A 72,089-nucleotide genomic window follows, 5' to 3' on the forward strand; every position below is an offset into this window, starting at 1 on the left:
TTTACATATTATCCGATACCAGAGCCAAATCGGTATATTTAGACACTGTTTGAATGGCTACACAGTGGTGCAAGTTTTACATCACCACTGAGTGAGAGACAGACAGACAGTTAGACAGACAGATACATAGATAGATAAAAGGAATGGAGGAGTAGTCAAGGTGAGGCAATCACACTATGGTACTATGTTGCACTACACATACGTGAATGATGGGATTATGACCAAATTCCACCAAATATTGATATTACCACCAAATTCTTTCAGTTCATCTCAAATGAATAGCTAAACAAATGAACCGGACAATGATCACCAATAAAAATCCAAACTGTTTTCAAATGGATAAAGCAGATTAACTTTCAGCTTCAGGACTGGCCTCCCTAAAGCCCTAACTTCAACCCAAAAAAAATATTTGTGGACTATGCTGAAAAGGCAGATCAATACCAAGAAATCAACCAATTCAATCAAATTTTGCAAAGAAGATGGTTCGAATATCCAAGCAGAATTATTCCAGAAGCTTGTTGATGACTACAATAAGCGGCAAGTCCAGGTTCATTCATTTTCTACGAGGGTCGCGGGGGTGCTGGAGCCTATCCCAGCTGTCTTCGGGCGAGAGGCGGGGTACACCCTGGACTGGTCGCCAGCCAATCACGGGGCACATATAGACAAACAACCATTCACACTCACATTCATACCTATGGACAATTTGGAGTCGCCAATTAACCTAGCATGTTTTTGGAATGTGGGAGGAAACCGGAGTACCTGGAGAAAACCCACGCATGCACGGGGAGAACATGCAAACTCCACACAGAGATGCCCGAGGGTGGAATTGAACTCATGTCTCGTAGCTGTGAGGTCTGCGCACTAACCACTAGACCGCCGTGCCGCCCCCAGGTGAAGCTGTTTAAGGGTGGGGGGGGGGGGGGGGTAGATAAATTTAAACATGGAAATTATATAAAAAATAGTAATAATCATAATTTGCCCTTGGAAAAATTAACTTCATTTGGAGCTGTTAAGGCTGCAGGGCGGTTGAGTGGTTAGCGTGCAGGCCACACAACTAGAAGACCCGAGTTTAATTCCACCCTCGGCCATCTCTATGTGAAGTTCGCATGTTCTCATGTTTGCACGCGTGGGTTTTCTCCGGGGACTCCGGCTTCCTCCCACATTCCAAAAACATGCATGTTTGCTTCATTGGCCACTCCAAATTGTATGAATGTGAGTGGCAATGGTTGTTTGTCTATATGTGCCCTGTGATTTCCCTTTTTTCCCTGAATGGGGTTTTGAGTTTTTCTTTGCCTGGTTGGGGGTTCAGATCAGGGGATTTTGTGAATTGTTGCCAGCTTGTAAATAAACTTGACTTGACTTAACTAGCCCACAAATTCATTCATTCATTTTCTACCGCTTATCCTCACGAGGGTCGCGGGGGTGCTGGAGCCTATCCCAGCTGTCTTCGGGCAAGAGGCACCCTGGACTGGTAGCCAGCCAATCACAGTAGCTCACAAATTAAACCAATAAATTCAGTGGTCGTGGTTCTCAGTTGGAAAAGTGTGGATTTCACCCTTTGGATTGAGAGCTCGGTCTTGCCCCAGGTGCAGCAGTAAAAGTATCTTGGGTATGGAGTTAAAATCACACACACACAACATACGCAAGGCCAACAATTCACAGTCAAACTCAGTGTGGTCTGCAAATGCAAATCATCATTTCCAAACTAATACATTTGGTTGTGCAAATAAGAAACATACAAATACATCCTGCTTCAGAAAAACATACTGTACAGCCTTACTGTAGTAGAGTGAAGGACGGTTGGAGCGTGAGATCAGCATCTGCAGTATTGCAATCGCTGTACTGGAACATCGTGGTGAAGAGAGAGCTGAGTCAGAAGTCAAAGCTCTCAATTTGCCAGTTGATCTATGTTTCCACGAGTTTGGGTCATGACCGCAAGTTCAAGACTGTGGATACAAACTGCCTGGGTGGCTGGACTCACCCTAAGAGACGAGGTGAGGAGCTCGGCCATCCCATAGGAGCTCACATCAAGAGAAGCCAGTTGAGGTGGCTTGGATATCTAGCCTGGATGCCCCCTGGAAGCCTCTCTGGTGAGGTGTTCCGGGCATATCCGGCCAGGTGGAGATCCTGGTGCAGACCTTGGACACACTGGAGGGATTATATCTCACAGCTGGCCTGGGGACTCCTCAGTGTCCTCCTGGTGGAACTCAAACAGAGTGGCTGGGGACCGGGAAGAAAATGATAAGCAGAAGAAAATGGATGGCTGGACACATTAAACCAGTGTAATTATTTTGAAAAAACACAAATGTTCCCACACTAAACACATACACCCTGGATAAAAGCAGTAACACTGCAACAAAACCAAGTCTTAACATAACAGCACCAGTTAATCATTTGAAAAAAAACTATTACACACAAAAGCAGGAGTTGCTAGTGCCAAATGATAATGGGGAAAATCCCAAAAACATTTTTGTTTAATAAATAAAACCAATAAAATAGTGGGATAAAAAACAGTGATGGGTTAAAACATTGCGCATTAGAAAAAAACATCATTCTAAACTCTTGCTTAATGTAATAAAGTACAAATACAATTACCTTAGCTGAGCAATTCCTTTGGCCTTCTAAGTGGCTGCACAACCCCCATGACTAAAAGATTATGAAAGATTAAATAGTTTAAATATATATTATAAATGGTAAAAGTGCAAGCGTGCAGTTGAATGTTGGTACCTTAAGAGCCACAACGGTGGATGAGTTGACAGTCAACTCTCATTTCAAAGGACATTGTTTTGAGCCTTGGCCAAACCTGATTGGTTATGCCATTACAAACTCACTTTTCCTTTTAAAGTGCAATTTCTACCAATCATCTCATGGAGGTTTGTGGTCAGTCTGACAAAAGTGATGGCATTTTGTGTATTTATGTGTCTTGTTGCCCACAGCAAAACTAGCTGCAGACCACTGCAGAAGAACACAGGAAATGTGCAAAAAAATGGCAAGATCTTACAGACAACTCTGGTGATGACTACTGTGATGTGATGTTTGCTAACATCACATCATATTCAAAATTCCAGTATTCCTGAATGAACCTCAGCATGATTGGTGGATAATGAGGAAGTGTTGTGTTTTTGGTGTGGATAGCAACAGAGACAAATGTGTGCAGCTTTAAGAACGTGGGTTGGGAAATGAGCACTGCTGTTGGCACATTAAGGTCAATAAAGTTTCAAAAGAGCGACAGACTCTGTGACTCTGTCAGGACGCTAAGTTACTTGCACATCACCTTCAAGTACGTGTTGCAGGTGGATTAGTCTGCATTTGTTTCGCACGGGAATGAGGCATCCACATCAAGTTAGTTTTACATCGTTTATGTCGATACTGGCATTATGATGCTGAGTTTTGGTACAATTCCCTTGAAAGGAAATGTTGTGCTATTCCTACTTCAAAGATCTGTATTTGCTTTTGTTATTCATTGCTAACTTGTAACATTTTTTTCTTTTCAGTCAAGCATGCCAGAAGACGACAAAACAGAGCAATGAAGAACAGTGCTAACCGAAGACATTAGAACAGCTGAACGTTCCATCTATCTTCTATCATCAAACAAACAAAGATGGAGTTTGGAAGTATTTAAACACAAGAGGACACTGTAGGGACACAACCATTGACAGAAGATGAAGTTTGGAAGCAGTCTGTGTACGCTCAATGTTGGCGGTCGCAGGTTTTCCTTCTCGGTGGAGCTGATGAAGCATCTCCCATTGAGCAGACTGAGCCGTCTCTACCGCTGCGTGTCAGAGAGCGAGTTGCTGGAGCTCTGCGATGACTACGACCGTGACAGAAATGAGTTTTTCTTTGACCGGCACTCTGAGGCTTTCAGTTTCATTATGCTGTACCTGCAGCATGGCAAATTACGCTTCGTCCCGCACATGTGTGAACTGTCCTTCTATAATGAAATGCTCTACTGGGGCCTAGAGAGTGCAGACTTGCAACTGTGCTGCCAGCGGCGGCTGGACGAACGTCTGTCAGACTGCTTTGTTCACTTCTTCCCTGAGGAGGAACCACAGGACCCAGAAGAACCTCAGGATCGCTGGCTGGAGAGGATGAGAAGGACGTTTGAGGAACCCACATCTTCAGTGGCAGCACAAATCCTGGCCTTTGTGTCTGTGCTTTTTGTCCTCATTTCCATGGTGATGCTGTGTGCGAGCACCTTACCAGAGTGGAAGGCTGCTGAAACACTGGATGAGCACAGGTACTGTAGGCTGTGTCTAACAACATATTAGTGATGTTGAAATTTGATATACAGTTCAGCTGTATCACGAAAAAATGTCAGCCTAAATTTACAGTTGCCGTATTTTCTCTACAAAGAAAGAAACATGACTGATAAATACACTTTTGACTACAAACTGTCACGGTTCGGCATGTCTGTGTTGCGGTGCGACCCCAGGATGCAGAGAGCAGGACCAATTGCAGTGCAATAATAGCAGCAAAAGGAAAAAGCAACTCAACTGGCTGACGGACAAACTAACAATAATCCCACAAAGGGAGAAGCGCACACCTGAACTAAATAGAGAACAAATTAGGGACAGGTGTGGGTAACCATGGCAACAAGGTGTTCAAAAGTCAAACCCAAAGCCCAGACAGGAAACTAAGACAAACTGTCACGCACAAACCCGCACAGGGCGTCGCCCTCGACCAAGAGCGAGGTAGGCATCCTCAGGGGGGCGCCCTGGGTGTAGAACCTGGGCTCCGGCAGGAAGTCTAGAAGCAACACGCGGAGACGGCGAAGAATCAGGCGTCCGGCCCTGACGCGGCGACGGCGAAGCAGCAGGCGTCGTCCATGCCAGAGCCTCTCCATCTGCTCCAGCAAGCCCTGCTCCTCATCTTGCAGGTGGAGTGGGCTGTGCCTCCTCACTCCCCCAGCAGGTGGCGCCATCCTCCCTTTCCAATAGCGGGCTGGGCTGTGCTTCCAGCATAGCCCAGCAGGTGGTACTAGCCCCCCTCTCGAAGGCGGATCCCAGACGCCGTCCTCAGAGGGAGCCGAAACCAGGGAAGGGAGGAGGGAGGCTTGGAGGAGGGTCACTGGCTCCTCCAGGTCAGCAGTCCCGGCCGCAGCCACTTGTTTGGGCTTGAAGCTGCGCGGCTTGGGCACGGGCGGGATCAGGGATGCCGCGCAGCTTGGCATGGGAGCCGGGTCTTGAGAACCCCTGGGGCTGTGCGGCTTGGGCACAGGCGGAATCCAGGACGTCACGCAGCTTGGCACAGGAGCCGGGTCTTGGGAACCCCAGGGGCTGCGCGGCTTGGGCACTGGAGGAATCTGAGAGGCCACGCAGCTTGGCACGGGAGCCGGGTCTTGGAAACACCTGGGGCTGCGTGGCTTGGGCACTGGAGGAAACTGAGACACCACGCAGCTTGGCACGGGAGCCGGGTCTTGGAAACCCCTGGGGCTGCGTGGCTTGGGCACTGGAGGAATCTGAGAGGCCACGCAGCTTGGCACGGGAGCAGGGTCTTGGAAACACCTGGGGCTGCGTGGCTTGGGCACTGGGGGAATCCGAGAGGCCACGCAGCTTGGCACGAGAGCCGGGTCTTGGAAACACCTGGGGCTGCGTGGCTTGGGCACTGGAGGAATCAGGGGCGCCTCGCCACTTGGCACGGGAGCCGTCGGGGAATGCACGACGGGCTGCGACTCGGCAACAGCGAGAGGGTTGAGCTGTGCCGTGGCCTGACATGGCGAGGCGGAAGAGGGCGGCCACACCTCTTGGCGACGTGCCGTGCATCGGCAACGCCGCCGCGTCGGAGGGTGTGCAGCGGGTACCGGGGAACACCGACGCCATGGGCACTAGGGTGCCGTCCGGCCCCCACACCATGGTCTCCAGTTCCTGCGGCGTGTACCTTGCACACTCCTGCTCCATCGCCTTGAAAAACTGCCGGGTCCATTCGTCGAGCTCCGCGAGATCGTCGTCGGGTTCGTCGAAGCCGGCAGGGCATGAGGGCGGGTGCACCTCGACTTGGCGTGGAGGGGAAGACGAGCTAGGCGTCGCTCTGTGGTGCCGCAGCTTGCGTCGGCGTCGCGGAGGGTTTGGAGCGTCGTCGGTGGGTCCGGGATACAGCCACGCCGTAGCGACGAACATGTCGTCCGGACCGCGCACCAAGTCCTCCATCTCCCATGGCGGCATCGCCATCTCCTCGTCCTCCATAGCCTTGAGGAGCTGACAGGTCCGAAAATCGCTCTCCGCGAGGTTGTCGTCACTTGGTGGGATTATTCTGTCACGGTTCGGCATGTCTGTGTTGCCGTGCGACCCCAGGATGCAGAGAGCAGGACCAATTGCAGGTAAATTATATTTATTTCGTGCAATAATAGCAGCAAAAGGAAAAAGCAACTCAACTGGCTGACGGACAAACTAACAATAATCCCACACAGGGAGAAGCGCACACCTGAACTAAATAGAGAACAAATTAGGGACAGGTGTGGGTAACCATGGCAACAAGGTGTTAAACGTTAAACCCAAAGCCCAGACAGGAAACTAAGACAAACTGTCACGCACAAACCCGCACAGGGCGTGACACAAACCCTCCAAACAAAACTAAAACTGTAACCTCAAACAAACATTCTTTAGTACATTGGAACCTTGGTTAGCATTTTTATGCTAAGATCTAAGAGTGATGCTAAGATGCTAAGAGTTAAGATCCAACTCAATCTGAAACATAATCTAACAGAAATAAAGTAAATCAAATGATTTCAGAAAGCTGAAAACATTCCTGTTCCCATGTGTTGGCAGGCTAATAACAGCTAACAAAGACTTTTTGTGATAAAAGTACATTAAAGGAGACATATTATGCTTTTATCCACTTTTCCGACCTATAAATGTAGTTAGAATGTTGTATTATCATGTTAAACGATGCAAAGTTTCAGATAATGGGGTTTGCGCATTTGAAAGTGGGGTGCAAATTACAAGGACACTGATGTCTGGAGTTGCTAATAGCTTGTTTCCACCAGTTTTTAAAAATGGGTAGTGTTTATCAGTAACCACTTTTCAAGTAGCTCTCCAACGGCTTTATTAATTTATTATAAACTCCTATACCGACAAAATTAGAACATGGGATTTGGCAGTAGTCCGGAAGTCTTCAGGAACGCTTCGGGAGTGTGACCAATCACAGTGGAGTGGGCCTGTCTAGAGGCAGCCGTGGGTAGAATAAATTAAAACGGATCATTTTGGAAATCCAAGCAAATACAGCTGGAATAGGTGCAGATTCTGGGCGACCTTATTGTGTATAGCTGCTTTATAGGAGGCCACAACTCAATACGAAGGTAAGAAAAATTTGCATTATAGGTCCCTTTTAACCGAAAAAATGGAGTATACGCTAACCGAGGTTCCACTGTACATGTTTTCATTTTTTCCCTCACAAAAAAACACCGAAAAGCAAGGCAAAACACAAGAAACAGTAGATCAAATTCAGCAGCGTAAATAATAGTCATGGTTGTTCCAACGCCAACAATCTGGATCTTGCTTTAGTCACCATTGTTCACGACTAATACTAAAAAAGTTACTTAATAGTGGATGAGGGTTGTGATTGCGCGCTCTCAGGAAAACACTGCTTCTGCTGTTTGGACAGAGATTTGCAAGTCACCTGTTGAGCACTAGCCGAAAAGCTGGAACAGCATCAATAGTCGTCATGACTGCAATGCAGCACACTTAAGCCTTTGCTGTTTTGCCTCAGAGTTAGTGTGTTCAGCAAAATTGTATCCAGAGTAGCATTAAACCTGGAGTTTGATTGATATATAGTGGAACTTGACTATGTCGACAACCAGTCTTGGTCCACTCATCTAGTCCCAGCCCACTATGTTCTTTATATTACTAAAAGGGTGATGTTGACATTTAGCAACAATTTCTATGACAAACAATTTGTCATAACAATTTGGGTCTGTTTATGTCCATGGGGGCTGCAGTATTGATAACGTCATAATTATCACTAATGAGTGTGTCTAGTTACACACCATTAAAGCATCCAAACAGTGTTTACTGTTCAGTGCAAAGTAGGCTTCAAAAGACAAACTATGTCACACTTACATTAAAGGCATTGCACAGGTTGTAGAAAGCAAGTCATTGTGTATGTGATGATGTCATGTGCTAATTTGCATATAATTTGCATATGATGTTGTAATAGAAAAAAAAATGAAAAAAGTATAACCTCGCAGAGATAAAGAAGTGAGTAAAAACACCTTAATTACATGCATAACTACAAACAAACTTGATAATTGTTTTGTTAACTCAAAATTGGCAACCACTGCAGGAAACTGGAATAATTTGAATATTTTATATCTTAACCACATTTATAATTAAAAGATAATTCCATCCGGACTTGCCTTCTGACACACTGACAGGTAAGTGACCAAGTCCAAATGAGACTTAAGGGTACTGAATAGTAATTTAATGAAGCTTAAGAATCCCTTTTTAGATCCCACTCTGTAAAACAGAGCAAGATCCACCCCATTTGTATCAGGCCTCACGCATGCAGAATTCATGGATGCGTAGAGGTCCGCAATGCTCTCAGTCGTGTGCCGGACTTCTGAGCAGCACCCACTACAGCTCAGTGAGAACAGAAACTGTAGATCAATTCGTGCTTTCACTTTTAAGTCCCCATATACCAGAAAACTCTCCAACAATGCCAGAAAAAGGTGTTCAATTTGTTGCTAGTCGCTTTTGAGAAAATAAATCACGTAGAGGGTTTGGAATGTCACCAGATTTAGCGACAAAGTTGGCAACACTGCTGGCATGCACCATGGTCCATGTTAGTGCTCTCACTGGTAGGCAGGGCTAGTGGCATCTTAGGTTTCTACCCTGTATTTGATTAGGAAATGTACAATTTCAGCAAATAAAAAAACCTGATTGGAATCATACAGAAATTACATTTATCAAAATTCAAAGAACAAATATTCATATTTATTTTATGTTATCATTATTTGTTTTTGAGACTCTTCACATCTGCCCCCCATGATCGCACGCCACTGACATGAAAGCTAAAAAGTGAGGTTTGTGGGATCAGCAACTCACCTCACTCCCTTATCTTTTTGTTTTTCATGATTCAAACTTTATTTGTTTTGTTATCTAAAATGTACTTACACCAATATTATTGGTTATTATCGGCTCAGTAACAACAGTTAATGTAATTGTAAATGTTGATCTGAAATTGGAGAAGGTTTGCAAAGGTGGGCCGTATGCCATCTGAATGATTTGTGTACTCAAAGGAAATAATGTACTCAACGCTGACCAATCAAAGCCTTTATGGTCCACATCGCCGCAACGTCTCAACAGAGATGCAGACACCAGGCTGCATCTATCTGATTGATCAGTCTCCCCATATTTTCTGTCTAATGTATTTTTTTCTCTATCTCTTTCTCTCTTCTCTGTGATTAAAGGATCATCGAGGCAGTGTGTATAGGTTGGTTCACTGCTGAGTGTATTGTCCGTTTCATCGTGTCTCGGGACAAATGCGAGTTTGTGCGCCGTCCCCTGAACATCATTGACCTGCTGGCCATCACTCCTTATTACATCTCTGTTACTGTGACACATCTGACTGGAGAGAATTCCCAGCTCCAGCGGGCCGGTGTGACACTGCGTGTGCTGCGGATCATGAGAATCTTCTGGGTGATCAAGCTGGCGCGTCACTTCCTCGGCCTGCAAACACTCGGCCTGACGCTGCGGCGTTGCTATCGTGAGATGGTAATGCTTCTGGTATTCATCTTTGTCGCCATGGCCATATTCAGTGCGTTGGCCCAACTTTTAGAAGGCGGCAACCAAGACTACACCAGCATCCCCGCTGCCAGCTGGTGGGTAATCATCTCCATGACTACGGTGGGCTATGGAGACATGTACCCAGTAACTGTGGCCGGTCGCGTACTGGGTGGGTTCTGTGTGGTGAGCGGAATCGTACTTCTTGCTCTACCAATCACCTTCATCTACCACAGCTTTGTGCAGTGCTACCATGAGCTCAAGGTGCGCTCAGTCCGATGCATTCGTAGTTTGTCAACTGATTTCATTGACTGAAGGACAAATTAAGCCTCAGCAGTAACTATTAGCCAAAGTGTTTTGACTCAGAGCAAATGGACGTGGGACAGGTCAGGTGAAGATTATACTGATAATTGGTTATCAAAATGTTTTTGAAAGAAACTGAGAACTGTTGAAATGTTTATTCCCTCTTAGTGTAAACAATTTGGAAGTACAGGATTACATTGAGGAACACTTTTGTTAAATACAAATTGAAATGGACAAAAACTGTCAAAACATTTCTTTAAATGTCTACCCTAGGGCCACCTCCTGGTTGGGCCCTGTGCCCTGGAAGGGTCTGAAGCCCATGCAAAGTCAATCATAGACTTGTGCCCTAATGTGTCCTGCCCAAATGTGGTTCTCATGATAGTCCAATAACGTATACTCACACGGATTCAGATCAGGGAATCGGTTCCTCCCAAACACCCACATCCAGGTCACACAATCATTGCCAACAAGTTTCCCAGGAGAACCATTGAGTCTCTTGTGGAGGTGCTCTACAGCACCACTGTGAGGACTTCCAAGAAGGCCGTGTATTCTGAACTGCCATTTGGTGCTGCCACATAAATGACAGTGAGCACCCTTTTTGTGACCCAAAGGTGGAGGGAAGTGACACTCCCATTACATTGGCATCGAGGTGCGCTGATAGCTGATATTAATAAGCCAAAACCAACTGCCGTATCTCCCCTTGGACAAGGTCCACTCCTTCTCAAGGTCTTTGGTTCCAGAGCCTGAAATGCGGATTAAGGTGACACCAATTTTGTTTGGTCAGAACTTTTCAACCTCACATACAATTTTAGGGTCCATGTCACAAGAACCAAATTTGGTAGATGATAACCAGGTCCAAACACCCACCCCTGACAACCACTCAATGCACAACTATCACGATAACGGATAAATAACAGATAAATCAATTTATCGAATGATGAAAAAAACCCAGGTTGATAATTACAACGTCCTTCTGCAGCCGCGCTCTATTTTGTGAGGTTCCAAAGCACAATGGCTGCTACATGAAGACACCAGATTATTACTCTTTATTGTGTTCCACATGACCACATTCAATGACCAGAGCTTTAAGAGCTGATTTCCTTCATCAATCTCCTTATTTAGCAACTGTAATGGTCTCGTATTTCAACCCCTGGTTTTGTAATTGTCTCATGCGTAGTATCTCTTTTTATCCTTAGTCCGCTTGTGCCTTTTCTGTCTTATCAAATGTCTTTCATTTATTTTGCCTGCTCATTCCTGTGTTGTATTGTTGCTCCTGAACTTTTGCGCTCTTTGTGAGTATTAAAGACATTATTTTTTGCCAACCTTGCATCTGTCTCTGCATTCAGGGACCAACCCAGAAGTAGTAATGAACAATGACGACTGAAGTGACATCCACATCTTTGATATACTGTCGATATCAGTGAACAATAAAGTGCCACATTTCACTGTCTGAAACATTTGAAATAGTAATTCATTTCATGACCCATCACTGGAAAATGATCCCAATAGTAAGTGTAAAATTTAATAATGTGTGCAGCAATGGGTGCAAGTTACATCATTAGTCAAAAGTTAAAGTTAGTTAGTTCGTCAAAAGCCATTTTGACTTCATAAGATGTGTTGTTATAGAAAGCCTTATTGTCAAATGCATTCTCTCATTCTCATTCATTCATTCATTTTCTATCCCTTATCCTCATGAAGGTTGCAGGGGTGCTGAAGCCTATCCCAGCTGTCTTCGGGCGAGAGGTGGGGTACACCCCGGACTGGTCGTCAGCCAATCACAGGGCACATATAGACAAACAACCATTCATACTCACTTTCATACCTATGGACAATTTGGAGTCGCAAATTAACCTAACATGTTTTTGGAATGTGGGAGGAAACTGGAGTACCCGGAGAAAACCCACGCATGCACGGGGAGAACATGCAAACTCCACACAGAGATCTTTAAAAAACAGTTTCTCCCCTGCATTTCAGACCCGGAAATCCTGTAAGCCACGTAAGCAGACTGTAACTGAATATGTTGGACAGTTTGGACACTGGAAATAGTTTCCATGGAGACAGCAGGAAGATGAAGTGGTAGAAATGTCAGTCTCCTCGAGCTGCTGGAGTGTGATGTTGATTATCTCACTCTTGTCCTTCTTGAAAAGTGCTGCAGGGTTGAAGTCATCATGCAGATTTTCCTTCAAACTTTACACCTTAAGTCTGAAATCCTTACATTGATGAATGAATGCTGTATTTACTTGGGTACTGCCAATTCTGGTACATTCATGGCTTATAATGCCGATACCAATACAGACAAATTATTTTGCTTTTAATTTGCTGATCATGATTCTGAATAAAACACAGGACCAAGATTTAAGGCAGCAAACTTATTTGTACACAATGTAACAGTACAGTAGTAGGGATGAGCCGGATACTCGTTAAAAAAGAGTTATAGCTTTTAAATGTCCAAAAAATTTAAATAATTGATAAATAAAATATGTATATAGTATTTTTAAGACACAACTTATTCCCACAACTCCTGTTGGCTTGACTTTCATTGCAAAGCCTGCTGACTTTAGATTAAATTAGGTTCAGAACCCTCCCTTTCTCTCTTCATTTGCCATCGTTCACTTGGGACACAAATCATCAAAATACAGCAAGATACTGCAACTATTACATGTTATCATCAGTGTACGTGTTCATGCATGATCACAGCAAGGATATCAAACGATGTGGTGAGAGGTTTTCCTAAGAGTTCATAGTCTAAATAGGTGTATCCCAATGACAGCATTGTAAGCCAGGGAAATAAATAGGGCTGGGTTAAACTATTATTTTTGTAATCGATTAATCTGCAAAATAGTTTTCAATGCATCAATAAATCTAACGGTTCATTTTTAAATGCATGGCGGCCGAGTGGTCAGCGTGCAGGCCACACAGCTAGGAGACCTGACTTTGATTCTACCCTCGGCCATCTCTGTGTGAAGTTTGCATGTTCTCCTCGTGCATATGTGGGTTTTCGCCCACATTCCAAAAAAAACATGCTAGGTTAATTGGCGACTCCAAATTATCCATAGGTATGAATGTGAGTGTGAATGGTTGTTTGTCTATATGTGCCCTGTGATTGGCTGGCAACGAGTCCATGGTGTACCCCGCCTCTCCCCCGAAGACAGGAGGCTCCAGCACGTCCGCGACCCTCGTGAAGATAAATGAATGAATGAATGATTAGATTTCGATTCAGTTATCTCCCCATAATTTGACCTATATAGAAATGTATGCTAATTTTCCTTCATGAATAAAACACAAATTTCTTCTTTCCAATATATTTTCAATTTTCATATGTTCAAAAATGTATTGTATTGAACAATACAACAATAAAGTTCACAATTGAATCCTATAATAACAAAAATAATAAATTAAACTTTCTTTCAATAAATTAAACTATTGTGCAAAAAGCACACTCTGAATCAAAGTACAAACATAAAATAAATATAAAATAATAGCAGCTGTGTGTGTGTGTGTGTTCCTGCAAGAGCACTTTGTCTTTCCCTCTTGCTTTCCACCACCACTCACTCCGTGCGTGTGTGCGTATGTGTGTTTCAGTGGGCACATGCTCTGTGTGTGAGGCTGGAGCACAAGTTACGTGGTGGTTTGGACGAATGAGTTTAATCATTGCAAACAAGGAAAGAAAAAAAGTTGAAAACGTACGGTGTCTTCTCCTCCACACAAGCAGCTCCTGGGTGCTGGTGCATCGCGGTAGTGCTTTTATGGTACGCCATCGCCATTTTGCACAGGTCACTGAATCATTACCTTTAAGTGTAAAGTACTCCCATACGTTTGACATCCTATTGCGAGATATTTTCTTCTTACCGCTTCTTGATGCTGCGGCAGCCGGTGCCATTTTTTGATGCATAGACATGCAGTTCTTGCGTTGTATTTTTTCACTGATGACATCGACGCGTCGCCCCAGCCCTAGAAATAAATAAGGATTGTGAAGGATGGGCAAAATTCCCCCAAAAGTGCCATTCCCCTTTAAGACGTGGGATCATGGCAAGCCAGTCTCTGTTAATGACTAATGAATATCTCCCGACAGTCAGTCTGATGCCCTTTAATAACACATCAACAGAAGTGAAGTTCCAACACCATATTATGTATCTCGAACCCTAGACAAACACGTCTCCAGTCCATTCATCATTGCGACGACGCCGCAAGATGCATTCAAGGACACTCCGAACATCACATCAACGTCTTTATTATGCATGTACTATATAAGTGGTGGCAATTGAATTTTGAAACAATTTTAAAAATGGTGTAAGTTGTTTTACACTTTCTGCTCCTCACTACTGTATTAGCCTGTATTAGATGTGAAAGTGTGAGGAAAGTTGTTTTTGAAAAGTTGTTGCTGTTTTAAGATGGCAAAAACAATTAGCAAGAAGTGGTGCATAGTAAAAAAGACGACCTTTTGTTGAATTTACTGCCAAGTGCCTATAAGAAATAATCCCAAATATTTTTTGTAGGACCAAAATTGGAGTTACAATTTTTTTGCATCATGTTGAATTGCATCATATTGCAAGAAATTGCACCACATCGTAATGGATCTCATTGATTTGAACTAAATGATTATCGCATTGTATTGCATCGTGAAAAGGGTGAATCGTATCGCATCGTATCGCCAGAAAATTCCATGTATCATTACCATATCATATCACTGGCAGTGCATCAAAATGTGTATCAAATCGTCCTCAGGGATGAGATTCACAGCCCTACAGTACACTAAACCCATTCAAATAGCATGCCATAATAACAGATTTTAAGTCTGATTCAAATATTCTGTCATTAAAGACACAAGTGTAAATAGATTTTCAGACACGTGTGCCATCTCTAAACTTGATTTAAATGTTCAGTTAATTTGGCACTGTTAATACATACAAAAATATATAATCCAGTCCTTTCTTTAAATAAAATACAGTAAAAATGGATATATTTGTATGTGTGTGTGTGTACACAGCTAAAAAGAAAACCACACAAAATGAAACCACACAATGAAAATGTAACAACCCATGGAGGCCTGGATTTGGAGTTATACGAAAAACTGGGAAAAAACCCACTACAGGCTGATCCAACTTTGATGCTTTATACAAGTCAAAATGATGCTCAGTATCGTGTGTGGCCTCCGTGTGCCTGCATGACCTCCCTACAACGCCTGGACATGCTCCTGATGAGGCGGCGGATGTTCCTCCTTGCACAAAGAAGGAGGTAGCAGTCCTGCTGCTGGGTTGTTGTTCTCCCACAGCCTCCTCCACGTCTCCTGATGTACTGGCCGGTCTCCTGGTAGTGCCTCCATGCTCTGGACACTACGCTGACAGACACAGCAAACCTTCTTGCCACAGCTCGCATTGATGTGCCATCCAGGATGGCATGCCACCATGCCTTTGTGGATGGCAGGATGGATGGCACATCAATGGCTGTATTTGCTTGTATAAAGGATCAAAGTTGGATCAAACATCAAAGTTGGATCAGCCTGTAGTGTGTTTTTCCACAATTTTGAGTATAACTCCAAATCCAGACCTCTATGAGTTGATACATTTGATTTTCATGAATAATCTTTGTGTTTTTGTGTTTATTATTTTGTTGCTGGCACATTCCGCTATGGAAAGAACAAAGTATTTAATACAAATATTTGATTCATGCAGTTTTACTTCAGTGTTTCCTTTATTTTTTGAGCAGTGTATATATGCAGTATATATGGTAATGGCTTAATTTTATTTCAACATGCATCAGGTTACAATGGAATGCATCACATAATCAGTTCACAGTTCCACATGTCCAAAGGGAAAGAAGCAAAGCTTATTAAAGCCTACCCCTCCATCTGTTACTTTTACAATCAGTTACTATTACATTTGTTCACTTCCTGCCTTCCAATTTTTTTTAACACATATAGAAGTATAAGGTAATTTGCTTTACAATTATTGACAATATAAATGATTTCATTGTTGTTTCATCTGTCAGGATATAGAATTAGAGTTCCTTTCTATTGTTTCATTACTTTCCTCCCTTGTCCTTAGTTTTGGAATTCCTTCTTTCCAGTGATGAATTTCCTGTGTGTTCTTCTTGCAAGCATTGGTAAGTCCTTTTGTCATCCATGGCGGATTGTTTTTATTTTGCTCCTTAACGTACAGCTTCATATATGTAGAAAATGTTCATATGCTTCATCCACATCCACATCCTTGGCACTGTACTCACATTCCCATGTTCTTCTAGATCCTTCTTGAACGCGTTGACTCTGTCCTGTAAACATTGTCTTTGGACAGTCTTTGTAGTCTCCATCAGTCATTTGTTATAATGATGGTTGTAAATTGTAAGCACTGGAAGATGATCACTGATGTCATTAATTAGCAGGCCACTAGTGGTATTGCTATCAAAGTCATTGGTGAATATATTGTCGATTAAGGTGGCACAGTGGTCTGTTATGATACTTGGTCTGGTGATTTGGGGAAACAAACTCATGCAATACATTGTGTCTATGAAATCAGGGATTACCTTGTTCTTGTGTGGATTTCGAAGATAACTATTGAAGTCTCCTGTTGATGCAGGTCATCTTGTAACCTTTCAGCTCAAAGTCCATGCCTTTATCTGCAGTCACGAGGGGGTGAAGCCCGCTCGTGACAGCTCCTCTGTAATAACGACAGTCATTACGAGACAACGAGCACTCTGGCCTCCGGTCCTCCATTGAGCTTGATGGAAAAATATTGCAGTTGGTACTCCAAGTTATTAGGTAACACATTTAGTTTCCTTCTCTTTCGTTGCCTTGCCACTTTTTCTACCCTGTTCTTCCCGCATCTTCAAACACCCACATCTTTCTTGATGTACGCATGGCAGTGATGCGATTCCTCAAAACAGAAAAAATAGACTATTTTTTATTGGAATTATTCAAATTATTCCAATTATCCGAATAATTGTTGCAGCCCTAATTTGTTTGTTGCAAGCAATGATTTGTCCCACTTTGTTTGGTGGTCCTTGGACCCACCAGCTAACTTTCTTCCATGCTGCACAGACGGACTATTACATTGCATTTCCCTCTTTTTGTTTCACCTCTCATGTGCATATTTGTTTGGTTCACCTCTCTGAAAAACAAACTCCAGGATTGTACTGGTGGATGGCGGGTCTGTGTTCACTTTGTGCTTACATTACAAAATGAAAGATTATTTTACTAATCTGCTCCACTATATCATCCATCATCTACCATCCAAGCATTGAAAAGATAAATCTGTCAATAAAGAAAATAGAACTCATTGACAGATAATTAATGACAGCAACTGAGCTCATCACATTATAAACACATTAGCGAGTGTGAAGTTATCATATCATCAACACTGTCACACGTTACAAAATATTCTTGAGACACAACAACAGACAGAAAAGGTGTGATAATGACACGGCTTGTTTTCACATATGAGTCAGAAATGATTTGTCTTCTCTGATAGAAGTTGTGTACATGGTTTTACATTGTTACAACTGTTTTATTCAAAGTTTTGTGCTGTGTTTGGATTGTGGACGTGTTGAGGTGAAAACGGATATGGCTTCAGTTTTTCCATTTCAGCTCTTTGCAGGTTTTATTTAGTTTTTGGCCTTGAGAGCCCACTCACATTCTTCACAGCTTCATCGTGTCACTCCTCCTCCTCCTCCTCTCGTGTCTGCGCGTTGGTCTGCAGGCTGTCAATGTGTTGCACCAGGAAGAAGCTGAGAGAAATTAATTGGTAAAACAGACCAAAACATTTTCATTTTTATGATACTGTATTTGACTTTAATGTAATTAGTACAAAAATACATTTTACAGCATCTTAAAATCAGAAATGTTTCCTGTTGGTTGTTACATAGCGATGGAAGTGTTATTGTCTGAGCTGTGATTCACGGGCTAGGCTCGTAAAGCTTACTGGCTAGTTGGAGTCAGCCCAAAAGAGAAGAAGTGTTTCTAAGCAATGTTCGTCATTTTAACATGTTAAGATCAAACCTTTTTGTATGGTATACATTAAGGTTGCACCACCTGATACCAAGTAAATACAAGACCAGTATTGCCAAAGCAGATACCAATACTAATCCTTTCAAACTTGCAATAGTTTGATATCCTTGGATGATTTTGTGATTCTGCCGCCCAGTATGCTTTCCCACCATTTACTGCCGGTGAGTCCTCATTGTGGGCCAAATGCTCTCATGCAACACAACGAGAACTGCGGCAGTGAGAGGGTCTCTAGTTATGGTGCATTCTTCTCCCGCTGATATCTGCAGCTGTGTGTCAGACAAGGCAATACAGCCTTGTCTGACACAATACGGCAACTAGTGGCGGTGTAGTGACCTAGTGTAGCGATGGGTGAGGATGATTGTGAGAAAGGTGAGGGAGCAGCCAAGAATGATATGGGGGTAGCTGGTTAATGATGCCAAGGGAGTTGGGATCACAATCAGCAAAAATAATAGTCAGACACTGTGCTGTAATGGATTGATATGTACAGTCTCGTTTGACATTTGACCATCAACACTTGAATGACACAAAATAATTGGGAGAATGTGGTGTGGTCACGTGAGACCAAAGTTGAACTCTTTGGCATCAAGTGGACTGCATGTGTTTGGAGGCTGATTGTGAAACAAGAAACATCTGACCTTGGCCAACAAGGCTTTCTCAATCAACACTTTTTTTCTTTGGGCTCAATTATTGCCGTCAAGTAAATGCAAATTATTTTATTATTGCTGAATAAAATGATGGACTGTCGTAAATACATTTACAAACAATACTGATTGGCTCCACTGTACAACATTCCTCAAAGATTCACACACACACACACACTTCTTTCAAGATTCCAAAACAACCCCATCAGCAGCATAGTGCATCAACGGTGACTTACCCATCATTTCGTCCATGAGCAGAGTTCTGGTCACTTAGGTAAAGAGTCTGGCTTCTCAAAACAGTAAGTGTTCAAAAGACTAATACATTTACACACATACGTAACAATGCCTCCTTGAAAAAAGTCAGATCTCACAATCACTCGGCCTTACGTACGATCTTTCCCGTCCTATCACTGTGCACTGCTGCTTATGTTCGTTCCTCAATAATAAAATCCAATTGGCTCTCGGGATGAAGTACAAGGGCAATTCATTGATGATACACTTCACTGCTGATGGGGATGTCATACAACTTCATGTCAAAAAATCTGCATTATCACTTGAATTTTTTTCTCGATTTTATGGCTCAGTCACCAGTTGCATTTATTCAAATAAAACCTTATAGGATACCATGTTACCTTCAGTGTAGACATATAACATCTTGTCTATCGGGCTGTAATTCAAGAAATAAATGTTAGGGGCCATCTTGTTGATGAAAATGCCAATGTTGAACTTCTCCTCTCCCGTGGAGGTGTCAAATGAGTAGAAGATCTCTTCCATGTCCTTGTCTACATAACGTGTCCCATACAGAATGCCACATGCCATGAAAGTGTTGGTCACCGCCTGCTTGAAGACCGAGGTATGCCAAGTTTTGCTGAGCGTAGGCGGATCTCCTTCGTCCACCTTGGACAACACCAGGTTGCCAAAATTCTGGGTTGTGGTGTAGATCACCCAAACACCTGACTCATCTGTTGCAAAGTCAAAGTCAGTGTATGGGTAGCATTCTTCCAAGTGGCAGAAATTCCCCTTGGAGTTAAATCTGTAGAGGAAAACAAATGTTATATGTTTTGCTTGCATACATGATGAATACTGTATATACCAAGACTAAGTGAAGCATTCCACCTGGTGCCTTTGGGTAACTCCAGCGTGGAGATGGTTTTGGATGTAAGGTTGAACCGACAAACATCATCTTTGTTATAACAGTTGTAGTACAAGGCCTTTTCATACAGAACAACGTTTGGTCCTTGAATGGTGTTGGTGGTTGGATTGACGACATGGATCAAGATATTATCTGGAAGACAACAAGAGTGGCTTGTTACGAACAAGTGAAATGTAAGAAGAGTTTTACTGTACGTTTACTATACTAAACCTAAATTATACCTAAGTCACTCACACTGTATATAGAACACATGAAAGGCACATAAAATACAGTGAATGACCCCGAGCATTCCTTTGCATTCAGTACAGTAAATTCCTCACCACGTCGCATTTAAAATTTTTAAAACTATCTTCAAACTCACGGCTTTTAAAAATATATTCATTGCTAAATCATCTGTGTTTCGTGGTTGAATATGGTCTATTAGTCAAAAAAGCAAATTTTATATATTTTGCCTAAATTAAGCATTTTTGGTATAAAAATGGCTAAATACAAAAAACTAAAAAATACCAATATATAATAAAAAAATACAAATATAAGGTGTCAGTAAGATTACGTGATGCTCGGTGAGAAACACAAGCACCAGACTTCATCACCAGAACAGCAGGCTTTTATTAGAGGTTTGAATGATCTTACAACAGGTACAATAATCCCTAATAAAAATACGGGCTACTCATGCGACCGTAACACAAAAGACTGGTTCTTTTCCAGTCTGCCACTCAACTCCCGTAACACTGGAACACATTTACAGCAGCATGTGAGTCTTCTGTCTCCTATATTGGGTAATATGAGTGTAAAGGTGACCATAGGGATGTTATTTCTTGCCTAGAGGGCTCTAATAAGAAGCTTTGCTTCTTCCTGCTCCTTTTCAGACATGTGTAGTAATGAGGTGTTGTGTGTGTGCATGTATGTGTGTATGTATGTGTATATATATATATATATATATATATATATATATATATATATATATATATGTAGATATGTGTGTATGTATATGAAGAGCTTGCAACCAAAAGGCGCTAAATCCATTTTGACTGATTTTGAGAAAATCAATGATTTTTAACTACGCACATATCAATCTATTTGGTCATCAAGTCTATATTGCAAATGAAAGAGCTATCAATATACAGTGCATCCGGAAAGTATTCACAGCGCTTCACTTTTTCTACATTTTGTCATGTTACAGCCTCATTCCAAACTGAATTAAATTAATCTCTTACCTCAAAATTCTACACAAAATACCCCATTATGACAATGTGAAAAAAGGTTTTTTTGACATGTTTTGAATTTATTAAAAATAGAAAGCCAAAAAATCACATTTACATAAGTATTCACAGCCTTTGCCATAAAGCTCAAAATTGAGCTCAGGTGCATCTTTTTTCCTCTGATCATCCTTGAGATCTTTCTACAGCTTAATTGGAGTCCACCTGCAGTAAATTCAGTTGATTGGACATGATTTGGAAATATAATAACTGTCTATATAAGGTCCCACAGTTGACTGTGCATGTCAGAGCACAAACACCAAGCATGAAGTCAAAAGAACTGTCTGTAGACCTGCGAGACAGGATTGTCTTGAGGCACAAATCTGGGGAAGGATACAGAAAAATTTCTGCTGCTTTGAAGGTCCCAATGAGCACAGTGGCCTCCATTATTCATAAATGGAAGACGTTTGGAACCACCAGGACTCTTCCTAGAGCTGGCCGGCCTTCTAAACTGAGCGATCGGGGAAGAAGGGCCTTAGTCAGGGAGGTGACCAAGGCCCCGATGGTCACTCTGTCAGAGCTCCAGCGTTCCTCTGTGGAGAGAGGAGAGCCTTCCAGAAGGACAACCATCTCTGCAGCAATCCACCAATCAGGCCTGTATGGAGTGGCCAGACGAAAGCCACTCCTTAGTAAAAGGAACATGGCAGCCCGTCTGGAATTTGCCAAAAAGCACAAAATTCTCTGGTCTGATGGCTTTCGTCTGGCCACTCTACCATACAGGCCTGATTGGTGGATTGCTGCAGAGATGGTTGTCCTTCTGGAAGGCTCTCCTCTCTCCACAGAGGAACGCTGGAGCTCTTCATGGCAAAGGCTGTGAATACTTATGTAAATGTGATTTTTTGGTTTTCTATTTTTAATAAATTCAAAACATGTCAAAAAAAACTTTTTTCACATTGTCATAATAGAGTATTTTGTGTAGAATTTTGAGGTAAGAGATTAATTTAATTCAGTTTGGAATGAGGCTGTAACATGACAAAATGTAGAAAAAGTGAAGCGTTGTGAATACTTTCCGGATGCACTGTATATATAAAAATAGATATTGTAAGTGTATTGTATTGTAAGTGTATATGTGAGAAAGAATAATGTAACATAGTATGCATGTCTGAAATAAATTAAGAAAAGAAAGAAATAATGTTTAAAACGTGCACCATATTTTCTGGACTATACGTAAGTCGCTCCGTAATATAAGTGGCACAAAGCCCAAAATGCATAATTAGGTAGAAAAAAACATACATAAGTTGCACTGGAGTATAAGTTGCATATTTTGTGGGTAATTTATTTTACAAACTATTTGACCAAAACAGACATACATCATCTTGGAAGGCAAGTTCTAACATTAATAAAAGAATAGAGAACAGGCTGAATAGGTGTAAGATATGCTAACAATGCTTATTCAGTTACACGAAAAATAAACATGAACAGAAAAGGTGTCCAGTGTTTATGTAACATAACAAACAGTTTTAAGTACAGTAAGTGTTTAGTTTTCTTCATGGCAGTAAGAAAATGGCCTCTGCTTCACTCCGGTCCCTAACAAGTTTCTCACTTACTCCAAACTTTCTGTCTGCTTCTCGATTACTGTTTTCAGATGCAAATTTCACTACTTGCAGCTTGTAGTCTGCAGAATATGATTTTCTTTTGGGGGGCATTTGTGTTCTGTCGTTCTCAGTTGTCTTTGTAAGCTAACATCTACTGTTTAAATATTGAATTGTTAAGGAGTAGGAGATATTGGTGGGACGTCTAGAGTGGCAGTCTGTGAAATTATATTTTTTTATTTATAAGTCGCTCTGGAGTATAAATCGCAGGAACAGCTAACCTATGAAAAAAAGTGTGAATTACAGTCCGGAAAATATGGTATTTAGAATGTTGTAAACAAGTTATCTATGGTATAACTCCATCAAATGAATGATGAATGAAAATGAATGCTCTCTATTATGACGACAGACGGCGGCACAGTGTAGCTCCCCACAGAGTCACAGACTCTGTCTGTGAACTTTAATCTGAGCTGAACGCATCAACAGCAGTGTAATTCAAACACCATTTATGTATCTCACCTCTAAAACAAACACATCTCTAGTCCATTCGTCACCGCAACACTTCATCACTGTCACTAGACCAGAGGTCGGCAACCCAAAATGTTGAAACAGCCATAGTAGACCAAAAAAACAAATACGGTTGGAGTCGCAAAAAAGTCATAAGCCTTATATTGAAGGTAACACATGCTATTTGTATGTATATTAGCTATATTAGCCTACTATCAGTTAGTCAACTACTATAAGTTTACAAATACATAAAGAGCCTTCATGATTAAATGTTTATGTTCTCTGCAGCGCATCCTGTAGGGAATGTCTGTTGTATGATGCCGCCTCATGTTTAACTTCATTACAATATTAATCAATTATGTTTCATTCATTCATTTTTCATGTCATTCTTATTTTGAGGATTCGAAAAAACAACAACAAAATTGAACATGCATAACGTGCCCCTTATCTGGGCAACAAACAGAGTGCAATAAAACATTTATAAGCATTTATAAAAATAAAACAGCAGCCTTTTGAAACGGTAAAGTATATAAAATCAAATAATATAGTAATAATACAGTTTCAGTTTGATTTCAGTGCAAATGCCAAGCAAGTCAGTGCAAGGGTATAACGCAGCAGCTGTCCTTTTCTCTTTTGACACGCAACCAACGTAGCTATCCTCCTGTTAACTTGTTAGTGTTATTCAGCTCCAAACCGTAGTAAAGGCGACCTGACTTTAGTAGAGGAGGAAAATGTTACTTGTTGCTTCCAACCAACTTTATTTTAACATTCCAGCCCCGACGCATTTCACACTGGACGAACTTCCTGGTTCAAAGGTCAGGCAAGTTCACCCTACATAGCTGTCAAATGCCTGTAACACTTGAACCCGCGCAACAAAACAGAATAATATCCCTAAGTGTCATTCCAAATATATACTGACAAAAAATCAGAAATCACTTGATAAAAACAGCCACTTACTAAATATGTGCCTATGACAGGATTGTGCTTTTACCCGTTTAATGTGACTTCTGTTTTCTGACATGACTGGTCAGCTTCTCAACATCGGGCATGTAAGATGAATGCAATGAATGCAAATGATTCAGAACCAAGAAACGTTGAATCCTCTGTTCTCCTCAGTTATTTTGCTCTTTTCCCTTTGGGATCCAACAACAGCCACCTGCCTGGCATCCTGCCCTGCTGACAGAAAGGTGTGTCGTAGGCTATGACGCAAATCTTCGTTGACAGAAATGATTAAATTTAATATTTACTCGACACATTTTTTCAGCATTGGAAAACATTAAGAATGTTTGTGTCATGTTTGTCTTCCTACAAGAAACCGTATTAAAACAAAAAATATATTTCCCTAACCCATCTTTTTCCATTTTCAAAACATTTTTCAAACGCTCCAGGGAGCCACGAGGGCAGCACTATGTGGCTCTAGAGCCGTGGGTTGCTGACCACTGCACTAGACAGATCGCAAGATGCTTTCACGAACACCTTGAACATCACAACCTGCGAGCTGCATTTAATTTTTTTTGCTGTTATTCTTGTTTAAATCACAATTACATGTAAACTGGAAAGGACAATATATTTAAAAATACTATAAACATTTGTACAAAAGACTGGTTTACTAGTGTCCATTCTCTTTTGCTGCTTTAAGTGAGTATGATTAAATGCAGCTCCCGTTTAGTACGACACTAGACAGGCACCTGAATGCCCCAGGGCAGCCACGCAGGTTTCAGTGTGCGCTTATAAACGTGACCTGGTTATTTTCTGGTTATTTCTCATTCCTTCAATCCTAGACACTTTGCAGCGTCATATTGGAGTGTGTTGTGATTCAGTGGCTAGCTGCTGAGCTAAGCTAGCCATTGCCACTAATTAGTGCTATTGTTATCATGCTATTTCAGTATGTTTGGTGTACTGCTTATAGCTGACATGTTATGTTGCTGTGCATTTGTTTATGTTGCTAACTGCTAGCTTTATAAGCATTGCAGTAGGGTAGATAAATATCATGAATTATTCACCATAACATATAGGCATATACGTAGGTTAAAGGCAAATTGTGTAATAAGTGGATATTGTTGTCACTCACTTTGTAACCCTTAATGCTCAGTGCATTTTACTGCATTTATGATGCTGGGAAATCCCACAAAATTCAAAACATGTGAATTCATCTTAAATGATCTGGTGATTTTTGAACGCAACTCCTCATTGATCATAATACAACAGTTCAAATCTGATTCAAATAATCATCAAATAAAGGATCCATCCATCCATCTTCTGTGCCGTGTATCCTCATTAAGGTCGCGGGGTGTGCTGGAGCCTATCCCAGCTGACTTCAGGCAAAAACTAAATGAATTACCAATGTTTGGTAAATACATTTTCAGACATGTGGGCTATCTCTTCATTTCATTTGAAATTTGAGTTGTGAGTTGAGTTGTTAATACATCCAAATATAGTACATCATCCTGCCCTTTAAGTTTTCTTTCTTTCAATAAAAATACTGTAAAAATGGTCATATTTCAGACATAGTGAGACTACAGTGATTAATCAGATGAAAATTTGTAATTATTTGACAGCCCGAGAATTTATAAATCCAACTTTGCAAAAATTCACTTATCACTGTCACATCTGGACTTATTAACTGAGATAAACAAGGGATTACTATAATCTTTATCTTTAATGATGGTCACAACAGTCGAGCTTTTGAGACCAAAAGAGCGGCCAATATTGGAGTTCATGGATCCTGTTTAGGCACATACTGCATTCTTGGTGGAAGAATGTATTGTTGTCACAATACCTGGAATGCCCACTCCAACAACCAGAGTGCTCAGGCTGGAGTAAAAACGGACATAGTTGGCATATCTGTTGTTGCTGGTCATCATCACCCGCCAGTACCAGCTCTCTTTCCCCGCCTCTGGTTTTGGGTCACGACCCCAGGCTCCATACTTGTAGGAGCCAGGATACTCTCCAGCTGAGTAGACCTCAGGCCCGGTAATGTTCACAAACCTGCCATGGGGACACAAACCTATAGAAAAAAAGCAACATTTCAACGTTTTCGATACAACACTTTGTAACTCTGCATTCTTATTTCTTTCCTAATGCAAATATGGACCACTTTTTAGAATAGTTAGCGAGCTTGTTACCAATAAATAAATGTGCTTTACAATTTGAGACAAGTGTATTTCATTATACCGCTTAAGGTTTGTAGCTTTTTATACAATACTCCACTGAATAAATATGTTATATCGTTTTATATCGTCATAGTGTGTGATACATCCCCAATATAGTATGCTAAGGTCCTTTGTTACTGGTACGTTTTGGTTGTTATTTGTATTACTGTTTCTCTGTTGTTGTCGTCTTCTTCTTTGACTCCCTTGTTGCTCCATTCCTACTTTGTGTTGTTTTCTCGACCTTAAGCTCTTTTGGAATCTCATGATTTATAATTAAGTACTTTATAGATTTTATTCTCAGCTCTGTTTGTTGCTTTTTGTTTTCACTTGGTTTTCTTGCTGAAAAAACTAAATTCCTGCACCCCTTGGATATGCTCTGCAGTGACAGAAACATTATTGACATTATGGTTTGAAGTGTTAGCGTGGTGAGTGTACCGTGTGGAGGCGGTGTGGGCTGCGTGTTGAGTTCATGTTCTCCCTTGCACTCGTACAGGGCTCTCTTCAGGCGCTGGTTATCTTGTCGTTTCTTCTCCACCTGAAAGGTGTCATACAGCTCCAAGTCCTGCAGCTCCGCTCTCAGGTTCGTCAACTGATACAGCAGAGAAAAATATATCACTGATTACACTTGGGAGCATGAGAATTTGGTGCCTCAGATATTAAAACTGTTTTAGGGCTAGTTTTTGTATTGTTTTATATTGAAATGAATACTTGAAATGCATTCAAAACAGCATGTATCAGTAGTAGTGTGTATAAACTAACGAGCCTTGCCTTAAAAACTTGCTTGCTATTTTGATTCTAGTTCCATCAGTTTATCTCCAGCAACTCTGGTTGACATATAGCCTATAATTTCTTGCCTGCACATATCAATCAAGGTGGATAAGCCAGCATCACAGCGATATGTTTCTTTTTAGGGACATAGTAGTTATAGTTATAGTTATTGTTATTGTTATCGTTATCATTATCGTTATCGTTATCGTTATCGTTATCGTTATCGTTATCGTTAGGGAGCACACTCAAGATGTTCTTTTCTGTCTCACTGATGAGCACACTTGCCCTTATCCCTTGCTCACGGATCATCAGGCAGAACACGGTGTGGCTGCATTCACAGACTTGCGGTGAGTGGATATTTCAAATTCTTTTGGAAAACATGCATTCCCCCCACTTCGGTGTTAAAAAAATCACAGAGCTTGGCGTGGGAGCTGCAACAAGGATGCTGAAGAGCTGCACGGAGCCGACCACTGGTGTGAAAACAAAAGAATCTAAACAAATGCACAAATGGAGGAAAACCAATTGTCAACAAACTGACATAGGTTGTAAAGGCCATTCTCCAGATGTCTCAGGCAAAAATAAATGTACAAGCAAAAGTTTGGGTTTTAATTTTGCAATGTTGACAGCCGCTGATGTCTGCCAGAGATTGGAGGGGGATATCCGTAATTATACACTGAGGGCCTCATATAGATAAATTGAAGGGTGGGGGTGGGGGGGTGCGCTGGAGGCCGTAACTGTTGAATATGTAAAAAAAAAAAAACTGCAGCCACCCCGATTTACACGGAACACATTAACAGGTCAATTATTGATAGGGTGTGCTATCTCAAAAAGACATGAAGTTCTATTGAGTGGGTTGGAGTGGAGTGGAACAGGTGACAGTTGGAGGGTAGATTATACATAAGTAGATATGGATTTTTGATTGTTGTGTTAGATTATACACTAGACCCAATTTAAACTAAAATGCATGTTTATTGCAGTAGGAAGCAACAAGGTTGATAAGATACGGTTAGCTCTTGCATTCCAAGTAAATAATGGACTTAAATTTACAGTTCTTTGTATTATCAAAGAGCCATCTAAAAAGTTCATATAATGGACTATAATCATGGTTGCAAGCCCCCATTAAACCACAGGGGAAAAACGCACCTGTTTGGCAGAGTCAGTGGAAAGGTGCTGGTATCCTTGGGTGGTTCTTTTCAGCCTGTCAACATACTCCTTGATCTCCTTCAGCTCATTCTCGATCACCTGCAGACTGACAACTCCATAAAGATCGCCATCATCCTCCTTCTCCAAGATTGACACGTCTTCTAGCAGTTGAGGCAAACGATGTTCCAAACCAAGCAGCAGGCGTTCAATTTCCTGAGCCTGAGACCAAGAGTAGGTCACATAGGTATGTCGGACCAATTTAAGCATATTCCATTGTATTATAGTATATATTATGGCATTGTAAATCTTACAATATGAAGCAAATAACTCACCTTCTGTGGGGTGACATCGTGATTGCATTGTGACACATCGTCGTTCACTGAGCTGAGGGTGTCATGAGGGAATGCCTTCTCTTTGTTAGTCAGTGCGCATGAACAGCGATTTTGTTGACTCTGCTGACAAAACATTCATACAAGTTTCAAAAACATGAAATATATCAGTAATAACGCAAACTAGTATGCTTAATAATGTGTCTCACCTGTTGTGTGAAGTTGAACAGGGAACACAGCAGAAGGACAGTGTAGAACTTCATGACGGCTTACAGTTGAATGAAGAATGCAAGGGGACTCTGAATGCACGTTTTTGTTTTTTGCATCAATGTGAACATGGTCACTTCCACCTTTTGCTTTCGATTTTGGAAAACCGGAATTGCTTTGCTTTTGACATAAAAAGGGAACTGTGAATCCACATGAACAAAAAACGGGAAGAATCTCACAGCACATATTTCAGGACATTGCCTCATTTAAAGTACGACACTGCACAAAAAGATCTGCAGTGAAGTTTTGTGATTGGAGATGAAAGGCATTTATGTAATGTAATATTGTTCTTTATTTAATTAGCACAGTACATATTAATCAACATATGAGCACAAGCATCACAGTAAATATGGCAGAATTAGCTGCAATAGCTGCATTTCATCTGTCATATAAAACTTACAAGATCAGTTACAGTAAACATGAAACAGATTATTAGACAATATAGTAGGTAGTTATCAGCTTGGAATGGGCATTACCCATGAGCACAAGACTGGTTTGCCTTCAACCACCGCTTTAGGGTTTTCTTGAAGGCTAGGTAATAACAAATTCTAACATAAGCTGGTAATGCATTCCATGACTGTGTGACTCTGATAGAAACAACCATTTTACAAAATGTTGTCTTACGTCGCTGTATGCTACAGTCACCCCTTTTTATTGATCTGGTGCTGACTCGATTGTTAGTTTTCTTCTGAATAAAAGCTTTTAATGGCGGAGGGGCAAGACCATTCAGAACCTTGGCGACAAGACAGACGTCCAAAAACATCTGATAGTTAAGTCTAACATATAGTCTAAGTCTAACATATTATTCTTATATTATTAAATATATTACAATAATGCAACTGAAAAGGTTTTCTATCTAAAACGTTTTCTGAAAGAGAGATTTGATGGGTTTTAATGTGTTGCATGTGACCAAATTGTATAGCAAAAGGTTATATGAGTGAAAATCAGTGCATGCATATTCTTTCACCATTAACTAAAACAAATGCTTGTTGGTCATCAGCTTTATGTCATAGAAAAAAACATAGTTTTCTTTGTATTAAGATTGTATTAACAATTGTATTAACAAGACTTTTGGAGCCAATGTGACACTGGCACCATGGTTCCAGAAAGTATTGCAGCAGCGTCCTGTTTAGTTTTTGAATGAGTATACAACACTCTATCATCTGCGTATAATTGTATTTTTATATACGAACACACATCTGGGAAGCAATTGACATCACTGAATAAGATGGGGCCTAGTGTTAAGCCTTGTGGAACTCCAGTCAGGTATAAGATAAGTTGACTGAAAATTTCCTATTTGTACAACTTTCTAGCTACTAGATATGACTGCATCGGAATTTATTAAAGCTGTTTTAAAGCACTGTCCTTCAATAGTGTTTGTATATCGCTATTTATCCAGGGAAGATTTTTATTCTATTTTGTTTGATTTTGCCTGTTTTTGTAAAATGAGCTAGTGTTTCATTTACATTTTCGATAAAGCTGTTAGAGCTAGCATAAATTTCCTAATTTTGCAGAACATTAGACCAATCCAATAGTTGCAATTAAATTTTTAAATTGTATTGCTCACTTATCATCAGTATCAGTGATAATTTGACTGCTGTATAGTTTATGCTCCCTGCTGACATACAGTATCTTATTAAAAGCCCTCACATTACAGCAACAATTTTATTGTAAAGAACACTATTTTAAAAAGCCATTTCTGTAGCGTGTATCTGTCTGGTTTGGCTGCGGGACTCACCTCATCCTTAAATGACCCAAACTGCACACATTTTTGAACTCTTCTTCTCTTATATTTTCTGAAAAGGCAATTCAGTTTCAATTTGAGGTAGTGCAAAATAACAGCACAAAACAAGCTTAATGAACGTTTACAGGCAAGTACTTTCTAAGACTCAACAAAGTTGGCTTCCCACCTCACTCAAAAATCTGGTCTAATAGTCTCATCTGTTTGTGCTGTTTTGTGCAGGTAAAGTTAACGTTTGTACTGCTTTCGTTTTTGAATTATTACAGTTTATAACATCGGTCAACCAAAGGTCAGTAACCAGCCCCCCAACATTGAACCAAATTGAACCAAAGTGGTGTTATTTCCTTTGTGCTGTTGTGTGCAGGTAAAATGTTAGTTTTTGAGTTATTAACATTTAAGTTTTGTCCTATTACATAACCAGCCCCCCAACATTCTCCGAATTGAACCAAAGTGGTGTCATTTTTTTGCTGTTTTTTTGTTTGTTATTTTTAACAAAGTGATGCAAACATCCTGGTTTTCTTTGTTTTTCATTGGGCAATTAAAATAACGCACTCTCCTGCAAGTGACCCAAGAGGATTGTTGACAAAAGGCAGCAAAAGTCTAAACATAAACATATGTATCCTCTGATGCTTGCAGTCTTTCAACTGAGGACATGCATAAAGGTAGTTGAAATTCCCAAGATTTTGCAACCTTACAGGATACATTATCTCCCTGAGGTACAATCTGAAACTTAACAAACATTTACCCTCAGCTTCCTGTGTTGTTCTGAAAAACTGTGTTTGGCAAGGAACGGAGCAACAAATAACACACTCAAGAACGAAACTAGGAACTTACGTTGTTATATCAAGAAATGTAGGAAGTTATGGCTTGCCTATTATGAAATTGCATTCTCTTCCCTTTCCAGGTTTCACATCCATGTTTTTAATTTTTCATGCTGACTCAACAGGTTCTGGAAAAAATAGTTTGGCAAAAATATGTAAGACATGTGGGAGGGTGTATAATGGCATTATTGGTACAGCTTTACTCTTTGTTGGTTCAATCTTCATTCCTTCAGCTTTCAACATGTTGCTTATGCTGCTGCTACTTGCATCCACAGTGAGTAACATTTGCTACTGACTATATGGCTATAGCATCTGCGCTTTTTTATGTATATTGCATTCGCAAGTCAAACATTGTGTGAATGTTAGGTGTGTAAACATACTGTACTGTATTCAAAATTGTATTTTTTGGTATGGAATATTCTGTTTGGTACAGACGACAATTTCAAAGTACAATTTCCCGTACTGTGCACATTGAGTGAGGGACAGGAAGAGTCCGCTCATTCATCATTGTATCATAAAAACACAATTAACATAAAGCTCCTGTCACTTACGAATTGATGTTTTACAGAAGAAGTACATGGGGCAAAAATCCACGTGGTTATATGAACAACTTTTCAAGATGAGATAAGATATGCCTTTATTAGTCCCACAAGGGGAAACTAGTTCTAAAGTCAAACTAGTTCAAACTAGTTCTTTTTATAGTGCAGACACTTTGTTGACTTTTTTGTTTCATGACAGGTTGACGGCCAGGTCCAGCATGTTTCAGGCCATATGAACAATGGCTCGTGTACATGCGAAGTCAACACCAGCATGTGGCTCTTCCCTGCTGTGAAGTATGAGGCCACACTGCAGAAGGTTGAGTCTTGTGAGGATTCCCTGAAACTACTACAAAAGCAGGTAATGTTAGACCACCACTATCATATAATACAGATGACAGTTTTACCTTTAGGCCATGTCCACACCCATAGAATGTTTTAAAAACAGATATTTTTCTATGCGGCGATGTGTAACAGGCCATCAATCATGGGTAGTTTTTGTTTCTTTTAGGTGCACATGTCCCACCGGCGTCTCCCTGAGATTCAGGCAGTGATAAACAACATAACAGCTCGGCTGGAATCTTACCAGTACCTACATTATAAGGGCCTGTATTCGACTCTGCATCTGCATCCGCTGGCAGAGGAACTCAGCCAGCTGGAGGATGCCATTAATACCATGTCCACTCAGTTGAACGACGACAAAACTGAGAAACTTTCCAAAGAGGTACACCATATGATATATGTTTCAGATCATCAAACAAATTTAAATAGTAGTCAGTGACAACACAACTGAACAAAAATGCATTTTTAAGAGCAGTTTTTATTCATAAAGGGAGAAAAAAAATCCAAACCGTCATGGTCCAGTGTGGAAAAAGTGATTGCCTCCTCATTTAGACATAATTTAACTGAGATCTGTCAGTCTAGTATAGGTAATAAAGGCATTTTTTAAGCTTTGGGACTCCAGCAAGCTACAGGGAGCGCCATTATCTGCAAATGGCGAATGGTTCACATTAGTGAACCTTCCCGGAGTGGCTGGCCCAAGAGCACAGCAACGACTCGTCCAAAAGGTTACAAAAGACTCCACAACAGCATCCAAAGAACTGCAAATGTTGTATTATCATGTTCAATGATGCCAGAGTTTCTGATAATGAGGTTTGATCATTTGTAAGTGAGCCCTGAAAGACGTTTGGGATGGCTCTGAACGCTCGGTTTCAGAGAGTTTTTTCTAACACTAGCTCCCTGTGATGTCACAGTGAGCGGGACTTCTTTATTTGGGAAGAACAAGGGATTGCTGTATTTACAGACCATTTTGGAAATCCAAAGAAATACAGTTGGAATAGGTGCAGATTCTGAAAGATCTAGAAAGCTTTATGTGTGTGTTATCGTGTTTAGCTGCTCTATTGGAGTTCAAAACTCAATACAAAAGGTCGAAAAAGAGCATAATAGGTTCCCTTTAAAATGTTTCTCAGGATCTCGCAAAAGTTCTTCAGATGTTATTTTTTGGAGTTTATTTAACATTATCTACTGAAGCGGGTTCCACTGTACGTTATTGTTGCACTCTTCTCATAGGTCAGTAAACTGCGAAGAGATGTCAACCAGATGGATATGGCCAACACAATTAACATGAAGACTGTGAAAGAGAAACTGCGCAAACTGAAGAACAGTGCTGTCTCTTGCTTGTCAATCCCCAAAGATTTCAAAGGTATGTTGTTCTTTGGTGTGTCTGTGTGTGTTATGTATTGTGTTTGTTCAGATTATTACAAATCTTACGGAATACCTCTTAAAAAGAAATGGGAATATTTTACATTAACAAAGTTACATTAATCTATTATCTATTATCATCTATTAGCAAGCAGATATCTTTATCTAATGCAAACATGTACTTTGGATTCATCACACTCACCTCCTTGTTTCCAGGTCAGCACAGGTATTGCCTCAAGGGCCTAATCACCAACATCAGCCAACCAGTCACAACTAAAGTCAGCCCATACGGGAAGAACATAATTTCTGGATCATGGGGCCAGCAGGCTCAAAGGGACAGCGAAGCCCTGAAAACCGCCTTCTGGATTCTGCCTTTGCTCAACAGCCATTTTTTTGGAAACACCCTGCGAGTATATCAATCATATGAAGACTTCATGGCCTCCACTCATCACCAAGATTTCATCTTGGCTCCATCCACCACCCATCCTAATGCCATTGAAGGTCCTAGTGCTGTCCTGTACGGAGAGGCTCTGTACTATCATTGCTATGGCTCTGCAGATATCTGTCGCTATGATCTGAACAGCAAGGCTGTAACAAGGGTCACACTTCCCGGCATCACTCAGGGATTCTTCAACAAATTCCCTTATTGTTATATTGATTGTCGTGCCAGAACTGATGTGGATGTGGAAGTAGATGAGACAGGCCTGTGGGCCCTGTATGCCACGGCTGGTAGCCATGGTAATATAGTGGCAAGCAGACTCTCTTGGGACAATGAAGCCGAAACGCTCAGTGTCACTCAGACGTGGGAAACGAGGCTGTTCAAGAGGGCGGTAACCAATGCTTTCATGGTGTGTGGCGTGCTTTATGCTACTCGCTTTTTGGATGATCACCGTGAAGAGGTGTTCTATGCATTTGACACAGCAACTGGCAAAGAGGACAACACGTTGTCATTGCCGCTTGAGAAGATCACTGATGGAGTTGCCAGTCTGAGCTTCAACCCCATCAACAGGCGGCTCTACATGTACAACGATGGGTATCTTCTCGCCTATCAAACCCACTTCTGAACGGAAATGAATGAAAATCTGAAGCAGTTCTAAAACATTATCCTGAGTTATGATAAATCAGTTGTTTGGGATTTGTTGATTGTCATTAGAGTGATGGTTGTAAACTATCCAAATGTATCTTTTCCTATTTTTTATTGTTTTCTTCAACTCAGAAAAATAGCTACTTTTGAAAAAAACTATTTTGACTTCAACTATTTTATTCACAGAAAGTTTTGTTATTAAAATTGCTTGAGCATCAGTGTGTACTTTGTGCATTTGTATTGGATTCGCACACACATTTTTTAGTCGGAAAAACAAAGTAAAAGTAAAGTCTCGTTATATCGATATTCTTGGGAGTTGGAAAAAATACCGATATAACCGGACTATCCATATATCCGATCCTGCGCCGAACTGCATTAAAAGTGGGCAATAATGCACTCAACATTGTTCTATAGTATAGAACAATGTCGAGCAGCTTAAATCAATCTTTGCTTAAGGATTTCAAAACCAAAAAAGAACACGGCGAATGGCTGCTTCCAGTCAACTTTATTTTTCACACTTCCACCACCAGGTCATGCTCAACCCGCCCCACATAGCTGGCCAAACACATGCCTGTATAGAATCTATACACACGAGAGAAACCACGTACGCCAGCATGTACATATGAAAAACAGTGATTATTGCAAGCGATAAAAACATATCTGAATACAACACAATTAAATACATGTATTTGTACGCTTGTGTCTTCGTTGGAATAGGTGTATATGCTATGTCAGTTGGTTCTGCTGTTGCAGGCATGTGTTCGGCCAGCTATGTGGGGCGGGTTGAGCATGACCTGTGAACCAGGAAATGCGGGAATCGGTGTGTGTGCTGTGCTCTGGTGGTGGAAGTGTGAAAAATAAAGTTGACTGGAAGCAGCCGTTCGCCGTGTTCTTTTTTGGTATTGAAATCCTTAAGCATAGATTGATTTAAGCTGCTTTTGTATCGATATAAGCAGACCAAATTGGCTGGCGGGAGATGAAAAGGGCATCGTAGTAACCGGATTATCATAATAACCGTGTATCGTACTAACGGAACTAATTATATCATAAAAGACTAGAAATTTGCAGGGAAATGAAAATAGTATCGTAATAAGTAGTAATTCGTTATAACCGATATCGATATAACGAGACTTAACTGTAGTTTATTTGCTGAGATAAATGACAGCCTATGAGCAGCATATGATCCTTGTGGCTTCCACAAAAACAAAAGCTAAAAGCCTAATAAAATATTGTTGTAAATTTGCAGTCTGACCTTTCAACATATTCTTATTCTCTTGGTCCCTACGTTAGAAAAACACATTTTTGGCTTCAAGGTGTCTTGGAAGATAGATTTACACAAGAAAAACTAAATGTTACGTAGCAAAAAAACCTTTCTGAGGTTTTTACTCAATAGGGCAGCCAGAATAAGGATGCCGTGTATTTTCACTTGTTATACTTCCTGTGTTGTTCTGTTCAGTTCTCAGTTTGCTTTACATTTCTATTTACACGCACCTGTTGCTAATTTGTTTTTATTCAGTTCATCCGGTGGTGTGTTTGGTTTGTGGGTGCATGGAATGTGTTTGTTTGATCCCTGCTTGCCATATCGTCGTTGTCTGCTTTGCTTCTGTTTTTGATACACACCTGCTGCTAGCTTACCTTCTAATGGCCACAGAAGTGTCAGGTTCAAACTCCTGTGACACTTGTAAAAACACTTAAATACAGAAATACAGAAGAGACAGACAACAATATTCAAAGTTACTCGCAGCGAGGAGAGTGAAACCACATACCCAGTGACATGCTGCTCCACTCTGAATATGCAGTTCACACTCCTCTCTTTTTATTCCCTTTCGGGGGTCCCTACTACATGGTCGTGCAACTCTAAGGGGAGGGGGTGGAGAAGGCAGTTGCACGAGCTGTATTTGTTTGTCTATGTGTGTATGTATGTAGTATATGTGAGAGCAATTACTTTTAATGTTTTATGAGTTCTTATCTTGACACATTCTTGTAGGATTAACATGAGCATCTGCAGGGTCGCTGTTGGCGCATCCAGGCACTTCCAGGACCTGGGGGTCACTGGGGGTCTCTGATCAGGGTCACGGGAACATTCCTTCTTCAGCACATTCAAACACTTTCTATTGTCTAAGCAAATGGATATAAGGGTGATAACTAACAAAATAATAATTGTGTTTACATTTTATTCTAACAAGAAGTCCATCAGCAGAGGTCGTGGGGTCCATAGGCGCGTCACTATATTTCAAGACTCAGCTGTAGGAAAACTGCTGTCATGGTCTAGGTACAGGGGAACATTTACAGGAGTTGTACACATGCCATGTATACGTCATCATTGTTGTCATTCATTCTCACCATCAGCAAAGGGCTACTGCGGTGAGAGGTCACGCCTTCAGAGGGCGTGTATTTAAGAAGACTCCTCCGGCGCGCCGGGGTGGTTGGTGGGAAAAAAGGCAGTGACATCACACGCCGACGGGATCCTGAGAGCCGGCGTTGGAGCCACGAGGACTAATCTGTCAAGCGACCATCTGATGGGATTTCCTTTTCCCTTCGCTCGTGCTTGAGCTTTTGGAATTCACTCAAGGTTCCGGACCCAGGGATTAACGCCAGGTGGATTGACAGGTGATGCGCCTCCGTGAGTGGAACTGCGGCTTTCACCTCTAGTCTTGAAGACTAACTTTGACTCTTAGGGGAACTTTGGGGCACTTTCGGGGTGGGGGGTAAACGTTCGGGATTAAGTTGGTGTTTCATGGTTGTCTTTGTTGGCGGGTGGGAAGTTTAGTTAGTTAGGTTGGAACATATGCGGGTTGGTTTGGCGTCATTACTGGCGTTGTGGAGGCAAACGAGCATTTTCGACAGTGTTTCCTTTTCTTACAGCTGATATCCGCTCCCCCCGCGACCTTCTTGTTTGCGTTGTAGCCTCGTTACCTCTATAGGAAAATATATCCTTTTTACCTGTACTGGGTCTTGACTTTGCATCCTGAGGTCATCGCCAAGAAATTACCATACATATAACTATGTGACATTACAATTACAATTTAGACTATGATCCATAAAACATTGAACATCTAAGTGTAGCAGCATAGGAGTATATCCATATCTCCCTATGCAGCGTGTTCCGTTAAACAGAGCTCACTGCTGGCCAATCATTGTGTAGGTGGAGAGTATTTAAGCAGCGCTCCTCTCACTGCTTCTTCCTCTGCACTTCCGTCTGTGTACTTCCGGGTCAAGTGTCCAACTGAGACAGTGATCGGTGTGCTGCTGGGGTATACGTGTCTTTCGGCGTCCTATTGTGGTGAGTGTTATCTCTCCCTCTCTCTCCGTTGCTGTGCATGCTCGTAGCTTGCTAATGCTAGTGTGGTCATAGGTGAGACGCCCGTAGCCGCCTGGGTTTACGCCCTCCCTCGCTCCTCTCATGTGCCTGTGTGTCTGCTTAGAAGGTATGTAGAGTCATTAACATAGGTCGTAACCGCATCATTGTCGGCCATATCATTAATTTTAACCTCTGCTATAGGTGTAATCTGCCTGAATGCCAGCTAACACGCTGTCACGCCGAGGAGAGGGTAGGACCCAAGAGAAGCACGCAGGCAGGAGTGTGTTTGCAATAAAAGGTCTTTATTGCCTCCTCATAAAAAAAAGCAGGATAGTGATAACAAAAAACTATGGTGCAAAACTTGAGAGAAAACAGAAAAGGCACCACGAAAAAGACTAGCAAGGTTATACTAAACTAACTTCTTAGTGCAGGTAGGGAGCAGCTACCTGGCTGGCAGGAAGGCGTCGGGCAGGAGACTTGGCACCACAATGTGGTGGTGGAAAAGCAAACGGCAAACGGCTCAGGTTCAACAAGCAAGTGGCGTGCGTCCATGAGGAACAATACTACAACGCCTTCCTGCTGCCACAGGTGTGCCTAAATGGAAGGTGGAGATTGAGAACACCTGTGGCTGGCCGGGTAGCTCCTCCCATCAGGGCGAACTGGGGCCTGAGGGGAGAGAGAGAGAGGGCATGAGTGGCAGGCAAGTGCAAATGGTGACAAAACCAGTAGGCTGCTCCAGGAGCAGTAAGATAGTGTCACGCAATGGCGTGACAGTATTCCCCCCTCCCAACTAACCGAGCGGGCCTAACGGGTTACCTGGTTTATCGGGGAATCTCTGATAAAAGTCGGAGATGAGGGACGGGTCAAGGATAAGGGCGCGCGAAACCCACGAACGCTCCTCGGGGCCGTAACCCTCCCAGTCTATGAGAAATTGCACCCCTCTGCCACGCCTCCTGGCGTCGAGGATGGATTTAACAGAGAATGCCGGATGGCCGTCCAGAAGCCAGGGGGGTGGTGGAGGCACGGGTGGAGGGCTAAGCTCGCAGGAGGCAACTGGCTTCAGGAGGGACACGTGGAACACTGGGTATCTTCTTGATGGACGGAGGGAGTTTGAGCCTGGCGGACACAGGGTTGATCATACGCACCACCTCGAAGGGACCAATGAATCGAGGGGACAGCTTCCTGGATTCGCCAGCCAACGTGAGGTCCCGAGACACCCAAACCTTCTGACCGGGCCTGTAGTCAGGAGCTGGTCTGCGGTGACGATCGGCCAACCTCTGGTTACGTCTGGATGACCGCACAAGTGCTGCCCGAGTGTCTCGCCATACCCGGTGAACACGGCGTAGCAGGGAGGCCACCGAGGACACGGAGGACTCCGCCTCTTGGGTGGGAAACAGGGGTGGCTGGAATTCTTGGGCGACGTGGAAAGGAGAGCGGCCCGTAGAGGAGCAAACGAGGGTGTTGTGGGCGTACTCCACCCACGGCAGGTGGAGGGACCAGGAAGTGGGGTGCTGGTGGCATACACACCGCAGGGCCGCCTCCAAGTCCTGCTTTGCTCGCTCCGTCTGGCCATTGGTCTGTGGGTGGTATCCAGAGGAGAGGCTCGCCGTGGCTCCCAGAGACTTGCAGAATGACCTCCAAGTGGCTGCTGCAAATTGCGGACCCCTGTCCGATACCACGTCCAGTGGAATGCCATGGATACGCACCACATGTTGGACCAAGAGTTGGGCTGTCTGCATGGAGGATGGCAGCTTGCGGAGCGGAATGAAGTGGGCGGATTTCGAGAATCTGTCGACAAATGTGACAATGACGGTGAAGCCTCTCGAAGCCGGTAGTCCAGTGACGAAGTCCATGGCCACGTGAGACCACGGGCGGGAGGGAATGGGCCGCAACAACCCCGCCGATGCCAGACTAGAATACTTGTTCCGAGCGCAGGTGGTGCAGGCCGCTACGAACCGCCTGATGTCGGAGTGCATGGATGGCCACCAGAACCTCTGAGCAAGCAGAAAGGCGGTGCGTCTAGCCCCCGGATGGCAGGCGAGTTTGGAACAGTGAGCCCAAACCAAGACCTCCGAGCGAAGGTCTTGGGGAACAAACAGACGGTTGGGTGGACAGCCAGGGACCGGAGGTGCTTGATTGTTTGCTTCTCTCACTCGGGGACTCGGGTAGGATGGTCTCCCGAGGGCGGGGCTCCACAGGAGGTGCGAACATCCTGGACAGGGCATCGGGTTTTCCATTCTGGGAGCCTGGGCGGTATGTGAGGGTGAAATCAAACCGAGTGAGGAAGAGGGCCCAGCGTGCCTGGCGGGGGTTCAGTCGTTGGGCGGAGCGGATGTAGGACAGGTTCCTGTGGTCCGTGACAATGACGAAAGGGTGAGCCGCCCCCTCCAACCAGTGCCTCCACTCCTGCAGGGCAAGGATGACTGCCAGGAGTTCACGATTGCCAATGTCATAATTACGCTCGGCGGGGGACAGACGTCTGGAAAAGAATGCACAAGGATGCCATCTCTGGTCCGTGCTAGTACGCTGGGAGAGCACGGCCCCGACCCCCGTATCTGACGCGTCCACCTCAACAAGAAAAGGACGAGAAGGGTTAGGGTGAACAAGTAAAGGAGCGGAAATGAAACATGATTTGAGGTGGTTAAAGGCCGCGTCGGCCGCAGGGGACCATAGAAAGGGTGTCTTGGAGGATGTGAGCTTGTTCAGAGGTTCCGCGACCTTGCTAAAGTCTTGGATAAAGCGTCTATAGAAATTAGCGAATCCCAGGAACCTCTGTAAAAGCTTCCTTGATGTAGGAGTAGGCCATTCGGCCACCGCCTGGATCTTGGCGGGGTCGGGTCTGAGTTGGCCCTTCTCCACGATAAACCCTAAAAATGGCACGGACGAGGAGTGGAAAGAACACTTTTGAGCCTTAACAAACAGACGGTTGGCTAAGAGCCTCTGGAGCACCAGGCGGACGTGTTGGAAGTGAGCGGAGGCAGAGGGGGAGAAAATGAGGATGTCGTCAAGGTAGACGAACACAAAACGTCCAATCATGTCACGTAATACGTCATTAATGAGGGCTTGAAAAACGGCGGGTGCATTAGTGAGGCCGAACGGCATGACGCGGTACTCGAAATGTCCCAGCGGGGTGTTGAAAGCAGTTTTCCATTCATCGCCCTCACGGATGCGCACAAGGTGGTAGGCGTTGCGTAAATCCAGTTTAGTAAACATGACAGCACTATGGAGGGGGGTGAAGGCCGAGTCGAGCAGGGGCAGAGGATATTTGTTTTTTATAGTGATTTTGTTAAGGGCGCGGAAATCGATGCAGGGTCGCAAGGAGCCGTCCTTCTTCTTAAAGAAGAACCCTGCCGCCAGGGGTGAGGAGGAGGGACGTATATGGCCAGCCGCGAGCGAGGAGGAAATGTAATCCTCCAAAGCCTTTTGCTCAGGCAGAGAGATATTATAAAGGCGCGAAGAGGGGAGTGGCGCTCCCGGCAACAAATCGATATCACAATCATAAGGACGGTGGGGTGGGAGTGACATGGCACGATCCTTACAAAAAACCTGGTGAAGGGAGTGATATTGCTCAGGCACAAAGGAGAGGTCGGGAGGAACCGGTGGCGACAAGACAGAGAGAGAACTGGGAGACGAGGCGGAACGCAGGCAATTGGAGTGGCAGAAATCACTCCAATTGGTAATTTTAAGTCCCGACCAGTCAATGACAGGGTTATGCTAGCTGAGCCAGGTAAGACCAAGGACCACCGGCGCCGAACGAGAAGGGATGACAAAGAAGCTAATAGTCTCTAGATGGTTACCAGCGAGACTAAGAGCGCACATACAAGTCTGGTGAGTGATACTAGCGAGGTGACCCCTGTCGAGAGAGCGAACGGACTTGGGAGGATGTAACTTGACAGTGGGTAATTTGAAGCGTGAAACTAAGTTACAGTCAATGAAATTATCATCAGCTCCAGAGTCAATAAGTGCCTGGACGGGTACCGCTTCCCCCCGCCACGACAGCGTACCTTCAATCTGGAGGCGTCCGATGACTGGTGAGGTCCTCTGTGATCCCTCGCTGGAGGGGGAGGGGCGTCGGCTCCTGGGACACACGGGGCACCTGGCGGCGGAATGCCCCGCCTCTCCGCAATACAGGCACAGACGAAGTCGCAGCAGTCGGGCCCTCTCTGCTAATGACAAGCGGCTGGCCCCCAGCTGCATGGGTTCGGTCCCGCCAAGAGCCTCCAACGGGGGTCCGCTGATGTCCGAAGGGGGGATGAGGGGGTCCGGGAGGTTGTTTGGAGGGGCTGGCAGCGGCAGGCGTGGGACGACGATCCGTCCTGCCCTACGTTGGAGAGCGCGCTCCCGCAGACGGCCATCCAACCGAATGGAGAGGGCGATGAGCTCCTCCAACGTGTTTGTCTCGTCCCGCGCGGCCAGTTCATCTTGAAGGTGGGGGCTGAGGCTCCCCAGGAAACTGCAGCGGAGCGCCTTCTCATTCCAATCGCTCTCGGTTGCCAGAATGCGGAAGGTGACGGAATGGTCCGCGACGGAGGCGCCGCCCTGGTGAATAGACAGCAGGCGCATTCCAGCCTCCCGCTCTCGCATGGGGTGATCAAACACCCTCCTCATCTCGGCCACGAACAAGGTTAAATTGACCAGTAGCTCCGGTCTCTTCTCGGAGATGGCCATGGACCAGCGAGCTGCGCGGCCAGAGAGGAGGCTGAGCATATAAGCCACCCTGGCTGCGTCCGTGGTGTACGTGGCGGGCTGCTGGGCGAAGGTGAGGGAACACTGGTGAACAACCCGCACTGGCCGAAGTCTCCTCCATACCGGGCCAGGTGGGGAATGCTGGGTTCGCGGGAAGAGGTGCCAAGTGGCGGGAGAGGAGGCATGACTGTCGGAGGCTCGTCGGAGGAGGGAGCAGGAATACGGGCGTGGATCTCCTTAATAAGGCTAGCCATGCCTTCAAGCATCTGCTCGTGACGGTTGATGGACTCACCGTGAGCCTTGAGGGCAAAAAAAATCTTCTCCTGCTCTGCAGGGTCCATGCTTCATTTGGTCGTAGTATTCTGTCACGCCGAGGAGAGGGTAGGACCCAAGAGAAGCACGCAGGCAGGAGTGTGTTTGCAATAAAAGGTCTTTATTGCCTCCTCATAAAAAAAGCAGGATAGTGATAACAAAAAACTATGGTGCAAAACTTGAGAGAAAACAGAAAAGGCACCACGAAAAAGACTAGCAAGGTTATACTAAACTAACTTCTTAGTGCAGGTAGGGAGCATCTACCTGGCTGGCAGGAAGGCGTCGGGCAGGAGACTTGGCACCACAATGTGGTGGTGGAAAAGCAAACGGCAAACGGCTCAGGTTCAACAAGCAAGTGGCGTGCGTCCATGAGGAACAATACTACGACGCCTTCCTGCTGCCACAGGTGTGCCTAAATGGAAGGTGGAGATTGAGAACACCTGTGGCTGGCCGAGTAGCTCCTCCCATCAGGGCGAACTGGGGCCTGAGGGGAGAGAGAGAGAGGGCATGAGTGGCAGGCAAGTGCAAATGGTGACAAAACCAGTAGGCTGCTCCAGGAGCAGTAAGATAGTGTCACGCAATGGCGTGACACACGCCGCTGCATGTGATGTCATAGCCAGCCGTCTGAGAATCCCGCTGCTTTGTCTCCGCTGCTTTGTCTCCGCTGCTTTGTCTCCGCTGCTTTGTCTCCGCTGCTTTGTCTCCGCTGCTTTGTCTCCGCTGCTTTGTCTCCGCTGCTTTGTCTCCGCTACTTTGTCTCCGCTACTTTGTCTCCGCTACTTTGTCTCCGCTACTTTGTCTCCGCTGTCTTGTCTCCGTGGTTGCTTCTGCTGCTTCGTCTGCGCTGTCGCAGCTTGCCTTTACTGACTGCTCTCCCGCTGCTGTGCTACGGCTTGCTACTGGCCTGTTCCGCTACTGCTCGGTCTTGTGGCTTCACCTAGCTGGGAGCTTAGCGCTGGCAGCCTCTGTCTGCGCTCTGGACTGTTCTGCCTGCTGTGATCCGCCCGCGGCTGGACTGTGACCGACTTGCCAGGCCGCTCGGCCTCTCCTGACAGACAGACGCTACGTGCAATTTTTATTATTATTTTAGAGTTTCGCTTTTATTATGTGTGTGTGTTTTAGTGGTGGGGTTGTAGATCCCTTTTTGTTCAGTTACAATTGCATAGGTTTTCCTTTCGCTTTTGTTTAGATTATTTCTATAAATTTACCTTTTTGTTTTAGGATTATTTTGACTTAGTTATATTTTCTGGCCTAGTTGCCTTATTTGATTGTGGGAATTGGGTGGGTTTTCCTTGAGTTGTTCCTTCTTTTGTTTATCATATGTTGTTTTGCTTGTTTAATTTGTGTGTTTATTGGCTCAACTTTCAATTTAGTTAGTATAATTTTGTTATTTTTGTTTAATTGCTTTATTATTTGGTTTTTGACCCCACTAATTGTTTTATTCCCTTTTCAGTTGCTGAGGATCGGTGGTGGTGCTGGTGGTCTGGGTGGCGGTATCCCCTCCTTCTGTGTGCGGTGCTCCTCTGGGATTTGGTTTTCTTTGCACAACCCTGTGTGTGTGTCACGTGTGACTGGGTGCTTTTTGGGTTGTTTTGGGGTGGATCCCTCCCCCCCTTCGCTAGCCCATTGTCCACCTGGTAAGCCTCAGCACCTGATTAGGTTTCCCGCTTCCCCTTCTTGTGTGTGGTATTTTAAAAAGATATTAAAACTTGTTAATAAAATCTCATAATATTTTATGCTGTGAACCATGTCTCCAGCCTCATGAGTATAATGAACCTGTGTATGCTTTAAGAGGGAAAAGAACAAGAAATTGACTCTCTGGGTGAAATTCCCAGGGTGGCGTTGTCTGGTCCTCGAAAATCTCTGGTGTAAGCCAGTATTCCTTCACTCCCTACCACTGCCACATAAGCAAATGTGAACTCATATATGCAGCGGAGTTTCTGCTGTGGTCTGAGCGGTAACCATGGTGATGATGCAATGCAAATTCAAATGTAAGGCATTCAAAAAACGTTTTCAAAGATTTGACAATGTAAAGTAGTATTCTACACAGGTCACCCAGTGTCAGTAATGTTATTGTAATGGTGGGTGAGACACAAGCACCAGACTTGATCGCCGGACCAACAGGCTTTTATTGCAGCTATTAATGGCCTCACAACAGGCACAATAATCCCTAACACTGGCTACTGTTGTCGTAACTTACGCCAAGCTAAAACTCAACTCTCAACCCCAACGTTACTTCCTGCCCCCCACTGAACTCCCCTAGCACTGGAACCTACTTGATGAAAAACACATGAGCATAAGATTTATTTATGTCTGATTTTCTGTTATTATGTCTACTAATACAAGGGTATTTGAGTGGTATTTAATGTCTACAGACAGATATTTAAAAAGTCATAAACGGGTTTTGTTTTCTAATGAAGGAATTCTATTTTGTGGAAGTTCATCACTAGAACTAATTACCGTAATTTTCTTTGAAACACTACTTTTTTCCACACAAACATCCAAGTAATATATGGATATTTACAGGCAAACAAGCCTGTCTCATCACCGTAGCTAACAAGTGATGCTGGGAAAACTAAGTGGAGGTAAGACTGCAAGGTTTATAGTGTGCGCAAAGCCCTTAATGCGCGGTTCTAATCCAGTTTATAGACTGTGCGGCCTATATTTATTTACAAAAAAAGTCTTTTTACATTTAGTGGGTGCAACTTATGTTCAGTTGCTGTCAGTAACCTGGAATTTATGGCAAACCCAATAAACAAGGGATACTGTATTTACTGGGCTTTAGATAATAACCTCCCACCCTGAATCAGTGACTGTATGTGTCGAACCTCCTCAACATTTAAAAAAAATAAATAACAAATTAACAGAAGATACGTTTGTATACAACTTTGTCATATAAAGTTCGCTTTTTGATCCCTCTGTCTCAAGCTCTGTCTGCTTTGTAACCAAACCCCCACTTTGCTTTGTATTCCAGCAATTTAGATATATGGTCATTTCAAAACAGAATCGCAAATACTGTCACCAGCAACAGCTTCAGTGTTTCATTAAATAATAAACAAACGTTGTGTAGGCTGGATTAAAAAGCCCAATGGGTTATGCCTTTTCTATGCCTGGTTCTCCGCTTAGAATCTTGAATTTGAACTGTTAAATACTTGGTAAAAGCGTGTTGACTTATTGAAAATGTTAATGATGGCTCCTATTACTGAAAACTCATTAACTAAAAACAATTCATCTTTTATAATGGGGGGGTTAATGACCCTTAATTAAAGGCCACCATGCAATCAAGGCTCAAGGCGTATTGTCACGTTTGCGCATGTTGGCGTAGCGATGCAACCCCAGGATGCAGAGATGAGGACCAAGTGCAGGTAAAGTTAAAAAGTTGTTATTATGCTAATGCAAATAGCAAAAAGGATTTAGCAAATAACTGGCATAAAATACACATGCACGTCAAAGGCTCAATGCACCAACAACAGAAGAAGCACCCGGCTGAATAAATAAAAATAAAATAAAATAAAATCAACAATTACTACCAGGTGCGCATAAGAGGGAACGTAAGAGCAGCAGAAAACAGAACAGACCAACACAGGAAATATTACAAAATAAGAGCACAAAACCAAGAACTAAGGCTTACAAAGTGAAACAAAACAAACTGTCACACAGGCAACAACGCAGATTGTGACACGTATACTGACATGGAAAAAAGTTACTTGGGGGGCTATATAAACGATTATACCTTTGTTCCTGACCAACAAAACTGCAAACACAAATTTAACTAGATGATGCAATGTAATTGTGAAAGGCTGAGGTTTTGAAAATGTACGAAAATGAACACATGAGCCATTCGGAAGCTGAAGCTCAACTCCAGTGCTGTGGAAATATGTCAAAACGTAGAATGAAAGTAGGAGTAAATTGGTAGTTGGTGCTCAAACCAGGAATTGAGCTCACCGTCTCTGGGTCTGGATCCAAACACTCTACCAGCCATGCTATACGACTTTTACTGACTTGGCACAATTGGGGTAGCAGTAGACATGTCCTGTTGTAGCTTTTTGGTTAGACAAACAAAGACAAACTTAACTGTTTTTTTTTTTCTTCAAAGAAACGAGCGCATTTTTATTTAAAGGGGACCTATTATGCTTTTCCACTTTTCTGACCTATAAATGTAGTTAGAATGTTCTATTATCGCATTAAAAGATGCCAGAGTTTCAGATAATGAGGTTTGCACATTTAGAAGTGAGTCCTGAAAGAAGTTTGAGATGGCTCAAAATGCTCAGTTTCAGAGAGTTTTTTCACTGGCTCCCTGGGATGTCACAGTGAAGGCCTTAGATGGCCGGTCTGCGCCCAATCATGGTGCAGTGGTCATGCCCAGAGGCGGGCCGTGGGTGGAATAAATTTAAAAAGACAGTTTTGGGAAGCCAGGAAATACAGCTGGAATAGGTGCAAATTCTGGAAGATCTGGAAAGCTTTAAATGAAGGTCATCGTTTGTAGCTGCTCGATAGGAGTCCCAACTCTACAAATGGCTGAAAAATGACCATAACAGGTCCCCTTTACCTTAAAAAGAACAGAATCCCGCCTTCCTCACCAGTGTGTCCAGGTGTGTGGTGTCCTTCTTGACGCTGCTCCCCCAGCACACTACTGCATCCAGGGAGACACTATCTACCATGCAATATAATGTTTAATATCACCCACTGCAACGGAAATGTCTCTGTTGCATGATATACAATGATTAATTATAACATTTTACATGTGAGGATGGTAACACCGTAAAGCTTACAGTATTTATATTTATCCAAATACAAACCATAACTGCACCTGCTTTCCACTGATCCCAGTTGATCCTCTCTTTATGAATCCTGATCCTCATTATTACTGTCTCCCAACAATGTCATAATGTTGGATTATTTAGGCTTTCCTGTTCTCTCATTTGTAAAATAAACAAACCTCAGTTCTCCATCACTGATGGTTTTCAACTGGGTAGTTTAATGGCTTTGGTCTGTTTTTTTTCCCCCACATGCAGAAATCCAAGTAAACAACTGCAAAACCTGGGTAAATGGATTTGGGGTTTACATAGCCTCAGGCTGAAAAAAATATATTAGATGTTGACTAAATACTGTAGTTTTGTCAGTTTGCCAAAAAAATACCCACAACCCTAGTGAGGATAATCTACACAGAAAATGAGTGACCTCATGACCTCATGAGCTTTGGGTCATGACCGAAAGAATGAGATCGCGGATACAGGCGGCTGAAATGAGTTTCCTCCGTAGGCTGGCTGGACTCACCCTAAGAGATAGTGAGGTGTTCCGGGCATGTCCAGCCAGGAAAAGGCCCCGGGGCAGACCTAGGACACGCTGGAGTCTCACAACTGGCCTGGGAACGCCTTGGTGTCCTCCCGGTGGAGGTGGAGAAGGTGGCCTGGGACTGGGAAGTCTGGGCTTCCCTACTGAGACTGCTGCCCCCTAATAACATCACAAAAATAAAGTTATTCTGCTGGTAGTTAGGCCAACAGAGAAGGCCTCGCTGCATATCTGTATTGTAATAGCAATTATTTCACAAATAGTACCATATGTTTTTTCATCTCTGCCTCAGCAGCTGACCTGCTTTACTGGAATCTGTTGTTCAAATAGCGACACCCTGTGGCCACTTGGTATTAACACAGCCAGACTAAAGTAAAGTAATTGTATTTAAACATGACAGCAACAATTAGTTGTGACTCAAATGACAACAGTTACAACAATATATTTAATTTATGTTTCTGTTTATGCAAGAATATTGCTGGTTATGGTATCTTATATAAAAAAGCCCAAAACCATACTGTAATATTGTAGTAAATATCTAGTATATACAGTATGTATAGCCTTATAAAGAGGCCAACTGGAAATCAATTAAAATATTTCCGCCATAGATAACGTGTAATTAATTGCAATTAATCACAGATACAAATTTTTGTATCAAATTTTTAGATACAAACGTTTTTGACTATAATAAGGGGCGGCACAGCGGTCTAGTGGTTAGCACGCAGACCTCACAGCTAGGAGACCAGGGTTCAATTCCACCCTCGGCCATCTCTGTGTGGCGTTTGCATGTTCTCCCCGTGCATGCGTGGGTTTTCTCCGGGTACTCCGGTTTCCTCCCACATTCCAAAAACATGCTAGGTTAATTGGCAACTCCAAATTGTCCATAGGTATGAATGTGAGTGTGAATGGTTGTTTGTCTATATGTGCCCTGTGATTGGCTGGTGACCAGTCCAGGGTGTACCCCGCCTCTCGCCCGAAGACAGCTGGGATAGGCTCCAGCACCCCCCGCAACCCTCGTGAGGAAAAGCGGTAGAAAATGAATGAATGAATGAAGTACGGATGTAAATTTCTGCGTGGTCAACGATTTGATGGGCATCTCAATATACTGGTTAAGATTAAAAAAAAAAAACAATATATTTGATCCGATCCGATTCAACTGTTTGTTGATCCATCCATCTTCTATGCCACTTATCCTCACCAGGGTCACGAGCATGCTGGAGCCTATCTCAGCTGACTTCGGGCTAGAGGCGGGGTGCACCCTGGACTGGTCGCCAGTCAAACAAAATCATCTAAAAACATTATTTAAAATCATACAAGTTCACAGCCTAAAGGCACAACTCTAAGATTGGATCTAGCGCACCTGCAACCCTTGTATGGACAAGCGGTACAAAAAAAAAAGATGGACTGGCATAACTCTACAGGAACTGGTGTTCCGAGGTTGCCTGAGCGTTGCTAAACGGACTTTCCGTCCAGTTGTCTGGGGTTATAACTATAAACCTTGCATTTTGGACTGTCTGATTAAACCCACAAACAAAATATGACAGGTTTCTATTTGTGTAGTGGTACATATTATAAACACCTTATAACATACTCAAGCAATTAAAAATAACTTTCATGTTGTTTCCTACTATATTGATGAAACAATGTGTTTATAATTCACGACCAAGTCAATGCCAATGCCTTAAAAGCTGTGGGGCCTTTGGTCAGTGGTGCATGCTGGTAGATTTAACTCTCCATCAGTGGAGAATTGTGGGCAAGGGACTAAGACAGGGCAGGCTGCAGGGTCGGTCTGCATTACACAGCAGAGTTACAATGCCATCTACTGTACAGCGTTGCAATGTGTTTATGAGGGAAGGCGAACAGTTGTGGCTGTTACATCCCAGTTTAAACATGGGCCTGGCTTTTTGATTGGTAGTCCTTCTGTAAAGTGAATCATATTTTTGTTGATGTCCACACCTCTTGTAGCACCATTCCATGTTCTTCCACTCCTTGTTGCCATGGAGAAAAAAACATATTGGATCCACTTTCTGTATGTCTTGTTTACTTGATCACAAATGTGTGAAAAAATAATCAAGAAGTCATAATCAATATCACCCCTCAAATCTGTAAACGTTTCATTTAGAGGACACATTTAATTGCTCACTCCATGTTTGACAAACTGTCTGGAAACTCACAAGCTTTTAAAATATATAAGCAAACCTATAAACTATATTTACTGATCGGCTTTCATATTCTCACCGTTGTCATGGAAACAGGTGTCATTCAAAGGACAGTCAGGTACCATCACTTTGATATGTGACTTGAGTCTACAAAGGACACATGACAATGAAGCTGTCGCCATGACAACAGAGCCTCCACTAATGATGTAAGTGAAGTGCTCTTGAAAATGGAATTTTAAGGTTGAGTTGCGATTGATGTTCTTACTGAAGTTGTTTCAGGACATTTGGAAAGAAGAAAAACACAGTTGTTAGTGAACTAACACTGACTATTCTAATAGTACATTTTACCCATAAGAACCTAGTTCCAATTAAAAGATTTTATATTTTTGGCACATTATTAGTAGGGCATGGCAAAGTGTAGTGTCCAGTAGAGTCACACAGAATCTGAAACTTTATCATATAGTACGTACCTATCTCCAACTCACAAACATGTCTGTAGCCCCTTCAACATCAGAACGACTCATATTTAAAACATAGTTGCAAATGGTGATTCATCATCACTAATTAATTTCAAAGCTGTGATTAATCGAATTAAAATTCTAATCATTTACCAATCATGTGATATCTGTAAAATATATCTGATCTATATCAATATCTGATCAAGCTCTAAGTGCACGATATTAAGTTCTAAATGCAGTATTTTTATAATGTCTCATATTGAACTCACTAGTAAGATCTCATAGACTGGTCATATATTTCATCTCATATTTCATATTATCTTGCATACTGTATTTGTATATAACTCTGGATTGTTAATTTGTTAATACTTGGGTTGTTTATATTGTTTATTTTTTATATTGTATATTTTGTACTGCTTAACCAAGACCAAGACTGATTCAGAAGACCCATATGAACAAAAGCAAGAGGAGGAACCGTACCTAGCCCGGATGTGGGATACCTGGGCCTCACCCTGGAGCCAGGCCCGGGGGAGGGGCTCGCAGGCGAGCGCCTGGTGGTCGGGCCTTCACCCGTGGGGCCCGGCTGGGCCCAGCCCGAAGAAGCCACAAGGGATCTCCCCCTCGTAGACCCACCACCTATGGGGGCAAGCATAAGGGTCCGGTGCATTGTGTGTTGGGTGGCGGTCAAGGGCGGGTGCCTGGGCGACCTGGTTTTCGGTGGCCAAATCTGGTTCTTGGGACATGGAACGTCACTTCACTGGTGGGGAAAGAACCTGAACTTGTGCGAGAGGTTGAGATATTCCGACTAGACATAGTCGGACTCACCTCAACCCACAGTTTGGGTTCTGGAACCAAACTCCTCAAGAGGGGCTGGACCTTGTTCTACTCTGGAGTTGCTGCAGGGGAGAGGTGGCGAGCTGGTGTGGACTTATTAATAGCCCCCCGGCTTGGTGCCTCTGTGTTGGAGTCAGCCCCGGTGAACGAGAGGGTCATTTTCCTACGCCTTCGGGCTGAGGAAAGGGTCCTGACTGTCATTTGTGCGTACGCGCCAAATGGCAGTTCGGAGTACCTGGCCTTCTTGGAGACCATCAGGGGGGTGCTGGAGAGCACCCCAGCTGGTGACTCCGTCGTTCTACTGGTAGACTTCAACGCCCATGTGGGCAATGACAGTATGACCTGGAGGGGCGTGATTGGGAGGAACGGCCTCCCCGATCTGAACCCGTGCGTGTGATGTTATTGGACTTTTGTGCGAACCACAGTTTGTCCATAGCTTACACCATGTTCGAACATAGGGATGTCCATAAGTGCACTTGGCACCAGGACACCCTAGGCCGCAGGTCTATGATCGACTTTGTAGTCGTATCATCAGACCTGCGTCCGCATGTTCGAACTCTGCTCCTGCTCCTCAGAAAAGGGAAGCAGTGCCCGGTCCACACTGTTTACAGTGGAGACGGGGGCCTGCTGACCTCGACTGGGGATGTAGTCGGACGGTGGAAGGAATACTTTGAGGCCCCTCTCAATCCCACTGACATACCTTCCATAGAGGAAGCAGAGTCTGAGGACACGTACGTGGACAGTGCCATCACCGATTCTGTTCACAATTTTCATGGACAGAATTTCTAGGCGCAGCCAAGGTGTTGAGGGAGTCCAGTTCGGGGGCCTTAGAATCTCATCTCTGCTATTTGCAGATGATGTGGTTCTTATGGCCTCTTCAGGCTGTGACCTTCAGCGTTTACTGGGATGGTTTGCATCTGAGTGTGAAGCGTCTGGGATGAGACTCAATACCTCCAAATCAGAGGCCATGAATCTCAGTCAGAAAAGGGTGGAGGGCTCCCTCCGGGTTGGGAATGAGGTCCTCGCCCTGAGTTCAAGTATCTCAGGGTCTTGTTCACAAGTGAGGGAAAGCGGGAGCGTGAGGTCGACAGATGGATTGGTGCAGCCTCTGCAGTAATGCGGTTGCTGTACCAGACCGTTGTGGTGAAAAGAGAGCTGAGCCGGAGCGCAAAGATCTCAATTTACTCGCATATAATCTCGCATATAGTCTGGATGCCTCCCGGACGCCTCCCTGGTGAGGTGTAGACCTAGGACACGGTTCCCGGGGCAGACCTAGGACACGCTGGAGGGACTATGTCTTACAGCTGGCCTGGGAACGCCTTGGTGTCCTCCTGGTGGAGCTGGAGGAGGGGTCTGGGCTTCTCTACTGAGACTGCTGCCCCTGCGACCCAGACCCGGATAAGCGGAGGAAAATGGATGGATGGATGGTACTGCTTAACTGATTAAAACCGAACCGATATATATATGTATGTATATGTATATGTGTATAGGTGTATGTATATGTGTATGTGTGTGTATATATGTATATGTGTATGTGTGTGTATATATGTATATGTGTATGTGTGTGTATATATATGTGTGTGTGTGTGTGTATATATGTATATATATATATGTTATATGTGTGTGTGTGTATACTATATGTATATATATGTGTGTATATGTATATATATGTGTGTGTGTGTATATATGTATGTGTATATATGTATGTGTATATACAGTGCATCCGGAAAGTATTCACAGCGCTTCACTTTTTCTACATTTTGTCATGTTACAGCCTCATTCCAAATTGTATTAAATTAATCTCTTACCTCAAAATTCTACACAAAATACTCCATTATGACAATGTGAAAAAGTTTTTTTTTGACTTTTTTTGAATTTAGTAAAAATAGAAACCAAAAAAATCACATTTACATAAGTATTCACAGCCTTTGCCATGAAGCTCAAAATTGAGCTCAGGTGCATCTTTTTTCCACTGATCATCCTTGAGATCTTTCTATAGCTTAATTGGAGTCCACCTGCAGTAAATTCAGTTTATTGGACATGATTTGGAAATATAATAACTGTCTATATAAGGTCCCACAGTTGACTGTGCATGTCAGAGCACAAACACCAAGCATGAAGTCAAAAGAACTGTCTGTAGACCTGCGAGACAGGATTGTCTTGAGGCACAAATCTGGGGAAGGATACAGAAAAATTTCTGCTGCTTTGAAGGTCCCAATGAGCACAGTGGCCTCCATTATTCGTAAATGGAAGACGTTTGGAACCACCAGGACTCTTCCTAGAGCTGGCCGGCCTTCTAAACTGAGCGATCGGGGAAGAAGAGCCTTAGTCAGGGAGGTGACCAAGGCCCCGATGGTCACTCTGTCAGAGCTCCAGCGTTCCTCTGTGGAGAGAGGAGAGCCTTCCAGAAGGACAATCATTTCTGCAGCAATCCACCAATCAGGCCTGTATGGTAGAGTGGCCAGACGAAAGCCATCAGACCAGAGAATTTTGTTTCTCATGGTCTGAGAGTCATTCAGGTGCTTTTTGGCAAATTCCAGACGGGCTGCCATGTTCCTTTTACTCAGGAGTGGCTTTCGTCTGGCCACTCTACCATACAGGCCTGAATGGTGGATTGCTGCAGAGATGGTTGTCCTTCTGGAAGGCTCTCCTCTCTCCACAGAGGAACGCTGGAGCTCTGACAGAGTGACCATCGGGGCCTTGGTCACCTCCCTGACTAAGGCCCTTCTTCCCCGATCGCTCAGTTTAGAAGGCCGGCCAGCTCTAGGAAGAGTCCTGGTGGTTCCAAACGTCTTCCATTTACGAATAATGGAGGCCACTGTGCTCATTGGGACCTTCAAAGCAGCAGAAATTTGTCTGTATCCTTCCCCAGATTTGTGCCTCAAGACAATCCTGTCTCGCAGGTCTAAAGACAGTTCTTTTGACTTCATGCTTGGTGTTTGTGCTCTGACATGCACAGTCAACTGTGGGACCTTATATAGACAGTTATTATATTTCCAAATCATGTCCAATCAACTGAATTTACTGCAGGTGGACTCCAATTAAGCTGTAGAAAGATCTCAAGGATGATCAGTGGAAAAAAGATGCACCTGAGCTCAATTTTGAGCTTCATGGCAAAGGCTGTGAATATTTATGTAAATGTGATTTTTTTGTTTTCTATTTTTAATAAATTCAAAACATGTCAAAAAAAACTTTTTTCACATTGTCATAATGGAGTATTTTGTGTAGAATTTTGAGGTAAGATATTAATTTAATTCAGTTTGGAATGAGGCTGTAACATGACAAAATGTAGAAAAAGTGAAGCGCTGTGAATACTTTCCGGATGCACTGTATGTGTACATGTGTGTATATATGTATATATATGTCTATATATGTATGTATATGTGTATGTACAGTGCATCTGGAAAGTATTCACAGCACTTCACTTTTTCTACATTTTGTCATGTTACAGCCTCATTCCAAACTGAATTAAATTAATCTCTTACCTCAAAATTCTACACAAAATACTCCATTATGACAATGTGAAAAAAGTTTTTTTTTTACATGTTTTGAATTTATTAAAAATAGAAAACAAAAAAATCACATTTACATAAGTATGCACAGCCTTTGCTTAATACTTTGTTGATCCACCTTTGGCAGCAATTACAGCCTCAAGTCTTTTTGAATATGATCCCACAAGTTTAGCACACCTATCTTTAGGCAGTTTTGCCCATTCTTCTTTGCAATAAGTCTCAAGCTCCATCAGGTTGGATGGGAGACGTCTGTGCACAGACATTTTCAGATCTCTCCAGAGAAGTTCGATCGGATTCAAGTCTGGACTCTGGCTGGGCCACTCCAGGACATTCACAGAGTGGTTCTGAAGCCAATCTTTTGAGATCTTGGCTGTGTGCTAATGTCTACTGTCTGTATGGTCAAGGTACATGACCAGTCTACTGAGGTCAAGAGCGCTCTGGAGCAGGTTTTCATCCAGGATATCTCTATATATTGCTGCATTCATTTTTCCTTCTATCCTGACTAGTCTGCCAGTTCCTGCTGCTGAAAAACATCCCCACAGCATGATGCTGCCACCACCATGCTTCACTGTAGGGATGGTATTGGCCTGGTGATGAGCAGTGCCTGGTTTCCTCCAAACATGGCGCCTGGCATTCACACCAAAGAGTTCAATCTTTGTCTCATCAGACCAGAGAATTTTGTTTCTCATGGTCTGAGAGTCATTCAGGTTCTTTTTGGTAAATTCCAGACGGGCTGCCATGTTCCTTTTACTAAGGAGTGGCTTTCGTCTGGCCACTGTACCATACAGGCCTGATTGGTGGATTGCTGCAGAGATGGTTGTCCTTCTGGAAGGCTCTCCACAGAGGAACGCTGGAGCTCTGACAGAGTGACCATCGGGGCCTTGGTCACCACCTCCTGGTGGTTCCAAACGTTTTCCATTTACGAATAATGGAAGCCACTGTGCTCATTGGGACCTTCAAAGCAGCAGAAATTTTTCTGTATCCTTCCCCAGATTTGTGCCTCAAGACAATCCTGTCTCGCAGGTCTACAGACAGTTCTTTTGACTTCATGCTTGGTGTTTGTGCTCTGACATGCACAGTCAACTGTGGAACCTTATATAGACAGTTATTATATTTCCAAATCATGTCCAATCAACTGAATTTACTGCAGGTGGACTCCAATTAGCTGTAGAAAGATCTCAAGGATGATCAGTGGAAAAAAGATGCACCTGAGCTCAATTTTGAGCTTCATGGCAAAGGCTGTGAATACTTATGTAAATGTGATTTTTTTGTTTTCTATTTTTAATAAATTCAAAACATGTCAAAAAAACCTTTTTCACATTGTCATAATGGAGTATTTTGTGTAGAATTTTGAGGTAAGAGATTAATTTAATTCAGTTTGGAATGAGGCTGTAACATGACAAAATGTAGAACAAGTGAAGCGCTGTGGCCCGCTTTGAGGCATGCCCATTCTGCTGCAAAGTAAACGCCGTTATGACACTGATAAATGTTACTTACTGCTTGCTCAGTCCACACGACCAAGTAACGTTGAAAAGGTGTCGGCTAGTCCAGCTGTATACTGAACCATGTTCACAAAACAGTCCAGTGAAATGCCGTTGACAGATTAAAATCAATTTCTTTTGCTGGTAGAGAATCAGGAACTTCAATCACTTGTGCCTGATGGTGGCGTCATTAGGAATTGTAAACAAATGTGGCTTTGCTAGCAAGTAAACAGAAGAGCAGCACATGCACATATCTTGTCATTTATGAGGACACGTCCTGGGTAAGAGAAGATATACAAAATATTCATTCAGTCATTAATTTTTTACCGTATTTTCTTCACGAAGGTCGCGGGAGTGCTGGAGCCTATCCCAGCTGTCTTTGGACGAGAGGCGAGTTACACCCTGGACTGGTGGCCAGCCAATCAAAGGGCACATATAGACAAACAACCATTCACACTCACATTCATACACAGCAAAATCAAAAGTGTTAGATTTCCAGTGTTGGTGTTGTATGTTAAAAATACAGTGTTAATTTAACACTTGCTTAGTTTAATTCAACTATGTGAGAGTTAATTCCTCAAAAGAGTTGGTGTTAATCCAGGGAGTTAAATCCAAGCAACACTGTTAAGTGTTGATTTTAAAATCAACACTTAACAGTGTTGCTCCCAGAATTCCAACGGATCTGTGACGTGTTTGTCTAAAGGGCGGGACGACTTGGAGACTCGAGCACGGTCAGCAGAGGACGACTTTACCTCCAGACTTCACGGAGTATCTTTTCAGTAAGTATTTTATATGTGTCGATAAGTGTCGCGGAGTCCTGTCTATAGCTCTAACAAGGTAGGCCAAGTCCAATGTTAAGGTTAGCTGTTGTATGCTATTTTTTAAGGGTGCATTAATGTTCCTTTTGCACATCAGTGTTGATGAATATACACAGCTTGCTTAGGCTACACGTTTGGATAACACGGTATATAACTGCACATTTTTTGTAAGAGGTTAAAGCTAGCTAAAATGGTGTAGCACGAGCATGAGGCATCACATTAACAGAATATTCTCTGTCGGAAAATCTGTAGGCCATCGAAGTGCGCTTATGGCAATTAATTAGCTATGGTCTAGTTTCGATGAAAATATCAAGCGATGGAGTAAGGTTAGAGAGCCGGGGCTGGGCCGGGGGGTTGAGCTCCCGCCTGCCCAGAGACTGCTGCTATTGCTAAAAGTCAGGCTAGCTCTGTGAGCCGGGTAGCATGTTGCTGCCTTAGGCCTTAGGCACCGGACCACCACGCCAGCCACACAGAGCTCTGCTCTTACAGGGAGGAGTAGTTTATTTAATTATTTTATTTTATTGTATTTTATTTATTTTTAACTTTTGGGACTTAACAAAAGCTTATTCTTAACGTTAGCTTCTCAATCTAACGTTAGCCACAGCTAATAAAGTTACCGGAGTCACACACACCCCCCACCCCCCAGCTGCGGCCATAATAATAAACGTCTGAAATGCCGGTGAGTTTTTAACTTTAAAGTTACAGTGTTTTAGCTATCTATGCATATGAACAATAATGTCGCTGTCATGTGCCTTCAGTTGACGTTATTTTGCCAAACTAATTAGAGACGAGTTGATCATGTGTCTTTGTGTTTATGGGTAAGTGTCGGTGTTGTTGGCAGGAGAACCAGGTTAGCCGTCATGATAGCAGGCAGGCTGAGCTTTAGTAACAGTGTCATTGTGCTGGACCCCGTTGTCGGGGTGGAGACTAGTTGGCATGACTTGTGAGTAACACTTAAAAAATCAAAACAAATACTCAGACGGTCGAACTCAGGCAAGGCCAAATCTTCATGTTTCTCCACATCCACGGTAAACATACTGTAAATGATGATGTAGTGTGGATGTCTATTCTTCTATGTTTTTCTATAGTACATCATGTTGGTGAAGGTGAGATTTGGAGAAACGCAGAAGTATGTCAAAGTGGCTGAGACTGAGGATGGCTATGATGACTTCAACACATTTCTTCAGAAAGGTTGGCATCACTTTTAATAGAGCCCAGAATGTTTGTGTAAATTGACTCATTGCTATAATATCTACTGAATTTATGTGATATGTAAATGTCTCATATTATGGAGTTATGTTTATGATAGCTAATGGTAATGCCCTGTGTGCCCTTGATCTAAAATGTTGGGGAAAAGAAGTTTAGAAAATTTCTGTTTATCATAATTTTTCCATTGCTCTAAATTTAATATTTTTTTATCAGTCATTCATAAGCTAGATCTTCCACTTGAGACTGAGCTGCACTTGACAGATGAATCAGGGACAGAAGTCGATGCAGATGTGTTTGAGGAGCTTTTGCAAGCAGGGAACCTTACTGTTAGGGTGGCAACTAAGTCAACAGGTGAGACTCAGGCTTGTGAGGTCAGGAGTGGATCGTCAATAGAGTATTGTGGAGAACTAATTATTTTTTCATTTTGTGTATACATTTTTCTTTTACTGTTTACAGTTGTGCTTCATCATGATCTTTCATATACTTCGTTGGAGTCACCCATGTCAGACAACTCATCTGTGTCAGTGTCAGAAGACTCCGTGCCAGTATCCTCTGATTCATCTGATGCAACAGTGATTGTTCGGACAAATGGAGGGAAGAGAACCCATGCTGAACGGAAATCGGCAAAAGAGGTCTTAGTTATCAAATATCACACACAAATATATTGTGCAGTAGAACTGTGTCAAACTTTTTTTGTTGTTGGACATAATGATGATCGTGATGGATATAATTGCTAATTTGCTTTATGATTCTTTATGTTTTAGATGGTGAGAGATGCTCTGAGAAATACTCCTCTTATTTTTGGTGATGTATTGGAAAGAAATAACTGTTACTGGAATCTGCTCCTCCTCTTGATTCAGATTGTGAATATTGTATTTTCACCTATTGTAACTAACGGTATGACATACTATTTGAAGCACTTGATTAAGGACCACCACAAGCTATTTCAGTCTTTGTTTTCACAGAAAAGATTGATTCCAAAGCATCATTTCATGCTACATTATCCACGTTGTATTAGAAAAATAGGTCCACTCCTTCACGTATGGTGCATGAGGTTCGAGGCAAAACATAATTTTTTTAAAAGATCAGTGAAAAATTTCAAAAACATCACAAAAGCACTGGTGAAACAACACCAGAGACAGCTAGCTTACCACTGGGAGAATTTTAATTTTCAGAGATTTGAGTTTGGTCCAGTGAAGAAAGAAACCATTGATAGCTTGGAAGGAGGTGATGTTTTAAGTTCTGTTTTTGATGAAAATGCATACTGTGAAGTGTCAACCACTAATTGGGTGAAGAACTATGGAACAGAATACCAGACTGGTATGTTTGTTTGTACTGGAACAAATATGGAAGTTCCTGTTTTCAGAAAGGTCACCAACATCATAATACATGATGAGCAAGCTTTTATTTTGACTTGCAGAGTGGACACTCTTTATTTTGATGATCATTTCAGTGCATACTGTATCAATGAGAGAGCAGATTCATTTTCTGTTTTTCCAGTTAAGGAGTTGATTTATTACAGGCCCTATGACAAACAGTTATAGCCAGTGCTGTTGTTAATGTGGTGTGCTTGTTTGAAATACAGGTGATTCAAACTGCAACTTGTGTGGTTTTCTTTGTAAATTTTATTGTTGTTGTTGTTATTATCATTATTATTATTATTATTAACAACAATAATGATGATAATAACAACATTATTATTATCATTAATATTAATATTAACATTAACATCAATATTATTATTATTATGAGCAGTAGTAGTAGTATAATATTTAACACTATCCATAGTGTTAGTATAATTTGAATTTTATTCAGTGTTAAAACAACACAATGATAGTGTTAATTTTTGACACTACACACTAGTGTTAGGTAAATTCAACACTGATGGGTGTTAAATTTCAACTATTGAGAGTGTTGATCCAACTCTGTCACAGTGTTAACTGTTTAACACTTTCAAAAGTGTTATTTTAACTCGATTTAGTGTGGACCAATATAGACACTTTCAAAGTGTTGAATTTAACTCCCTAGGAGTTGATTTAACACTTCTGAATTTGCTGTGTACCTATGGACAATTTGGAGTCGCCAATTAACCTAGCATGTTTTTGGAACGTGGGAGGAAACCGGAGTACCTGCATGGGGAGAACATGCAAACTCCACACAGAGTATAATGTAATGTAATGATGAGATCACAACCACAAGCGGAGTCTGGAGAGGCCTGACAAACCATCTCTGGCCACAAGGGGCCCGACTCCCAGGCTGCTGGGGACCAGACGTGGGCAAATGATCTGAACCTTTTCTTCAACAGGTTCGATCAACCATCTTCCCATCCCCCGGCCCAGCACCTCACCCATTGACAGCCCCACCTCCACAGGGCTCGACAATAACGATGTACCGATGGCCCAGGGCAAGTTAAAACAAAATTCATTCAAGTAAATCCAATCAGTGATATTCCCGTCGGGAAAGTGCACTTTGGCATGCCGTACTGCCAAGAGTTTTTTTAAAAGCGGTTCTTGTTGGGTGTTGGTAAAACAGACTGCGTAATTCCGGTGGTAATTTGCAAACCAATCCTTGCAAATCTTGAAATGGACCAATCAGAATTGTTTATTTAGACCATTCTTGTCCGCGGTCCGTAGTCCACAGTCCGCGTTTTACCCACACCTGTTCTTCAGCGATCGTTTGACTTGTGACAGCTTGTGAAGGAAAACACCAAAAAGTGATGAAACAAGTATTTCATTAGCGGCAGCAAATCAAACGATGGCACAGGTGAGTGAATCACATTGCTGTGACAATTTGAAGTGGTCACAATGAAACACCACCGATTAGATCCAATACCAAGTGCTGATTTTGCACAAGCTACAAAATCTAGCGCTTCCATTTCTATGTGTATTTTTCTCACCTTTGCTTCACAAATTATTGTTTGACCATTGAGCATTTTTTCTGGATTAAAAACACTTTACTAGTACACAAATGTGTCTATTCAATAATGTTTCATTGTGGTGCACAACTTATAAATATCACTGTTTACTACGACTACGATGTGTAAGGTAGTATGGCATGCCATGTTAACATACATCTCCACAATTTTTCAGACATTCCTCCAAATACAATGCGTCAGTACTATTATCTGATGAATTATCAGCATATATTGATATATGATATCATTATGGCAGTCTTTTCATTTTACATGGGGCAAGTTCGGGCAAGTAGTTCTCACTTTAAGGATTCCCCATGGGCAAGTCATTTTTGTTTTTAATGTAGAGCCCTGCCCCACATCCCCCTCCTGCACACAGCCACCCCCCACTGCTCAGCTAATCAGCTCAACCTCCTCACCAACTTCCCCCCGCGCACAGCCCCCCTGCTCCAACCTGACCCTCACAACATCCCAGGTGAGAAACCAGCTCCAGCTGTGTGGTTCCTGTCCCCAAGACGCCGCACCCCAAGGACCTCAGCAGCTACAGGCCGGTGGCACTAACATCACACCTGATGAAGACCCTGGAGCGGCTGATCCTTGACCATCTCCGCCCCCTGGTGGGTCCTTCGATGGACCCGCTTCAGTTCGCCTATCAACCTGGCACTGCGGTGGACGACGTCGACATCTTCCTCCAGCACAGAGCACTCTCTCACCTGGAGAAACCTGGGAGCACGGTGAGAATCATGTTCTTTGATTTCTCCAGTGCGTTCAACACCAGCCAGCCAGCACTTCTGAGGGACAAGCTGGAGCACACAGGGGTGGACCCTCACATCGTGCATACTGGTCTACCTCGCAAACCGTCCACAGTATGTGAGGACACGGAACTGTTTGTCCGACATGGTTGTCTGCAGTACGGGGGCCCCGCAGGGAACGGTCCTGGCTCCGTTCCTTTTCACCCTCTACACTGCAGACTTTTCTTACAACACACCAACCTGCCACCTTCAGAAGTTCTCTGATGACTCTGCAATTGTCTGAACAGCCTCCAGATCAACACGGGGAAAACCGAGAACTGGTGGTGGATTTCCGCAGGCGCATCCACTCTCCTCCAACTCCAGTGAACATTTAAGGAATGGACATTGTGATGGTGACATCTTACAAGTACCTGGGTGTTCATCTCAACAATAGACTGGACTGGACTCATCACACAGAAGCACTTTACAGGAAGGGTATGAGCAGACTCTATCTGCTCAGGAGACTGAGGACTTTTGGAGTGCAAGGGGCACTCCTCAAGACGTTCTATGACTCTGTTGTGGCTTCAGCCATTTTCCATGGAGTAGTCTGCTGGGGCAGCAGCATTTCGGCTGCGGACAGGAAGAGACTGGATAAGATCATCAGGAAGGCCAGCTCTGCCCTGGGTTGCCCCCTTGACCCAGTAGAGGTGGTGGGAGAGAGGAGGATGTTGGCTAAGCTATCATCCATGTTGGAGAACGACTCCCACCCCCTGCAGGACACTTTGACAGCACGAGAGAGCTCCTTCAGCGATAGACTGCTTCACCCCAAGTGTGTGAAGGAGCGATATCGCAGGTCCTTTCTTCCTGCAGCTGTCAGGCTGTACAACCAGCACTGCTCCCTATAGACTTCTACACCACTATGTACATCTGTGCAAATCTTTGTTTTTTATATTCAGTATAGTTACTCCTGACTCCATTCACTGTGCAATATCTGATCAACCTCCATGTGCAATATTAAGGCTCTAAATGCAATATACTAATCCTATGTGAAGTATTCCCATAATGCCTCATATTAACTCACTAGCAGTATCTCAGTGTAAAGATCATGGTCATATATCTCATCTTGTTTCATATTATCTGCCTACTGTGTTTGTATATAACTCTGGGAAAAACTGTTCATTCATTCATTCATTTTCTACCGCTTTTTCCTCACGAGGGTCGCAGGCGTGCTTGAGCCTATCCCAGCTGTCGATTTTGTTAATACTTGGGTTGTTCATACGGTTTATATTTCTATATTTTGTATTTTGTACTACTTAACTGTTTCTGTACTCTTGCTGCTGTGCAATTCAAATTTCCCCACTGAGGGACGAATAAAGGCATATCTTATCTACTAGGTGTCAGCCTGGAAAGGCTGGACATATACAGTAAATCTGTTACCATTCACAGTGACGCACAATAGAGGCAATGCCGTAAGTTGATTAGAATAAGTTAATTTCATGTTGGAGATGTTTAAAAACATGAATAGCGATGATAGGTTCAAAACTGTTGTGTTAATCTATTTGTACAAGTAAATGAGGGGAGGCAGCAGTCGCCCTCTGGTGGACATATCATGGCGCTGTAGCTTGGTCATGGCATCATTTGAACTATTTTCTTTACTATGCTTTTTGAGACTTCTTGTCTTAATTGGCTTAGCTTGGTTCCAGCACCATGCACTACAACGTGTGTGTGTGTGTGTATATGAAGCATATGGGGATAATAAAACATGAGGGGGCTGCATGGTGGCCAGTGGTTAGCAGGCAGACCTCACAGGTAGGAGAGCAGGGTTCAATTCCACCCTCAGCCATCTCTGTGTGGAGTTTGCATGTTCTCCCCGTGCATGCGTGGGTTTTCTCCGGGTACTCTGGTTTCCTCCCACATTCCAAAAACATGCTCGGTTAATTGGCGACTCCAAATTGTCCATGGGTATGAATGTGAGTGTGAATGGTTGTTTGTCTATATGTGCCCTGTGATTGGCTGACTGGCGACCAGTCCAGGGTGTACCCCGCCTCTCGCCCGAAGACAGCTGCGATAGGCTCCAGCACCACCGCGACCCTCGTGAGGAAAAAGCGGTAGAAAATGAATGAATGAAAACACAAGGGTTATATTTAAGATTGTGATGCCCACACACTGCACATAGTGTAGTTTATTACACAGTTTACTTTATTGTTTATAAAAGGGACAAAGGGATTTTTTCCTCCAAATCATTAGAATGATGAAACAATGCACATGATGGAGTAAATGTTGCTGTTCTCTGCTGAGGCATCAATGCAGCACTGGGGCAGCAGCCTTCATCGCTCATGCTGTAGTCATTAATCTATACTGGAAGATGCCAGCATGTTGCAGGAAAGCATTTTATGTAATTAAGATTCACCACGTAAACGGGAGGCAGTATGCATCACTACTGGTGATCAGATGGGAGTCAAAAAATGATGTCATACGCAACCAAGCAATACAACTTGCTCGTTTTAAAAAACAAAACAGTTCACAGTAGGGGAGTGACCTTTGTGTCACAAGATCTCATGAGATTAAAAGTTGACAATATTTCTCACTTAGAGAAAAGCTGAACAGGACAGCTAGAAGCCAATCCCAACTATAACAAACCCTGACAAACCCGAACTATGGCATTGATATTATCAAGGGAGGATTTATCACATTCACACACACTTTTACACCCTACTTTTTATTTTGCATTATTTCTCCCTTTTGGATCCTTTTTGTGTTTCCTCTACAGACCCCTGTCACGAGGCACACGCGCAGCCGCTTACCAATTGTGTTCAAAAGCACAATGGCTGCAACAAGTAAAGGCCAGACTGTTTCTCTTTCACTTTTCTTCCACTCTGAAACCCCCCAAGGATTAGCATTTCTTTTGTCATCCACGTCAAGTTGCTTCTTCCATAGTCTAGTATTGCTGTTTTTATTTTGTAGTTTGATGCCATTCACTATCATATCTCTATTACCTTGTTTTCCTGCCAGCCTTGTTGCTCACTTTGGCCTAGCATATTCAATTGTGGAAGTGTTTTTTGTGTGTGTGTGTGTGTTGAGAAGAGCCGTCACAAGACACTCAGTTCACGAGACAGCACACGAGATTGGATCTGTGAAAATGAGACAAGACAAGATTACTTTTAAAGGCAAATTTTTCAATCCTTTGTATTGAGTTGTGGACTCCTCCAGAGCAGCTATATACACACAACCAGCACATAACCAGCACAGAAAGCTTTCTAGTTCAAGAATATGCACCTATTCAGTTTTTTCATTTTGTGGTTCCTGCAAAAACAGCCTGTTTTAATGTATTCCATCCACGGCCCACCTCCACAGCGCTGTGGTTTGTCACACTAGCGCAGTGGTGGGCAAACTACGGCCCGGGGGCCACATGCGGCCCACCAAGTGTTTGAATCCGGCCCGCCAGTTGCTTTTTCAGTATTTCAACTTTTAACATACAAACTGGCAACATGTCTTATTTAGTCATTTTTTTTTTTAAATGTAAAATTTAGTGACATAGTTTGATGTTTAAAGTGCACCTGAAAAAAGCAACATGAGAACATACAGCTACAATTAGACAAATCATTCAAGGAAAATGTGTGTGTGTGTTAAATACATGTTCTGGCCCCCTGGACAATTTTGTTAACTCAATGCGGCCCACGAGTCAAAATATTTGCCCACCCCTGCACTAGCGAGTACTTAAAAGGAGTACTTAAAACGGTTTGTGCCGGGAGCCAACTGCATAGGAGTTGTTAATAAACGGTGATTTATTGTTTTAAAAGTCAGCTTTTAACATACAGCCATATGTGTTGGATCCCTAATCCGATCTGGAAGTAGAGACTGGACAGTCTGAAGTTTCTCAAAAATTTTGGTTACTTCAAGACGTCTCTCAATGATAAGTAGCTTGAGCATTTTAGCGTTTTCTACAGCATGGGTAACCGAATGTGGCCACTAATTGCGGTGGGAAACAGCTATTTGGAACCACGATCCCTGTATCCAAGTGCTTTTGCTCCATGACTTACACAAAATAAACACAGTTAGCACACTAATAATGGTTACTTACTGCTTGCTCAGTCCACAACAACCAAGTAACGTTGGAAAGGAGTTGGCTAGTCCAGCTGCATACTGGCCCATGTTCACAAAACAATCTAGTGTGAAATTGTGTTGATTAAAATCAAATGAATTTGCTGGTAGGGAATCAGGAACTCCAACTCCAAAATACAACATTCTAATTGCATTTACAGGTCAGAAAAGTGGAATAAGCATAATAGGGCTCCTTTAATAAAATTACACAATAATATTTGGAAAATACATGACAATATATTGCTGTATACTAAAATAATGTAATAATTTGCAGGGACCACTTCCTGCTTCCCAGCATACTTTGCTGGACTGCTTTGTAAATAGTTGTAAATATTCAGCAAAAGGTTGAATCATGACGACTGGACAACTCTTGTGGGTTGAAGGTGTCCCAACTTTAATCGAAAAGGCTTCTTCAGTTCGAAACTTTAGGTGTGGAGTTTCCCTCTTTATTTGTCTTTGGTGGGTGTGTCACCTGTAGGGTTGTTGTGGTGGTCGGTGTGGCCGCTAGCACACCAATAGGACGTTCACCTGGTTGGTGGCAAAACAACTCTAGATGCTATTGTTGCCATAGAATGTGACAATCTTCTGGGGAGATGACAGGTGATGGAGTTAACCTTTCCTCTTTCAGAGAGGGCCTTTCAAGTTAAACAATGTTTTTTTTCCACATATCTTTCAAACCAGCGGCCCTCTCCATCCAGACGTTGTTGTCCTCAAACGGATGTTCCTCCTATTGGAAGTACAAATGAACAGTAGACTCTTGGGCTTAAAATGTTGTTTTGGTGAATGTTCTATGGCAATGCAAGAAGGTAATTCACAGGCCACACCGACCACCAAAACAACAGCCACCACACCAATCAACAAAACAAAACATCTTCAATCAACAAGAAGAGTCCAATGGCCTTGATTCAACCTTTTGCTGATTATCATGACCAAGATGAAAGAGAATCTACACAGACATTACGTGTATAATATTATGTAAGTTGTTGTTTGTCATTCCGTGGAGTATTGGCAGTTGCCCTATATCTGTCTGCTTATCTGTTGGTGTTAAGTCTGCTTTCTAGTGCTTATCTATTATCTTTGTCTGACACCATGGCCATGGTTAGTGTTCTTTGGAGTTATCCTTCTTCATTCTTATTGTGTGCAAAGCTCATTGCACCTGTCAGGCAGCGACTATAAAGCCCTGATCCCAACCTGCTGTACTTGTAAATTTCGGGACGAGTACCGCCTCTGTATGTACGTGCACAGATCGCATGAACTGTGAAGACTGAGCATTTGCACCGCACTTGAAACGATAGTTGTGCACACTGATTTCAGCAGTGGTGCCGAGCTGACAGACAAGTGCTGGCTTTTTGTCTCCTGTCTGGGCACAGAAGAGGGATTTGTCTACATCTGCGGTTCAGAAGGCAGCGGCTGCAGTCGTACAATATGAGAGTCGTACAATAATGAGAGTCGTACAATATTGGCATATCGGTTATCGTCAAAAAAGGTAATATCGGACATGTTGTTTTTATATCTTTAGAACACACAGAATGAGAAAGACATTTTCATGTTGATCTCTTTCTGGTTGCAGTGCACATCTGAGCTTTTGATTCAGGTTGTCAGTTAATAATGTGAGAAGTCTAGAAATAAATGCATTGTGAAATAGAAAATTGAGTTGTGGATACGTACCAGCATTTTGTTCATGTTCTGGTAGAACAAGCATATTGCTGTTGTTTGGCGTAAAATAAGCTATAAAAATAAATGTTTGTCTGTCTGTCTATCTATCTATCCATCGTACAGAAGAGGAGAGCAAGAGGGAAGAGATTTCATCATACTAAGATCTGCTCTAAGGCAGAACAAATGATGACATACAGGATCACGTCTTGCCTTCGATTCCCATTTACGGACCATGTCCCATTTACGGAATTATGCTGCAAGTATTGGGCAAACACAAGCAGGTTTTGTACTTTGGGAGGCAACTGGAAAATCTGGAGCATAACCACCCAACAAATGTAGGCCCCACTTGTGCAAATTGTTAATATTTCCATATTTATCCTCATGTCGCCAACACTGTAAATGTACTGCAGCTTTGTGCTTGACTGGAACGTGACTGGTACCAAAATCCCTCAACACTTGAAATTTTGCTGCTTCACTCTCATGGTTTTTCATATATTAATAAATATTTTATAGTTGAATACGGTAGTCTTTAGTAGTCTAGAAATATGCATATTTAAGCAAATTGTATATATCTTGACTGAATTAAGCACTTTCAAGTATAAAAATGGCTAAATGAACTAAAATACAGCTATAACCCCGATTTCACACCAAACGCGTATCGTGTATGTCCCGTCTGCGTAGCACAATAAATTATGCTGTATACATTTTCTTCTGAATCGGATGTATGGAAGTTACTTTGTGTGAATAAAAATGGTTGCAATTTCCTTGGCAGTATGAGTCAAACCTTGGAGGTTACCTCTACCTGTAAAATACTACTTTTTTCTCAGTTTTATACACAATTATAATATGTTAGCTAAACAAGAAAAAAACTAGTACAGTAACCGTTGTCAGTTAAGGACTGGGCTAAGACTGAGAGGTGGACGTGAGGGATATTTCAGTGGTTCAAAACATCAAAACATTTTGACTTGCAGGGCTTACACAATGCCAAAGGGATTATGCGTTTTGGGGCCCCTGACTATTTTATATGAGAAAGGAATGTATGTATACAGCTGCTTTGACTGGACAGCTCCTCACATTAGCTTCTGGGATGCTAGCTTTTAGACATTCAGTGATGCAAATTTGAAGGTCTTGATGGTTGGTATCGGTATCGGAAATTGAGAGTCGTACAATATTGGCATATCGGTTATTGTCAAAAAAGGTAATATCGGACATGTTGTTTTTATATCTTTAGAACACACAGAATGAGAAAGACATTTTCATGTTGATCTCTTTCTGGTTGCAGAAATCTGAGCCTCATGGAAGGAGCTTCCCAAGCACACCTGCAGCCTATTTCCTTTTTTTTGTGTGTGTTTCCCGTCCAGCCATTGGGGCAGATAGCATTGTGGATCTAAATGCCCTTACATGCTAAACAGATTTGCTTTGTCAGGAAAGGTGTAAACTACAACTTTCCTGCACTATGAAATTTTATTTGCCGTTATTTGATGTTTTTGTTATGTGAATTTAGAGCGGCCGGACCGGAGCAAAGAAGAAACACAGACAAGAAAAAGAAGAGAAACTGGGGTGGGGATAGGGATGGGGGGGGACAGTAGAGAGAGAGAGAGAGACAAAAACAGCAACAACAACAATTCCCATGACAACAACAGTGACAAACAAGACTGCACCAGTTAAATGTCAATGATTGCTAAGGGAGATGATATCACTGAAATGAAACAGACAAACTTACCAGTGGCAATAGTAACAATGAAGACATGAACCTTGATAGTAAACAGCATTACAGCGATACAGTTATAGTAATTAAAATCTCACTGCTTGACATCATTATTACTGTAATAATAGCATACCAATAGCATAAAGACATCAAGGATAAGACGGTAGATTGTGTAGAGAAGCACCCATGTGCTGTGAGTGCGCATATGGAGTTGTGTACTTCTGTTGGTGTGCATATTCATATATGTGTGCGTAAGTGTGCTCATATGTGTGAATGTGTAATTGTCACTGAGAATGACAAAAGGAGAGGGACTGCCTTCTACCACCCAGTAAACCCCGCCTGGCGCAGTCAGGTTAAGCTCTCGCCGCCAGAGATCCACCAGCCCCATGGATGCGGGCAAAGCCAGGGCCGACTCCCCAAGACCCGTCCCCGAAGCATCCCCCCAAAGGGGCCAAGCAAGGGGCCAAGGAGGCGCAATCCCGACCAGCAACAGGGCACCAGCAGGCCGGAGGACAGCCACACCCCTGAGACCGGCGGAAACCCGACCCACCCCAGGTAACCCCAGGCCCGACCACAGACACAGGACCGCCCCAGCCGGGACAGAAGACCCCTGGACCCACTACCTCATGGCGGACCAGGCGGCAGAGATGGGACACCCAGTGCCAGACCCCCGCTGAGCCCACCCCCTATATATCTATATAGCTATACATATACACACACACACACACATATATATATATATATATATATATATACACATATTATACTCTCACAGTCTGCCATTGAAGGCCCAGGTACCAAATGAAGTCATCACTGGTGGTGAGGATGAATTGTATTTGTCTTGACAAACCGGTGTTGCCTTGTGTAGACTAAAATGATTACCTCATAGTAAATCATTCCTGTAATTGAAACAGCTCCATTAAGCATCTCCAAACATTCATTATGTTCAAACAACGGCTTGTACTGAACAATGTATTCTCATTATAGAACAAATTCCTACAAACATAGACATAGTCACAACCTCTGGCTCACACAACAACTTTATGTTGGAATCAGGCACCACTCATTTGCATTTTCCCTACTGGCTTTTTCATGTCATAAACCTTTTTGAATTACTGCAATATTGGAAAGCCATACATAATTTAAAAGGATAGATTTTCTAATGTAGGCTTTCATCTTTATAGGAGAATTACATCTAAGCCTCATTCTTCTGTCCTCCTGACCTCTATTACAGTTCAATGTTTCACTAAATTCATCAAAACCTTTTCTCTTGTTAGGCTAAGCAAACATGTTAAATAATCTTCTATGTTGTTATGAGACATACATATGGAAGATGATTGTACATAAGTTCTCAAGTGCAAAATTTGCAGAACGTCCGTCCTACCCCTTTCCTTGTGTACAGAACCATGCATTCTACACCATGTACTTAATCTTTAAAATCAATGCTCACTTACATGGAGCTCAGGAACCATCGTGAATGTTTTTTAAATGAAAGCCACTTCCCCAAGTCAATAACTTCATGTTCTGCTGTTAAATAAGATGTAAAAACATTAGATAAAGTTGCACATTTGTTATGACACAAAGAAAAAGCTTTGGTGCTATAAAAGCCCCAGCATGCAAAGCGCAGCACAATGGGTCACCTGCATTATGTGGCTCTTTTTTTTCTTAGCCCACTGCACATTGTAGAAATAAAATTAAACAAAATCAGCAAAAATTGGAAAAATGGAACAAAAGGTACAATGTAAACCAAAGGTCTCAAACTCAGTTTACTTGGGGGCCACTGGAGCTAGGGTCTGGGCGAGACTGGGCCGCATCAGGTTTTCCAAAAAAAAAAAAAAACGCATTTATTAAAAACAGAAAAATGAATAAACTTTGCTTTGGTTTTGATTTTCTACAAGAAAAGCTCTGATAAAACATTCCACTGTTCTCAAATATCTTAATTTTTATTTTTCTACACAAAATAAGATAAAAAATAAATGATCAAATCAATCAATCAGTAATAAATAAATATAATAATAATAATAAAACGGCAAATAATAAAAACTTAAGAAACCACATATAGTTGGTGGGTAGACTAATTGGGTAGACAGATTAAAATTAACAAAGCATTATTAGAGCCCTGTAGACATGACAAAACACAACTGTAGTCACATTTATACTTTTTTTATTTACAACATATTGCGCAACTGCAGGGTCTTGAGACACATGCTAACTCGTAAACTAGAGAGCTAGCGACGGTAGCCTTCAAGTTATTTCCTTTAAACTTAA

The 72,089-nt window shown here is 42.7% G+C and overlaps 3 protein-coding genes and 1 long non-coding RNA gene across 6 annotated transcripts; 3 read left to right on the forward strand and 1 right to left on the reverse strand.

Annotated features, from left to right (window-relative positions):
* The first annotated feature begins 3,541 nt into the window (after positions 1-3,541).
* LOC131108843 (voltage-gated potassium channel regulatory subunit KCNG3-like) lies at positions 3,542-11,391 on the forward strand. Its single transcript, XM_058060221.2, has 2 exons — positions 3,542-4,237; positions 9,404-11,391. Exons 1-2 carry the CDS (start codon positions 3,663-3,665, stop codon positions 10,029-10,031), a joined length of 1,203 nt encoding a protein of 400 aa, XP_057916204.1. The 5' UTR covers positions 3,542-3,662; the 3' UTR covers positions 10,032-11,391.
* Positions 11,392-17,936: 6,545 nt separating this feature from the next.
* LOC131109048 (olfactomedin-4-like) lies at positions 17,937-28,914 on the reverse strand. 2 transcript variants are annotated; one of them, XM_058060589.2, is made up of 7 exons: positions 28,712-28,914; positions 28,506-28,625; positions 28,174-28,392; positions 26,698-26,851; positions 25,890-26,117; positions 19,776-19,944; positions 17,937-19,692 (listed from the first exon to the last, which is right to left on the reverse strand). In XM_058060589.2, exons 1-7 carry the CDS (start codon positions 28,763-28,765, stop codon positions 19,257-19,259), a joined length of 1,380 nt encoding a protein of 459 aa, XP_057916572.2. In that variant the 5' UTR covers positions 28,766-28,914; the 3' UTR covers positions 17,937-19,256. The 2 variants fall into 2 exon arrangements, with proteins under 2 accessions (XP_057916572.2, XP_057916571.2); XM_058060588.2 differs by having other exon boundaries at positions 28,506-28,628.
* Positions 28,915-31,494: 2,580 nt separating this feature from the next.
* LOC131108818 (olfactomedin-like) lies at positions 31,495-34,870 on the forward strand. The gene is made up of 5 exons (XM_058060155.2): positions 31,495-31,605; positions 32,070-32,228; positions 32,379-32,591; positions 33,437-33,569; positions 33,785-34,870. Exons 1-5 carry the CDS (start codon positions 31,573-31,575, stop codon positions 34,630-34,632), a joined length of 1,386 nt encoding a protein of 461 aa, XP_057916138.2. The 5' UTR covers positions 31,495-31,572; the 3' UTR covers positions 34,633-34,870.
* Positions 34,871-57,264: 22,394 nt separating this feature from the next.
* Positions 57,265-59,498, forward strand: LOC144898464 (uncharacterized). 2 transcript variants are annotated; one of them, XR_013627343.1, is made up of 5 exons: positions 57,265-57,466; positions 58,594-58,696; positions 58,928-59,065; positions 59,171-59,346; positions 59,479-59,498. It is a non-coding gene; the product is annotated as an uncharacterized LOC144898464 (long non-coding RNA). The 2 variants fall into 2 exon arrangements; XR_013627342.1 differs by lacking the exon at positions 59,479-59,498 and having other exon boundaries at positions 59,171-59,460.
* Positions 59,499-72,089: the final 12,591 nt, after the last annotated feature.

The sequence above is a fragment of the Doryrhamphus excisus genome, linkage group LG5, assembly GCF_037039965.1.
Source record: "Doryrhamphus excisus strain RoL-2023G ecotype Guam linkage group LG5, RoL_Dexc_Guam_v1.1, whole genome shotgun sequence".
NCBI lineage: Eukaryota > Metazoa > Chordata > Actinopteri > Syngnathiformes > Syngnathidae > Doryrhamphus > Doryrhamphus excisus.

Bases quoted from the DNA above. Each gene is read 5' to 3' on its own strand.
- LOC131108843 (XM_058060221.2), top strand. From the start codon at position 3,663: ATGAAGTTTGGAAGCAGTCTGTGTACGCTCAATGTTGGCGGTCGCAGG. The intron at 4,238-9,403 runs GTACTGTAGGCT...CTGTGATTAAAG, and splicing joins GAAACACTGGATGAGCACAG to GATCATCGAGGCAGTGTGTA.
- LOC131109048 (XM_058060588.2), bottom strand. From the start codon at position 28,765: ATGAAGTTCTACACTGTCCTTCTGCTGTGTTCCCTGTTCAACTTCACA. The intron at 26,118-26,697 runs GTACACTCACCA...TTTTTTCTATAG, and splicing joins GCCCACACCGCCTCCACACG to GTTTGTGTCCCCATGGCAGG. The intron at 19,693-19,775 runs GTGGAATGCTTC...TTTCCTCTACAG, and splicing joins GAGTTACCCAAAGGCACCAG to ATTTAACTCCAAGGGGAATT.
- LOC131108818 (XM_058060155.2), top strand. From the start codon at position 31,573: ATGTTGCTTATGCTGCTGCTACTTGCATCCACA. The intron at 31,606-32,069 runs GTGAGTAACATT...GTTTCATGACAG, and splicing joins TGCTGCTACTTGCATCCACA to GTTGACGGCCAGGTCCAGCA. The intron at 32,592-33,436 runs GTACACCATATG...CTCTTCTCATAG, and splicing joins CTGAGAAACTTTCCAAAGAG to GTCAGTAAACTGCGAAGAGA.